Source organism: Bidens hawaiensis, unplaced genomic scaffold (assembly GCF_021521415.1).
Source record: "Bidens hawaiensis isolate Kalapana, Puna unplaced genomic scaffold, B.hawaiensis_p1.1 tig00006862_1, whole genome shotgun sequence".
NCBI classification, from domain to species: Eukaryota; Viridiplantae; Streptophyta; class Magnoliopsida; order Asterales; family Asteraceae; genus Bidens; species Bidens hawaiensis.
This window is the reverse complement of record NW_027491468.1, coordinates 1030659-1102747: the sequence shown is the minus strand read 5'-3', so window position 1 is coordinate 1102747 and position 72089 is coordinate 1030659. Positions and strand designations below refer to the sequence as shown.

The following is a 72089-nucleotide window of genomic DNA, read 5'->3' as shown; positions in this document are numbered from 1 at the left end:
CCATCTAAGATCAATAATTCACTCCATTCTTCCTTGATGATTATTAAGTAAACATGTGATAAACTTGCCTTAATAATGTATGATAGAATAGTCTCTCATTTCTAAGTGAACAAATTCTGTGACATAAAAGAAAGTAGCATGCGTATTTTCAAGTCCATCCTTTCTTAATTTCATACTACCACGAGAAAGTCAGTTTAAGTAGACAAGTAGTTTCGTAAAGTCAAACGATTATGATTGACTTCAATTCTCAAATACCAATCCTAACAACTTTGGGTGATTGTAGTTAACTCACACAACCTCCCCTTGGTTGATTTAATTAGGTTATAGTTACACATTCCATTAGCATATGATTTCTTTAACTAGCATGATAACATAAGCAATCGTGTTAACAATGTTATTTTAGAATTATCAAGACTAGAGAAATAGATCATAACCTATATCTCATCATTTCTAAGTACAATCTAACCAAATGTTGGATGAATCTTCCCTCTTTAATGATGATGGATGATGATGATGATCTCCAAGCCTTTAAACTCTTCACAAGACCTTCAATATGAGTGTAATGTGGGTGTTTTTATTAGAGAAACTTGTATAGAGATTTTCTTCAAGCACACTTGATAAATGCAACATGATCCTCTATTTATAGGCAGTCTGGAGAGGCAGGCACGACCCCGTGCTCCATGAGGCATGCCCCCGTGTCCACGTGTCCAGTCGCATTAAATGCTTTGTCAGATCGTACATGGTGACTCAGCATGAGGGCATGCTTCCTGAGGCACGAACCCGTGTTTCTAGTGATCTGTTATATTTCTTTTGTCTTTTCTAAAAGGTGACCACGGCCCCGTGCCCAAGTCTCCAGTATTTCGTCTTATCTTACATATTTTTGTCTTTTCTTGCATAAAGAAGCATGGGGGCGTGTCCAGGGGGCATGGGGGCGTGTTCAAGTGTTTTCTTGGGGTTTCTTTCATTTTTCTTTGGCTTTTCGCTTGTTTCTTCGTTTAAGGTGGGTTTACCTGAAAATACATTTTAACATGATAAGTTGCTATTTGAGCTATATTATTTGATGGAAGTTGCGGATTTTAGAGATTATTTGATGCTAAAAAGATGTATATTTTATATGCATCAAACATCCCCACACTTGAACCTTGTTTGTCCTCAAGCAAGCTACTTATATATATTATCTAAAAAATAGCAAGTTAGGACCATGGCTTAAACATCCCCAAAAGAGTACCTAGAAAATGGGAAAAAAATAACCAACCTTAAATCATAAGAATATATGTAGTGATATATAAAAAGACGATTTGTTTTTATGAGCTTCTGTTTATGCAAAACGTCACGTTCTCACAATGTTCACTCACACTTGGTTTTATATCTGATCACACCTGTGATGTATGTATGTGAACACTTTTAGCCGAAATGTAACTTGTGATAAATAAGCTTGTAACAAGTTCAAATCTCCACCTTTGTGAAGGGTTGCATAGATCAGAAGGTAATATGGGTTGTTTTTGTTAAGGGGTTTGGAATTTTGTGGTGGTTCAAGGGTTTAGGTTAATGAGGATGAGGATGGAAAATACAACTTCTACTGATTGTATGGGAGTCTTAAGATTTCTTCAATGGTCAGCTTCTTTACTACCCTATATTTTCTTTAAAACAAAGCTAGTGACTCTTTTATGGTTAGATCGTCAAGACCAGTTTTGTCGAGGATGTGGATCTTTTAGGTAGTCTAGAGAGGTAGGCACGGACCCGTGCTCTATGAGGCACGCCCCTGTGTCCAGACGCATTAAATGCTAAATCAGATCGTATATGGTGACTGATATACATAAAATTATACATCTTTTCGGCATCAAATAATCTCTAAAAACTGCAATTTCTATTAAACAACATAGAATAAAAGGATACTTATCATAATAAAATGTAATTTCAGGTGAAACCAAGCCCTAAACAAAGAAACAAGTGAAAAGACGAAGAAAAACAGAAGAAAACACAAGAAAAACAAAGAAACACGCCCCCATGCCTCAAGAAGCATGCCCCCATGCTTCTGAACACCAGAAAAGACAAAAATCTACAAGAAAAGACAAAAACAGGGAACAAAAGCACGAGGCCGTGACTCTCAACCACGGGGCCGTGGTCACCTTTCAGAAACGACAAAATGAAATTAGCACATGTCATAAAAAGACACGGGGTCGTGCCTCAGGAAGCACGGGTTCGTGGTGAGTCATCATGTACGATCTGTCAACATGCAACTGGGACACGTAGACACGAGGTCGTGCTTAATAAAGCACGGGGCCGTGCTTCTCTCTCCAGACAGCCTATAAATAGTGGCTCTTGTGACATTTGAAGGGTGTGCCTTGAAAAGAATTATATCCGGTTTTCTCTTATAAAAACACACACTAAAACTCACATAGAAGATTTAGTGAAGAGTTTGAAGGCTTGGAGGTCATCACCATCAACCATCATCATCATCCATCATTATCATCATTAAGAAGGAAGATTCATCTACATTTGGTTAGATTGTTTCAAGTTTAATCATGTATTTGTTATTATCATTCATCTTAATGTTTATCTTCATGCTCATTATGAGCTAAACTCCTTTTACCATCTAAAATCTATGAAGAAGCTTTGTTTTACTTGATTATTATTTAAAACATGTGGTGTAGTCCAGTTTAGTACATGGTTATCTTACAATTATCTTTTGATAAGAAATGTTTCACCATCTTAAATCACTAATTCAAAGTTGGTGGTTGTCAATTCTATTGGCAATCGTTCATGATCGATTCATGTTCTTGAAAGATAGAAATACTTTGATACATTATCGAAACATGGATCCTTATATTGTACTTAGAAATGATGAGATATAAGTTATGATGTATTTCTCTAAGTCTTGGTAATCCAAAAATTGCTTTACTTAGGATATCATGCTAGTTAAAGAAATCATATGTTAATGGAATGTGTAAGTATAACCTACTTAAATCAACAAAGGGGAGGTTGTGTGAGTTAACTACAACCACCCGAAGTTGTTAGAATTGGTATTTGAGAAATCGAAGTCAATCCTAATCTTTATACTTTACGAAACTACTTGCCAACTTAATTTGACATCATTGAGGTGGCATGACATTAGGAAATGGTGGACTTTAAAATGCTCACGTTACCTCCTTAGTGCCAAAGATGCTCACTTAAGGTTTAAGGAGCTATCTATCGTATATTGCTACGGCAAGTTTACCACATGTTTGAATATTAATTATCAATGTTAAAATGGAGTGGATTCTTGATCTTTGATGGTAAACTTCACGTAATTGAAATGCTCGTTTAGAATCTCTTGTCTTGGTCACCTATATATATTATATATAAGTATTTATATTTTATAAAAAGTTCAAAAATTAACCCCAAAATGATTAAAACCTTCGATTAAAGTAAAACAACGATTTATCATTAGAAACATTTGTGTCCACGGATCGATACTTGGTTCTTACCAATACTATTCTACATATACGATAGGTACACTTGCCTATTCTGTGTGTGTTTAGTCTTTGTAGAAATCACTTTTATAAATTTAAAACACGATCTTGTGCAAAAGCAAATCATTCCATCTATTAATATATTAAACAAGCTACGCAGCACACATCAAAGTTTTTGGCGCCGTTGCCGAGGACACGGTACGTTTCTAAGAACGATCCAAGTTTTAATTTAATCATTGTCTATAATTGTACAAATGTTTAACTTCTATCTTATTTTTTTACTAAAAAAATAAACTATATAATTTTACGGCTAGCCTAATTTTTACCTTTATTTACCTAATTTTTACCTTTAGCTTAATTTATTTAGACTTTAGTTTATTTTAAAGTAGCTTAGCCTAAATCGTAGTTTAACTTAGACTAATCTTAGCTAACTTTTGCTTTAATTCTAATTTTGATTTAGTCTCATGTATGTCCTCTACTTTTGAGCCCGAGCTTGTTTCTCCAATTTCTGAACCGGAACGACTCTTTCGTCGACAAGCACGTAAACGGACAGCAGAAGCCGTCGAAGCGATCAAAGACGAATCAGTAGACGCCACCATATCAGGAGAAAATCAAACCGAAGAAATGATGGCGGCCCAGAACAATGAGTCGAACATGAGCCAGTATGCCAAGCCAACTCTCGAAGTCTATGGCATTGGAGTGGCTCCACCCGATATCACCAAATACTCCGAAATCAAATCAAGCACCATTCACATGGTGGAAAATTTAGTTCAATTTCACGGTCTCCTCGATGAAGACCCTCTTTCTCATATATATCGATTCCTATGAATCTGCGGAACCTTTAAAATTCAAAACTGTTCAGAAGATCAAATCAAACTCAAACTCTTTCCTTTTTCTCTAAGGGGTCAAGCCCTAGAATGGATAGATTCCCTTTCCTCTGGTTCCATCACTACCTGGGACCAGATGGTTGAACAATTTCTCCTCAAATATTTTCCTCCTGATAAAACTGCCAAATACCGAGCCAACATTACCGGATTCCGGACAGATGATGATGAATCACTACATGCAGCATGGGAAAGATACAAAAGTCTTCTGAGAATATGCCCACACCATGGACTGAGCGTATGGTTACAAGTACAAACTTTCTTTGACGCACAATCCAGTCAAAACAAACAGGCCATCGACCAAATCGCTGGTGGAGTCTGGGATCCAAATCACCTAACGAAGCATTTGAAATCCTGGAGAAAGCCGCAAAGAAGAGTTTCGCTTATAACCCACCAAGATCTACACCTACCCATAAGGGAATACACCACGTCGATTATAACACTCTTGTCACAGCAAAGCTTGAAGCCCTTTCTAAAAAAATTGAACAGCTTCAAGCCGAGCTATCAAAAACCAGACTCACCTGTGATACTTGTGGAGGAAGTCATAAGACGAATGACTGCAAACAAGTCATCACGGCTATGGAAGAAGTCGATTTCATCGCTCGACAGAACAACGCTTTCAGCAACAACTATGTAGGTTCCCAGCCGGATCTACACGGAAATATCTCGTTCTACGTAGGTGCAGAATCCCTACGTAAGACGATACGAGCGTAGAAGACGATACACGTTAAACACAAGCAAACACACGTTACAATACTCAAAAGACACGTTGTATTGCAACTAATAACACGTGATATGTCAATCACCGATTACACGAACTAAACCAACTTATGACATACAAGCCGTATCCCAACCTTAAATACACTTCGACAACTTCGCCTAACATGCTAGGCGAAGTTGTCACTAACTTCGCTTGTTCCACAAGTTCGCCTATCAGGCGAACTTGTGAGACAAGTTCGCTTAAACATTAATACAAAAACCAAATAACACGATTACAGACACTAGATACTTAACTACTGACATCATGCACCAACAGACTCCCCCTTGGCAGTAGCTTCATATCTCTATCTTCAAACACGTGTCTCGTAATCCCAAAAATCTTGTATCTTCCATCTTCAAGCATGAACGCCTTCTCGTACACAAACTGAAACTACTCTTTGATATTTCTTTGCTTCTTCTTTCCAGGCAGGAATATAAAATATCTTTTTCTCATTTAGCACCTGCAGATCAGCTTGAGACAAATTCACTAAGTGCATTGGATCATACACTCTCATCAGCTCCTGTTCATCTTCATCCTCCATCACCGCTTCAGCCGTCTCACTATCAACGTACCACCATTTCAGATCCTTGAGCACATCCTTGGGCATTTGTTTCATCGGCACTTCTTTTAGACACCGGATCGGCTTATACTTCATTATCATCCAAGGCTTCCCATATACTCTCATTCCTCTGTCTTTGTCTTCAATGAGCTTTCCTTTCTGCGGTTTTAACAGCTCAAACTTTTTCTCCTTTATGCTTTCCTTCCAGACTATCTTTCCAATGATCCTAGCCATGTTATCATCACTCCTGTTTATCAACCCCAACCTGGCTAAGTCCTTCACCTCACACTCAGGCAACGTATTCAACGATCTCAACAACCTCTTGAAATACTGAACCCCATCATACCGTTTAATCACAAAGAGTTTCAACTGCTCATCATATAACCAGCAAATAATCCCCTTTTTCGATTCAGCATACCCTTTGATGTTGTAACTTTTCTTGAACATAGTAGGGACCCGCCGGTTTCTTAGTCTTTACGAACCACTGAGCGTAGCCTTCCTTCCATCTTGGCTGCTCCTCCCATTCAGTCTCATCACATTCCGTATTTTGACCCAGATCTGACTTTTCAACTGCCGGAATTTCATGCTCAATGTTCTCCTCCACAATCTCTCCTTCTTCAACTTCATTGTCAATCACGATCTCAGCCCCTATCTTCTCAATCTCTTCCAACGGTAACACATCATCATCACCTATAACATCATCATCTAACACCTCCTCAGCATCCACAACCACCACATCATCACCCCCTGAACCGCCAGCTGCACTCGTTGACTCCCCCTGAGATGTGGAAGTCCCAAGAGCTTGTTCAGTTCTTGGCAACTCACCACCTGCACCTTTCGATGCATTGGGATCATCGTCTCGATCGTTGCTATTTTTTGTCCTCAGCTCGTCACCCTTACAGCTCGTCTCCCCCTGAGATGCCAAGAACTGTTACAAGGCATCAAATATTTTACCATGCTCGATCAGGAGGGACGACTGAATTTGATTCTCCGCAACGAGGCGCTGAATAGCAAGAGTCTGGATAAGATTTACTCTTGATTGTTCTGCCACGACCCTTTCAAGCGCTGCTATTCTTTCCGAGTTGGATAAGGTTGCATCGAAATCAAACCTCATATGTGATATGTCTTGAGCGTACGGAGGAGGGATTCCCAATGTAACCGGTACCTCAGAAACAGGTGGAAACGTAACCGCAGGTGGTATAGTAACCGACAACCCTGCAGTGGCAACAACTGTCGACTCAACAAACCTTGCTACGACCTCCGATGGAGTAAGAGATGGAGATGGCAAGGACACAATCTCTGGAGCCGAGAGCTGGAATGTAGTGGGTGGGATGCCGAAGGAAGATGAGGTAGTCACCACTGGAACATCCGCGGCGCTTAACCCTGTTACTGGCAGTGATGAAGGGACCATAGTCATACCAGACAGTGCGGGTGGAGTAAAACGAACCACCCTTGAGCTCTCACCAGCTCTCGAATCTGCACCTGCCCTTTCCCTTCTCGATCTTCGAACCAACCGATGTAAATCTTCTTCAAAATCCGAATCACTGTCATCGGTGTCTCTCTTTCTCTTCCCATGAATTCTTTCTTGAGAGATCAAAATCTGTCTAGCCTCAGCCACATCATCATTCGAAGAATCAGAATCAGCCTCCGTCGTAGCTGCCATAGCCACATCCACACTAGTAACCCGTGCAACCGAGACTTGTACATCTTCCTCAAGATCAACACGCTCCATATCAAAAAATCCTTGACCGCCAAACGCAGCTTCAAGGTCTACATTTTCCTCCGGTGCCACAACAGGAGCAGCAGGTAAAGTTTGTTGTACCTCAGGTGGTGGTTGAGGTGCTCCAGCCTGTTGTGGTGCCGGATCCCGAAACTCGTCCCCACGAGCTGCAACATACGCGGAATTTATCAAGTACCCAAACAATGGAGTATGTCAAGGACGGAGCTCAGGCTTACTTCTTGCACTTGATGATCTACACTGAGCGAAGATTCTCTTGCTTACACTCTCCACATATCTAATAGGGCGGCGCTGAGGTAACGTGGGAGCAACGTGATTCAAGATCATTTGAAGGAATCTTGGATACATCAAGAACCTCTCACGCGCCACCGCTCGTCTTTGACGGTCTATCTCGTAGAACACCATCTGACTAAAGCTATAACGCTTATTGTAAGTCAGTGCTGTCATCGCCAACTGCATCGTTGCACCCATTCCATCTATACCAGCCTTTCTCCCCGACATACACACGATCATCACGTGCATGAGAAAGCGCCACTGGTCCAGCAAGAACCCCTTGCGTCTCTGAGTATCCCCCAAAGGACCAGAATAGCCCATTCTCAGAAAAGCACCATCTCTGAATGGAGCCACGAAGTCGGTAGGGTCATTTCTCGTTTCATCCCCAAACTGCAAAGCCACCCTGATCTGCTCAGACGAGAACTGCACTACCTGATTGTTAACCGTTGCACGCATAACTAGGGGCTCGACTCGACAATCATATTCAACTGTCTGCCAGAAATCTTCGATGTTTGGCAAAGAGATAGGCAGTGTTGTAGTAATAGCGTGGAAGATACGCAAGCGGATAAGAAACGTGATGATTTCGCGGAAATCATCAACACAGCTCGCATCCGGGTCCAAAGTTATGTACATGTTATGCCCCGGGAAAAACTGCCAATTGTTATCTCCTCCTTCGTCACCACCTGCACCACCTGCTCCCGCTACAGCTGCCATATCTGCACTACAAACGGTCTAAGTTAGAGAATCGTCAAGTCAAATCACAAGTTCGCCTATTACCATGAGCGAAGTTATGATTTATACTGTACAGGCGAAGTTAGGGATGGGGCGAAGTTGGTAATAACTTCGCCTTAACTTTAACTTCGCCTGATAAATGTTAATTAAAAAATACGTTAAAAGGGTCAGGCGAAGTTAATGATAACTTCGCCTAACCACAACTTCGCCTCACATACTGTTAAACAATTAAATATCAGGCGAAGTTAACCCTTAGGCAAAGTTAAGGATAACTTCGCCTAACCTATAACTTCGCCTGAATCTGAAGCGGCAACAGTATAGACGGCCAAACGAGGTGAAATTGGATAATTGGATGATTGTGGACTCTTAACCACATGATTTTATGGAGATCTAGACGATCAATATGATTACAACCACGTGAAAATAAGTTTGAAAAGAGGGTGTTAAGGGTTTGAATGAACAAGGTCACGAATCGGATCAAAACAATCTTTGATTAACGCCATTGACATAGATCATAAGTTAGGACAACACTACACACCTTAACACGGATTGAAATTGATTAATATTAAGGTTTGATTCACAAGATAACTTCGCCGAGGGTTAACTGTTGATAAGTTCGCTGGTTTATGAAAATAATGAAGTGTTTAACCAGAAAAACTCCTTATACAGGGTCAAAGTTATACAGGCGAAGTTATGGTTTACTTCGCCTATCCCATAACTTCGCCTGTTTAAACAACTTCGCCTATATTAAACTTTACAAAATAAACCCTTAAAATTTGAACATTTTGCAATCAACTTTTAAAACTTCCTTTACAAAGTTAAATGATACGATCAAAGACCAAGTAACCAGGTATAACATCATAAAACGACATAAGTAGAATAAAATTTAGAAATAAAATACACGGGATCAAATTTCAGTCTTGACAGGGACTTACATGTTTTAGAAAAGATCCGAACAGGAATCATACTAATTAAGTGACTGTCACACAGATCCATGTTCAGCTGTATTATAACATAAAGAGACAGGTTGTAAACAGGTAAATAACTTAGTATGGTTTTCATCGCTTCTGTGATACGGGTTAGGTTCAATTAAGCTCAAAACTTAAATGGGCAACACCTCAGAGATTATGATGTCTCCTATCTATTCTCAAAGCATATTTGGCTTTCCCCAAGTCACCTCGAGTTGACCTCGACCCGTAGTGTCTGATTAAATAGTAAGTACTCTTCGATCTTTAGACTCTTCTTCCAGTTCTCTTTCTTGCCTCATGATTGATAAGTATAACATTATAAGCTTTAGACGGCTTCAATAATTTTTTTTTTTTTAAATAATAAGATTTACACAGCTTCGAGTAAACTACTGCAAGTCCCGAATCTGGATCACTGCAGTTTCTTGACACACCATCTTCTCGGGAATCAGAACACTCACGGGCTCGTGTATGACTGGGTAATCGCTTTTCTGCCTATCATTCGAAAAGATATATATGGAGACATGCACAACTCTTAAGGAGTTTCCACGTAAGATCGAGGAGATTTAGTTAGTATCACTTCTAATTTACGCACCATAAAAAGCTACCATGACATACAATGACTGTTCTAAAGTCTTTTTGGCCTAATAACTTCACTAGTTAAGCACACAGAATCAGTTTGTTCATCACTTTCCAAGGTTGGACCAATTTTCTTTTAAACATTGTATATACACTTCTTACGAAGTAGTAGACTTGAAAAATTATTTCATCTCCCAATTAGAAAAAATTTAACTTCTATCGCCCCGATCAAGTCGAAGTCTTTAGGTAAACGGCTATCCTGAAGATCCAATGGATCAGCTGGACCGACCACATACGAGTATGTGTCCTTCTAACTAAGTATGAACGACTAATTTTCAGCGAAAGAATAAAAACACATCATAAACCGCCCCGGACACTTTCAGTCATCTGGTTAATGGCTATCCTCATACTCTACAGGTAGAAATGAGGACCAAACATATCCGAAGATATGTCCTTCAAACTAAAGCAACCGACATAATTCTAAGCGATAGTGACGATTTTTTTTGTAAGTAAAAACGAAAAACACGGTTACTCGGGATTGATCATCCCATTTAGCTCAACAAGGTTTTGAAAACGATTTTTGTCAAACGCTTTAGTAAACAAATCAGCGAAATTATCTAACGAATCAACCTTTTCTAGCATTATTAATTTCTTCTCAGCACAATCCCGTATAAAATGATGACGAATGTCAATGTGTTTAGTTTTGCTATGCTTTACGGGATTGTTAGTTACTGAGATAGCAGCAGTGTTATCTATACAGATAGGAGTATGAGTGAAATTCAGACCGTAATCGCGCAATTGCTGTTGTATCCAAAGAACCTGGGAGCAGCAGTTCGATGCTGCCATGTATTCTGCTTCACAGGTAGAAATGGCGACTGAGGTCTGCTTCTTGCACTGCCATGACACTAATCTGCCTCCAAGAAACTGACATCCACCTGTTGTCGACTTCCGATTCTGATTGCATCCTCCATAATCAGAATCCGTGTAGGCGACTTCCAAGTCTCCCCCTTTCGTGTACCATATTCCTAGCTTAGGCTTGCCTTTGAGATAACTCAATATCCTCTTCACACCTTTCATGTGAGATTCCTTTGGGTCTGCCTGAAAACGAGCACAAAGACAAACTGCAAACATAATATCAGGTCTAGATGCAGTTAAATACATTAAAGAACCTATTATTGCCCGATATTGGGTGGGGTCCACGTCTGCATCACTGTCTGAATCAGCACCCAATTTATGGTTGACGCAAACTGGAGTATCAAATGGAGTGCTGTCCTCCTTCTTGAAGCGTTTGAGAACATCTTGGACATATTTAGTCTGATGAATGAACATCCCATCTTTCTTCTGATCAACCTGCAATCCTAAAAAGAAAGTTAGTTCACCCATAGCACTCATTTCAAACCCCTTTTTCATGACGGCTTCAAACTCCTGACACATGGCGACTTTTGATGCAGCAAAGATGATGTCGTCCACGTAGACTTGAACCAGAAGAAAGTCTCTTCCTTTTCTCTTAACGAACAGTGTGCTATCGATCTTTCCCCTTTCAAACTCATTCTCAAGCAAGTAATCGGATAGAGTTGCGTACCAGGCACGAGGGGCCTGATGTAGCTCATATAGCGCTTTACTTAGCTTGTACAAGTGATCAGGAAAGTCTGGGTCAGGAAAACCCGGAGGCTGCTCAACGTACACAACCTCATCGACTTTATCGTTAAGAAATGCACTTTTCACGTCTAATTGGAACACCTTCATCTCCTTGTGTGCAGCAAATGCCAAAAACAAACGAATCGCTTCCAATCTCGCCACATGAGCAAACACTTCATTGTAGTCGATCCCTTCTTGCTGATTAAAACCTTTTACAACCAGCCTTGCCTTGTTCCTGATGATTATTCCTTTCTCATCTCTCTTACATTTGAAAACCCATTTGGTGCCAATCGCATGCACATTCTTCGGTTTTGCAACCAAATTCCATACCTCCATCTTCTTGAACTGGGCTAACTCTTCTTGCATGGCTTCGACCCACGAGCTGTCCTTGAGAGCCATTTGATAGTTCTTTGGTTCAATCTGGCTGATGAAGCAGGTGTACAAGCATTCGTTAATGATGCCTGTATCTTTAATGCTTGTGTAAACACAAGTGTGCTCATTCAAGCTTCGTCTTGTTTGTACACCGTCGGACAGATCACCTATCACGTTCTCCAAAGGGTGATTTTTGTGAACACTCGTAGTCGGAACCGAACTGACTTGCAGATTGTCTTCCAGGTTCGAAGATAGTTCATCAATGGGTGATTGTTGTTGAGAGTGAAAAGGATTGAAGAATTCCTCTTCTGTAGAGGCAGCAGGGGTATCAACAGTATTTGACGAGGAAGGTTGACATTCATCGTACTGCGGTCGTTGCACAACGATTTCTTCCTCATCATAAAGAATCTTCGTAGCTATTCTCTCATCAACTTCTGCACAATCCAAGTAAGGCAAATTAAAAGATTTAAAAAGCTTATCATAGTCGAAAGCCCAAGCGGGTCCCGTACTTGGTTTTGGTGATTTGTAACTTGTGATGTCAGTGTTACACACCACCTCAACCTTGCTGGTCGATAGATTAAAGACTCGTCTGTTGGGTGTCCCAACAACATATCCGACTAAAATACCTTCGTCGGCTATCTCACCAAATTTTGAGTTCGTCTTTAATATCGAACACGGGGACCCGAATGGTTCGAGACCATTCAAGTTAGGCTTTCTACCATGCATAAGTTCATAACATGTTTTATTCAATCTTTTAACAGTTAAAACTCAATTAAGGATATAACAGGCTGTTGCAACAGCTTCAGCCCAGAACACCACAGGAAGTTTAGAATCAGCCAGCATGGTTCTGGCTCCTTCAATTAGCGTTCTGTTCTTCCTCTCAGCCACCCCATTTTGTTGCGGAGTATACGGAGCGCTGTACTGGTGGTCTATCCCTTTCTGTAAGCAGAATATCTCCATCTGATAGTTTTTGAACTCTGTCTCATTATCACTCCTGATGTATTTAACCTTTCTCCCCATAATATTCTCAACCTTGGTAATCAAGTTAATTACCAACTGAAACGTTTCATCCTTTGTCTTCAGGAAATATACCCAAGAATATCGAGAGAAATCATCAGTTATCACCAAGCAGTATGATGTTCCACCTAGGCTTTTTACATTCACGGGACCGAAGAGATCCATGTGAAGTAGGTCTAGGGTACTGACTATTGAATTAACCTTCTTGGTGTGATGAGATTTCTTGTGTTGCTTTCCCTTCTTGCACGATAGACATTGGTCTTCAAAGTTATAATTTTTCAAGGGAACACCCAGCACCAGCCCATTCTTGACAATGTAGTTCATTTTTCGAAGATGTATATGCCCATTCTTCGATGCTATAACTCGGACTCCGATTCAGTTGCTTTTGACAGAAGACATGATTCTTCTGTTGCCATCTCAGTCGACCTCATGTCCATAACATATGTATTCTTTTCCCTTGGAGCCTTCATTACTATCCATGCCTCTGGTATCTTGAAACCAGGATACAGTACAATCGCTTCATTTTTGGTAAAGTGCACAGTGTAATCTTTGTCACAGATCTGAGACACACTCAGCAAATTATGCTTCAGCTCTTCAACGAAATTCACCTTTTCTAACTTCATTTTACCATTTGTCACCGTCCCCATTCCAGTAATTCTACCACCACTCTCTCCAGCAAAACTTACTCTACCTCCCTGAACAGGTTTCCATTCGTGTAACAAATTCTTGTTACCCGTCATGTGCCGGGAACAGCCGCTATCCACAACCCATTGATTGTTTGCAGCCCTGTTCAACTGTTCCTGCACGATTAAAGTAAAGGATTAAAATCTGGGGACCCAAGTTGGGTCGATTAAATCTGTTAAAAGGCATCCCGTACTTTGGCTGTCCAAAGTTAGTATTAGAATGATTTCTGTAAGTCCTAAAAGGATACCTTTTTGTAGATTGACTATGAGGCCATCCAAACCTTCGTGAATTAAATGAATTATAACTAATGATTTGGTTGTTAACAGGGAAAAACTGAGATCGATTTCTTTGAAAACCTGGATTAGTCCAATATCTGAACTTTGATGAGTTTGCATTCTTACCATTATAGTAATTACTGTTAGCTCTATTCTTAGTTTTCGAAGGCCTCATACCTCTGAATCTCTGATTCAGAGGGCAATCAGCAATCAGGTATCCTATTTGATTGCATCTGAAACAACTCCTGTGTTCAACTTTCGTCTCAACAGTTGTTTTAGATGTTGAGGTTGCATTACTGCCCGTTTGTCTAACATATGGTGGGAAATACGGGTTTAGTGGAGAATTCTTTTCAGTTGGTTTATGTTCCTCTCCACGTTTTAGTAACACTGCCTCTTCTTTTGTCTCACTAGACTCGGATGTCTTGTCCGAATTTGATGAGACAGAACTAGGAACAGAAATCTTAACATTCGAAACAGGCTTACTCGTTTCGCTTTTACTAACTTCTGGATCTTTAATCGTAACTTTAACAGGAACTGTCTGACCAATTTCAACATCAACAGATTTTTGATTACTAGGATCATAAGTATAGTTATGATTATAAGGTGGTGGAACTTCAGAATATCCAATTCCTCCCCTTTTAACTTGGGAACGTTGATCACTTACGAGGTGATCAAGTATTGCGGAGGAATTTCTAAATTGCTCAAGCTTTCTGTTTAGTTCCACCACTTTCACCTGGTAATCAGCTATCTGTTTATCCCTTTCAGCAATTAGTTTGGTTTTCTCTTCTAACACTTCATAGCTAAGATCAATTACTTGTATTTTTTCAGCTAGACTGGCTTTAAGACTTCTGATATCTTTCTCACTAGCTTTTATTTTTACCGTGTAACTGTTTTCTCTAGTTTTAGTGTAATAATGATCTTCTTTTACTGTTTTAAATTGAGCATCCAAACTAACAAACTGATCAGTTATTGTTTTCAATTGTTCAGACAGATTTTCACATTTCGTACAAGGGAGTTTAGAACTTACCTCAGAGAGCTGATCATTCACCTCTGCCATATAAGCTTGATCTTCTCTTGTCTCTCTATTTTTTCCTTCAGTTTCGATGTTAACCAAGTTGGCCTGTTCGAACACTTCCTCAACTTGCAGATTCCAATTGTATTCCCCGTTCTGTCTGGATATCATCGCTCTATTCTCGTTACTTCCCCCATTCGGTTGTGTTGGCCTGTTCTGACTACGTTCTACTCGTTCATTTGTGCATTCTTTAGCAAAGTGTCCATTCTGTTGACAGTTATAACACCGAACCTTTGACTTATCAAACCCTGGTCTTTCGCCAACAAACTTTCTACCAGTTTTCTTCATAAACCTTTTGACTCTTCTTACTATCATCGCCATCTGCCACTGCAGATCCATCTCCTCCAGATCATCAGCATCGATCTGATCATAGTCTTCGTCTAAAGTTGCAGGGTCAACGATTTTACCTTTAATGTAATTTTCGTAAGAAGCAATGAAAGATGCATAGAGAGCAAACTGTTGTTCAGCAGATTTAACACTCATGGGCATCTGAGAGTAGTTGTTGTTCGGAACACTTGAGGAAAAACTACCCTTTGTTGCTTGAGGTTTAGAAGCATTTGTTCCACCAGCTACGAAACACACATCACCATCCATGTTGAGAGTTACATGACCATCATGAGTTGAGTTAGAGCTCGAGTCTCCCTTAGAGTAGTAAGCAGATGATTCTGTCTTCGAACTTGAACTTGAATTAACTTTCGCACCATACATTCCCGGATCTTGAACCTGATCAGTTGATGTCTCTTTTCGAACCATGTTAAGTTCAAAAGTTCGTAGTTTATTGACTGCTGTTTCCAAGTCAATGTTGGCAAACTCTTTATCTTCTCTCATCAAGACAGTGTACATCTCCCATTTTGGTGGGAAAGCATCAAGAAGTTTTTCCACGATCTCTTCTTCTTTATAGTCAATTGAATAGTTCCTGAGTTCGGTCATTAAGTGGTAATACCTTGTGATGATATCATCAAGTGACTCATTCTTCAAATGCTTGAACACCGAGAATTGGGTTTTGAGTAGCTTAATTTTGGATGCACGTATCCCCACATTACCTTCATATCGGTTTTCAAGCGCTTCCCATAGCTCTCTGGCGGTTTTATATTTCCTGAAGGTGTGAAGAATCTCTTGTGGAAGAGCCATTATTATCGCAGCATGAGCTTTGCTTTCAGCCTCATACATCTTCTTTTCTTCCTCTTCCATCTTATTATATTTCTTAATTTGTTCACGACCCTCATACAAAGCCGTTGGTGGAATGTATCCATCTTGAATGCACACCCACATCTTAGCATCTTTATATTTAACATACTGCTCAAACCGATCTTTCCAAGCCACGAAATCGGTACCCTTAAGCATTTTAGGTGCCTTAGTAGCTGAACCTGCTTCCACCTCCATTTTCACCAGTTCCGTAATATTTATAGAAGTCATCTTTGGAGGAAATACGAACGAACACTCAAAGAAACAAACAAAAAATGTTAAATTATTCAGAACAGTACCAATAGCCGAAGTTAAACTTAACTTCGCTTAGGTCTTAACTTCGCTTGAATTCTTAACTTCGCTTCTTCTCAACTTCGCCTGATTAGGCGAAGTTGCAAATAACTTCGCTTAAGTTAAGCGAACTTGTGAGGTAGGCGAAGTTGTTAATAACTTCGCTTAAACTTATATCTTAGCCTAAACCCTACAAACAGTGGCGGCAACTTCGCCTGATTAACACAACGTTTTTGCAGGTTTGATTTTGACGTTTTGCGAGGTATACGATGGTGTAATGGGTTGTTTTTGGTGGAGTGAGGTGAGTAGTACACAAAAACTCGGTATTCCAACGTAAACTCGTCCCGCTAATAGTCGAACGGAACGATTTCTACACCCGTGTGATAATCCCAAACCACACAATCACGAGCAAAAGCTCTGATACCAATTGTAGGTTCCCAGCCGGATCTACACGGAAATATCTCGTTCTACGTAGGTGCGGAATCCCTACGTAAGACGATACGAGCGTAGAAGACGATACACGTTAAACACAAGCAAACACACGTTACAATACTCAAAAAACACGTTGTATTGCAACTAATAACACGTGATATGTCAATCACCGATTACACGAAATAAACCAACTTATGACATACAAGCCGTATCCCAACCTTAAATACACTTCGACAACTTCGCCTAACATGCTAGGCGAAGTTGTCACTAACTTCGATTGTTCCACAAGTTCGCCTATCAGGCGAACTTGTGAGACAAGTTCGCTTAAACATTAATGCAAAAACCATATAACATGATTACAGACACTAGATACTTAACTACTGACATCATGCACCAACAAACTACAATCCAGGATGGAGAAACCACCCGAATTTTAGTTGGAAAGACGGAGGTAACACTCAACCCTTACCAGGATTCGAAAAAAGACCGATGAATCAATCCTTCCAGCCTAAACCTCAATTTCAAGATCAAAGTTCTAGTGGCCATCAAAACCCTAGTTACTCAAAGATCGAAGAAATGTTAATCCAACTCATGACGAAAAAAAATGAAGCAGAAAAGAAGGCCGACTCAAGAGCTGTTGATATCAGCGAAGTGTTGTTAAATCATGAAGCCGATCTCAAAAGTCAACAAGCATCACTTCAGAATCTAGAAACTCAAATCGGACAAAATGCCTGACAATTATCCGAAAGACCACCTAGCACTCTTCCTAGCAATACAATCACCAACCCGAATGCAACAGCTAACGCTTTTACACTCAGAAGCGTTACAACTACTGTTACCTCACCCACTTCAGAACCAGTTACAGAAAAGGAGTCTCCTAATGAAACACAGGACAGACTGACCCCGACGGGCACCGTACAACCCAAGGAGCCAGTCCGAACTTATATTCCACATATTCCATACCCTGGAAGACTGAAGCAGAACGATTGGAAGCTCAGTACTGGAATTTTTAGAACTCTTCAAACAACTCCATATCAACATCCCTTTTGTCGAAACCATCGCCCAAATGCCAAAGTATGCCAAGTTTCTCAAAGAGGTGCTAACAAACAAAAGGAAGCTGGAGGAACTCTCACATGTCACCCTAAGTGAAGAATGTTCAGGATTCCTCCAAAGCAAGCTGCCAGCAAAAATGACCGATCCAGGGAGTTTTACTATCCCTTGTCTCACAGGAAATTTGTCTGTTAGCAATGCCCTGGCTGACCTAGGAGCTAGTATTAATTTAATGCCTTATGCGGTTTTTGCAAAACTAGGGACAGGAGAACCAAAGCCCACCCGCATGAACATTCAATTAACTGACCGATCTGTCAAATATCCTCGGGGCATTGTTGAAAACATGCTTGTCAAGATTGACAAATTTGTTTTCCCAGTAGATTTTGTGATCTTAGACATGGAGGAAGACAAAAGTGTACCTCTGATTTTAGGATGACATTTTTTAGCCACCGCAAAGGCTATTATTGATGTTTGCACCGGAAAGCTCACTCTCAGGGTTAATGAAGAGACAATCACTTTTGACATAGGAAAATATATGCAATATCCGCAACAGCACGATGACACATTATACTGTGTCGACATCATAGATTCTATCGTGAGTTGCTATATGTGAGATTCCTCCATTAATACACCGCTAGAAACACAAGTCTTAGACAAAACACTCAACATACCCATGTTAGAAAACAAAAATATCAAAGACGATTATCTGGAAGCATCAGAAGTAATATATGAAATCACTGAATGCAATGAAAAATCAAAACCATCAATCGAAGAACCACCAGCCTTAGAATTAAAAAAACTACCAAATCATCTCGAATACGCCTTTTTAGAAAAAGATTCTCAACTCCCAGTAATTATATCATCTCACCTTTCTAAAGAAGAGAAAGACGAACTTCTTAAGGTTCTCAAAAACCATAAGAAGGCCATCGCATGGAAGATCATGGATATCAAGGGCATCAGTCCCTCTTTTTGTACTCACAAAATTCTCATTGAGGAACAATACAAACCCATGGTCCAACATCAAAGACGTCTCAATCCCAACATGCAAGATGTGGTGAAGAAAGAAGTAATCAAACTCCTTGATGCCGGATTAATCTACCCAATCCCGGATTCACCTTGGGTAAGTCCTGTTCAAGTGGTGCCCAAGAAGGGAGGAATGACGGTCGTAATGAACGAGAAGGACGAGTTGATACCAATGAGAACCATCACAGGCTGGCGAGTTTGCATTGATTACCAGAAGCTTAATGACGCCACAAGAAAAGATCATTTTCCACTTCCTTTCATTGATCAAATGTTTGAGAGGTTATCTGGAAAAATGTTCTATTGTTTTCTTGATGGATTTTTCGGATACTTTCAAATACCCATTGCTCCTGAGGATCAGGAGAAAACCACCTTCACATGTCCATACGGAACCTTCGCCTACCGAAAAATGCCATTTGGATTATGTAATGCTCTAGCCACCTTCCAACGTTGCATGGTAGCCATCTTTCATGAAATGATCGAAAACTCAATGGAAGTCTTCATGGACGACTTCTCAGTCTTTGGAGATTCCTTCGATCATTGTCTGAAAAACCTAGACAAAATGTTGGCTAGGTGTAAAGAAGTAAATCTAGTGCTCAACTGGGAAAAATGCCACTTTATGGTAATGGAAGACATTTTTCTCGGTCACAATATATCCCAAGCAGGACTAGAAGTTGATAGGGCCAAAATAGAAACCATATCCAAACTTCCACCGCCAACTTCAGTTAAAGCCATTAGAAGTTTTCTAGGTCACGCATGTTTCTACCGACGTTTCATAAAAGACTTTTCCAAAATTTCTAGACCTATGACCAAAATTTCGGAGAATGACGCACCCTTCATCTTCTCTGAAGAATGTGTTGAATCATTCAACATATTAAAAGACAAACTTGTCAACGCACCAATCATGACTACACCCGATTGGACCCTTCCATTCCGAATCATGTGCGATGCAAGTGACTTTGCATTTGGAGCCGTACTCGAACAACGCAAAGAAAAACACTTTCACCCAATTTACTATGCGAGTAAAACTCTTAATGATGCACAAGAAAATTACACCACAATAGAGAAAGAGTTACTAGCAGTAGTTTTCGCCTTTGAAAAGTTTAGATCCTACCTAATCCTTTCCAAAACCATAGTTTACACCGACCATGCCGCCATACGTTACCTCTTCAACAAACAAGATGCCAAACCTAGACTTATCCGATGGATCCTACTACTTTAAGAATTCGACATAGAAGTCAAGGACAAGAGAGGAGCAGAGAACGTAGTCGCAGACCATCTCTCATGCTTAGAATGCTTAGCTTCAGAGGATCATAACGAGGAAATCATCAATGATAATTTTCCACATGAAGTTCTCATGCATATCCAAGCAGTCATAGAGGAGAAAAACGAAAGTCCTTGGTATGCCGACTTCGCAAACTACCTAGCTTGTAGAATCCTAAGAAAAGGACTTACTCATCAACAGCGGAAGAATTTCTTCTCCGACCTTAAGTTCTACTTCTGGGAAGATCCATACTTGTTTAGGATAGGCGCTGATCAAGTTATTCGTAGGTGTGTAGCAGGCAAGGAAGCCTTAGATATTCTCAATCACGGCCATGGAGGACGAACTGGTGGGCACCACGGTACCGCCACTACGGTCAGAAAAGTGTTTGATGTAGGATTCTTCTGGCCCACCATATACAAAGATACGCATACTTTGATCCAAGCATGCGATGCTTGTCAAAGATCCGGGAACATCTCATCCAAAAATGATATGGCTCAAAAAGGCATTCAAATTTGTGAAGTTTTTAATGTATGGGGAATAGATATCATGGGCCCCCTAACTCAATCGGAAATAAATACATCCTTGTAGCAGTCGATTACGTATCTAAATGGTTAGAGGCACAATCCCTTCCCACTAACGATGCTCGAGTTGTTGTGAGATTCCTGAAAAGTTTATTTTCACGATTCGGCACTCCAAAGCCCTAATCAGCGACAGAGGTGCCCACTTCTGTAACACTCTGATGGACAAAGTCTTAGCAAGATATGGGGTTCACCACCGACTGGCGACACCATATCACCCTCAGACTAGTGGGCAAGTGGAGGTCTCAAATCGAGGAATTAAAAGGATTTTAGAAAGAACTGTAGGAATGAATCACAAGAATTGGGCAGAAAAGTTAGATGACGCGTTGTGGGCCCTCAGGACGGCTTACAAAACTCCCATAGGAACGACACCCTTCAAACTCGTTTTTGGGAAAGCATGTCATCTACCAGTAGAGTTAAAACACAAAGCCTACTGGGCTCTCAGAGCAGTAAACTTTGATCTAGCGTCCGCCAGCATAAACCGGGAAGATCAAATTCACGAGCTCGAGGAACTGAGAACACTGGCCTATGAAAATTTCTGGTCTTACAAGGAAAATACTAAACGCCAGCACGACACCCATTTAAAAGGAAAAAAGAAATTCCAAGTTGGCAACCATGTACTGTTATACAACGCTCGTTTACGTCTTTTCCCAGGAAAATTGAAATCTCGATGGACAGGTCAATACATAGTTGAATCAGTTTTTTACTATGGGACAGTTGAGATCTCAAATTGAAATGGCCAAAAGTTCAAAGTAAATGGACATCGATTAAAACCATATATCGATGGACTATTTGAAGAAGTTCTGGAGGTATAAGCCCTCCAACTCCCTGAATAGGAAATCAAGGAAACAAGGTCTGGCCAAGACCTTCGCAAAACTAGGCCTTGTAAATACATAAGCACATATAATATATATATATATATAATAAAAATAAAAAGCTAAAACCACGGGGGCGTGCTTCCAAAAGCACGACCCCGTGCCAAAAATCGCTGACCGTAATCTTCACTGCAAAAATCTCAGTCAGACTGGTTTGTAACAGAATTGTCAGAACAAAGACACGGGCCGTGCTTCTAAAAGCATGGGGCCGTGCTTAGGATACTGGTTGGCTATAAAAGGCACCTTGTGTCATTTCATTCCTTGCACCAACCAAAAACAAACCAATAGTCTCTGAAAGTTCAAACATGCCGACTGAGATGAGTGAAGCAAACACTGTTTCCCGACACCCAAGAAACGATACCCGCCATGTTTCCAAAACCGAGCTTCTCTTGAAACTTCAAGAACTCGTCAAGGAGCTCACCAAAATGAATCTCCTTGCTGAGATGCGCCTCATTCAACTCACCGAATCAGTGGAAAATATGAAAATGGAACTACGAGACATCAATGAACAACTCCAGTTTCAAGTTCTCGGTTTCACGTACTTTCCACTACCAGGACCATTCGGAGGAGGAGAGCCTTTTGGGATCATCTAGGAAACCTAAATCTCTACTTTTATGTTTGAATAAGTGCATTATGCACAATGTGTTAGGATTTTGGGCTTAACCCGATTATTTTCTTATTTTTAGGACAACCGGGCTTATCCCGTATTTGTTTTAGGACCTTTTAATTTAATGAAAAAGTACTTTTTAGGATGACTAAACTTCTAAATTATCATACTAAACATCATTCTAAGAATTCTAGCTCTCGCGTTTTGCTGAAAATTACAAGAAAATCATCAGTGACAAAAAGCACGGGTCGTGCTTCCCTAAGCACGAGGCCGTGGTCACTCCAGAATCTTCAGCATGATACGTGCTGACTCCATACAATTCTCTGACTCAGAAACATTTTATTCCCCTAGCAGCACGGGCCGTGTTTCCATAAGCACGGGGTCGTGTTCAACTTTCCAGTCTCTATATAATGCATGCTTAACCACACTATTCCATTCACACCAAACACAACATTACTGAAATGGAAAGCAAGAAGGTTGAATGGAGATCAGTGAGGAAAGGCAAGCAACATGAATCTTCCTCAAATCTTGAGGAGGAGGTCATGAGGCTACAATGCATCATGAGAGACCAAGTTGAAAGCAACATTCAAACCGAAGCTCGCATAATCGAGCTAATCAACAAAGTCAAACTACTGAGGTTCGAAAACTTCCATGTTGTGGATGGCCACCAAAAGGATGTGGCCTCCAAGCTCAACTTTCTCAACCGAGAAATCGTTAAGCTCTACAAAAAGCTCTCCGAGCTCTTGGAAGCCAAATGAACACCTCCCCACATCCAAGACTTGTTCGGGAATGGTGGTCGTTGAAGTCCCGACTTTGTTTCATGTTGAAGTTTCTCCCGCTAATGTTATGTGTTAGAATCAAGGATTGTTGTTATACTTTTCATTTCCACTATGTTTAATTATGTTTTTATGTTTTATGTTTTATGTTTTATGTTTTAATGAAATTTAGGACTTTTAATTACTATCTTAAACTAACCAGCAAAGAAAATCAGTTAAAAACGAACCAGCTCGACAAATAGCAAAAATCAAAAGAATACTGTCTGCACAATGCAGCACGGTACCGTGCTTGTAAAAGCAAGGCACCGTGCTTTTGACCCCAAAACAGTTACGATTTTTAAAATCATTAAAATAACTTTTCCCAAACATCAACCCTAACATCCACTTCGTTTCTGGATGAAAAACGGCCGACCATTCCATATTACACTAATTTCTTCATCAATCCTTCAATTTCGAACCAAAGGTATGTAATTTAACAATTATATTGTTCAAGTTCATCATTCTAGGTTTAGTTTAACCCTAAAATCTCTCGAATTGATCAAATCGGGTCTAAACCCGAAAATAATATGGGTTACTCTATTAGTATAGGATGATTGGATTGTTGAAAGTTTGATTGTTAATGTTTAATTGAAAGGAACAATTCGGGTTTTGGATCTTGAAATAAATATCCAACAAACTACTAAACCCAATTGTTATAACCGGTTAGAAATGAGGGTTCGAATCTGAATAGGGTAGATATTAGTGTTAAAAACACGAGTCGGGCCCGAAACAACACGAATCGTGGTCAACCAAAAGTCAAAATCAACAGGAAATGAACAGCAGCAATAGCACGGTACCGTGCCTCTGAAAGCACGCCGTCGTGCTTTGCTCTCTTTTCCAGCAAATTGAAAATTTTTGTCAAATTTTCACTAATTTGGGTATGAATTGCAGATGGCCGAGTATGAAGACGATGTTCATGCATTCTTAGTCTTTTCTGGACGAAGAACAAGAGACAGGCAGGCGAATGCAAGACTAACCTACCTAAATAGATGATTCCCAGAACCAAACTTCTACGTTTGTCAAGACACGTTGCGCCAAGTTAACCAATGGGACCGATACATCACATTTGTAAAAGGGCCATGGAAAAGGGTGTTTGAACAAACGGGAGAGGCAGTGACAAAACTGACAAAGAATTTTTTGGCCTCTTTCAGCATAAAGAAGAAGAAATTTGCCATGAGGGATGAAGATGCAATCGAGTTTAGATGTGGGGGGTGAATGGCATACAACTTCTGTCACCCAACTGGGAATTGATCTAGGAATCTACACGATCGAGGAAACTGACTTAGACATTTGGTTTAGTGCTAAAACAACATTTGCAGACGAAGATGCTGATGATGAAGGTGAAGCAGGAAACACACGATTAGAGGCTTGGGAACAACTGAGTTATGGTACTGAAGAATACAATGCAAGAGTCTCAAAGAGCACAACACTACGTGACCCGCTCATGAGATACATTCATCGTCTGCTCAGTCACACTGCCACGGCTGGAGGCCAAAGTGAGGGGGTGGTTAACCTGAGGGATCTTTGGTCACTGTACTGCATGAGGAATGACATACATTGCAACATCACGATGTTATTCTGCAAAATTTCATGACAAATACAGCTGCTAAAGGAAATACTCCCACTTTTGGTGGCCTATGGATCTATAACCTTTATAGGGCCTACAATACAGACATAGAAGGGACCCGAAGCCCAGATCCGATAGCCCTCAGCCTTGTCTATTGTGATAGCATGCAGATGATTCAGCGAATCGGCCAGAACCCAGATGTGTGGAAATTTTGTGACAGATATAACCAGGTTTGGGACCCCGAAGACCCTGCAAAAATGATGCTGCAAGATGTGCATGAGAGGAGAGGATCACCGCCCAGACAGTACCGCCGCCGCACCTACCATCAGCGAGGAGGCCCATCTTCATCAGGGCTCGGCCCCAGCTCGTCACACGACATCCGATACTCTCTCGAGGGTATATATGGACTCATTGATCAATTCTCAGCTAACACCACCGCCTCATTTAACAGGATTACAGAGCAGATGGATGCCTCATATACACAGCGAGCAGCCGAATATGCAGAGACGAGGCGAAAGATTGATCGTTTGGGCAATCGCATGGACAGACAGTGGGGACCATTTGACCCGGACACGGGTAACTGATGACTGGCAGCACTGGTAGGTCAGGCATGGGTATGGGTTGGTAGTACTTTATGACATTATTATGTGTGTTTTTAAACAATTTACTTTATGTCGTACTTGTTTGTTTGTTTATTTGTTGGTTTGGATACTTTTATGGCCATAGGGGCAAAGACATTATGGTAGGTACTAATTTAGCCTGATAGGGCAAGGGATGGATGATTCCATACCCAATTTTCAGCAGTTATGCTTGTTTGTTTGTAGTTGTTTGCAGTTTTATATTATACAGGTACAAAAACAGGAAAACGGACGAATTTACAAGGGACGCTCTGTCGAAATTTCGTTTACCCGTAGGGAAGTAACTCTCCATTTTAACCCATAATACTCAATCAGAATTTTTATCTTTTTTTCATGAATCTTTCCACATTGAGGACAATGTGAGATTCAAGTGTGGGGAGGGGAATTACTTGACCAATTGTTTGTTAAAATAATTATAAAATTCTCTAATCAACAAATATTTTTGCAGCAAACAAAGATTATTTTTAGAAAACAAAAAGAGAAATCCAAGAAAATATTTTCGCAAATAACCAATTAATAAAGGAAAGTAAAAAAGTAAAAAAGAAGTTTTGTAATATTGAGAATAAATTTATGCAAAATATGACGTTAATACCCAATTCCTCCGTTACTGTGAGATAAACCTCATGCCATTTAGATATTTTTTGGAAGCTTTGAGTGAGTCACATGTTTCGTGTGATTTTAGAACTTGTCACAATTAGTCAATTCAAGGCCGCACGAAGCATTGTGTAAAGAAGAAGGTAATATTATCACAATCCCATCAAACCACTCTCCAAATTACAAAACCAAAAACCTTAACCTAAACCATACCATTTTATCCATCTCACTGGTAAAATACAACACTGGTCTTTTACAGGCAGACCCTAAAGAACTGGAAATGCATTCTTTCAATTTCAATTTCCTTTATTGCATACACTTCACAAAACCTAGGTTGCCTCCAAAACTTAGGGAGAGAATCTTTCTCTTTAGCAATGAGGTGAGGAAAAAGTGGCGCCAAGACGAACAAATGCCACCATTTTGTGTAAATTCCAAAAACGCAATGAAGAGAAGAGCAAAAAGATACGAACGATGCATAGGTTGCGGAAACTGGTTCCACGAATGAAGATGTAGAAAAAGTCAAACTCAGTCCCAGCATGAATATACCGAACTAATGAGGGTGGGGGCTATTAGGCTCAAAGCCGAACGATCCACTAGAGTAGGAAGTTATGTTCAGAATAGGATTGAAGAAGAACTGATCCACATCCTCGACAAAACTGGTCTTGACGATCTGACCTTAAAAGAGTCACTAGGTCTAAAAAAAATAAAAAAAATAAATAAAAAAATAAATTTCATTGGGATGAAAAGCTAACCGTCGAAGACATCTCAGAATCCCCAATTACCAGAAAAGTTGTATTTACCATCCTTAACCAAAGAGACCTTATCCACCACAGAGTACCCAACTCACACAAAACCAACCCGTATTACCTTCTGATTTATGCAACCCTTCACAAAGGTGGAGATTTGAACTTGTTACAAGCTTATTTATCACAGGTTGCATTCTGACTAAGAGTGTTCACATACATACATCATAGGTATGATCAGATATAAAACCGAGTGGGAGTGAAAATTGTGAGAACGTGACGTTTTGCTTAAACAGAAGCTCACAAAAACAAATTTTTCTTTTTTTATCACTATTTAAGAATTGGTTATTTTGTTTTCATTTTCTCGGAGCTCGCTTAAGGGATGGCTATAATCCAAATTTGATGTTTTTAGAGAATATTTATAAAAAGATTGCTTGAGGACATGCAATGTTCAAGTGTGGGGATGTTTGATGTACATAAAATTATACATCTTTTCGGCATCAAATAATCTCTAAAAAACTGCAATTTATATTAAACAACATAGCATAAAAGGCTACTTATCATAATAAAATGTAATTTCAGGTGAAACCAAGCCCCAAACAAAGAAACAAGCGAAAAGACGAAGAAAAACAAAAGAAAACGCAAGAAAAACAAAGAAACATGCCCCCATGCTTCTGAACACCAGAAAAGACAAAAATCTACAAGAAAAGACAAAAACTGGGAACAAAAGCACGATGTCGTGCTTCTCAACCACGGGGCTGTGGTCACCTTTCAGAAACGACAAAATGAAATTAGCACATGTCATAAAAAGACACGGGGCCGTGCCTCAGGAAGCACGGGGTCGTGGTGAGTCATCATGTATGATCTGACAACATGCAACTGGGACACGTAGACACGAGGCCGTGCTTAATAAAGCACGGGGCCGTGCTTCTCTCTCCAGACAGCCTATAAATAGTGGCTCTTGTGCCATTTGAAGGGTGTGCCTTGAAAAGAATTCTATCCGGTTTTCTCTTATAAAAACACACACTAACACTCACATAGAAGATTTAGTGAAAAGTTTGAAGGCTTGGAGGTCATCACCATCAACCATCATCATCATCATCCATCATCATCATCATTAAGAAGGAAGATTCATCTACATTTGGTTAGATTGTTCCAAGTTTAATCATGTATTTGTTATCATCATTCATTTTAATGTTTATCATCATGCTCATTATGAGCTAAACTCCTTTTACCATCTAAAATCTATGAAGAAGCTTTGTTTTACTTGATTATTATTTAAAACATATGGTGTAGTCTAGTAAAGTACATGGTTATCTTACAATTATCTTTTGATGAGAAATGTTTCACCATCTTAAATCACTAATTCAAAGTTGGTGGTTGTCAATTCTATTGGCAATCGTTCATGATCGATTCATGTTCTTGAAAGATAGAAATACTTTGATACATTATCGAAACATGGATCCTTATATTGTACTTAGAAATGATAAGATATAAGTTATGATGTATTTCTCTAAGTCTTGGTAATCCGAAAATGGCTTTGCTTAGGATATCATGCTAGTTAAAGAAATCATATGTTAATGGAATGTGTAAGTATAACCTACTTAAATCAACAAAGGGGAGGTTGTGTGAGTTAACTACAACCACCCGAAGTTGTTAGAATTGGTATTTGAGAAATCGAAGTCAATCCTAATCTTTCTACTTTACGAAACTACTTGCCAACTTAAATTGACATCATTGAGGTGGCATGACATTAGGAAAGGGTGGACTTTAAAATGCTCATGTTACCTCCTTAGTGCCAAAGATGCTCACTTAAGGTTTAAGGAGCTATCTATCATATATTGCTCCGGCAAGTTTACCACATGTTTGAATATTAATTATCAATGTTAAAATGGAGTGGATTCTTGATCTTAGATGGTAACCTTCACGTAATTGAAATACTCGTTTAGAATCTCTTGTCTTGGTCAGCTATATATATTATATATAAGTATTTATATTTTATAAAAGGTTCAAAAATTAACCCCAAAATGATTAAAACCTTCGATTAAAGTAAAACAACGATTTATCATTAGAAAACATTTGTGTCCACGGATCGATACTTGGTTCTTACCAATACTATTCTACATATACGATAGGTACACCTGCCTATTCTGTGTGTGTTTAGTATTTGTAGAAATCACTTTTATAATTTTTAAACACGATCTGTGTAAAAGCAAATCATTCCATCTATTAATATTTTAAACAAGCTAGGCAGCACACATCAGTGACTCAGCACGGGGGGCGTGCTTCCTGAGGCACGGCCCCGTGTTTCTGGTGATCTGTTATATTTCTTTTGTCTTTTCTAAAAGGTGACCACGGCCCCATGCTTCCTGAGGCACAGCCTCGTGCCCAAGTGTCTACTATTTTGTCTTTTCTTGCAGTTTTTGTCTTTTCTTGCATAGAGAAGCATGGGGGCGTGTCCGGGGGGCATGGGGGCGTGTCCAAGTGTTTCTTGGTTTTTCTTTCATTTTTCTTTGGCTTTTCGCTTGTTTCTTCGTTTAAGGCTTGAGTTTACCAGAAAATACATTTTAGCATGATAAGTAGCTATTTGAGCTATATTATTTGGTGGAAGTTTCGGATTTTAGAGATTATTTGATGCTAAAAAGATGTATATTTTTATATACATCAAATATTCCTACACTTAAACCTTGCTTGTTCTCAAGCAAGCTACTTATAAATATTCTCTAAAAAATAGCAAGTTCGGATTATAGCTTAAACATCCCCACTTTTATAGAACATAAGTGGGGAGTGATTTAATCCTTCTTTAAAATGTCATGTTATCTTAATCTATTATGTTGGACTAGAGTATATCAGTAGGCCTGAGTATCTTTTTATAATTTAGTATGATTATTAACATCTACATTTACTATATAGTTATGGACTTATAATTATTATATATTTATTTTTTGCTCGAAAACATTTTTGATGTTATTGTGAAGAATTCAAATGTTCGAAAAGTTATCGATAATTACATCGGAGGATAAGAAGATCCAACAAAAGCAAAACCACACCTCTTCTAATATTAGCAAAGAATACTGAGAAAATCTTTATGATATTTGGTGGGTATCAAACTTACTACCTTATTTTTAAAATGTCCGTTGCTTACCAACAGGGGCGGACCCACATAGGTCCAATCAGGGCCCTGGGATACCAATTTTTTTTTAAAATTACTTAGAGGCGTTATGTTAAATTTTGTAAGGTCCCAAAAAAAATTAATACTTGGAACCAATACTTTTAAGACTAAACTGGTCTAGTGGAAACTCCATTGTTTTTCCTTTGAGAGGTTGTAGGTTCAAGCCTTACCATACTTTGTTTTTGTTGTTTTTTTATATCCTAGTCAATATTAGTTATTTAGTTAGGGTGTTTATGTTTTTCGTTAGTTTCTCCCATATAGCCATTATCACAATGCAACATATATAATGGCGATATGGGCTCTGCATATTTTTTTATTATTTATCTTATGTATGTATGTTATAATTAATTAATCATTTATTTTGTGTTAGAGTTAGTTTTTCATGTTTTGGTCATGTATGTAAGACCATATGTATAGCTTACGTTTATGTTTTCCAGTATGAATAAAAATGAATAAAAAGTCTATGTTATATCTAGTTTCTAACATAGATTCTTTCTACTTACTCGTTCCCAGTGACTCCATATTTCCGTGTTTTACTACTTTTAAAATGTCCGTTGCTTACCAACAGGGGCGGAACCACATAGGTCCGATCGGGGTCCCAGGACACCAATATTTTTTTAAATTACTCAGAGGCGGTATATTAAATTTTGTAAGCACCCCATAAATATTGATACTTGGAACCAATACTTTTAAGGCTAAACTGGTCAAGTGGAAAGTCCATTGTTTTTCCTTTAAGATGTTGTAGGTTCAAGACTCACCATACTTTGTTTTTGTTGTTTTTTTATATCCTAGTCAATATTCGTTATTTAGTTAGGGTGTTTATGTTTTTCGTTAGTTTCTCCCATATAGCCATTATCACAATGCAACATATATAATGGCAATATGGGCTTTGCATATATTTTTTTTTATTATTTATCTTATGTATGTATGTTATAATTAATTAATCATTTATTTGTGTTAGAGTTAGTTTTTCATGTTTTGGTCATGTATGTAAGACCATATGTATAGCTTACGTTTATGTTTTCCAGTATGAATAAAAATGAATTAAAAGTCTATGTTATATCTAGTTTCTAATTTAGATTCTTTCTACTTACTCGTTCCCAGTGACACCATATTTCCGTGTTTTACTACTTTTAAAATGTCAGTTGCTTACCAACAGGGGGCGGACCCACATAGGTCCGATCGGGGTCCCAGGATACCAATTTTTTTTTAAATAACTTAGAGGCGGTATATTAAATTTTGTAAGCACCCCATGAAAATTAATACTTGGAACCAATACTTTTAAGGCTGAACTGGTCAAGTGGAAAGTCCATTGTTTTTCCTTTGAGAGGTTGTAGGTTCAAGACTCACCATACATTGTTTTTGTTGTTTTTTATATCCTAGTCAATATTCGTTATTTAATTAGGGTGTTTATGTTTTTCGTTAGTTTCTTAGATATAGTCATTATCACAATGCAACATATATAATGGCAATATGGGCTTTGCATATTTTTTTATCATTTATCTTATGTATGTATGTATGTATGTTATAATTAATTAATCATTTATTTGTGTTAGAGTTACTTTTTCATGTTTTGATCATGTATGTAAGACCATATGTATAGCTTACGTTTATGTTTTCCGGTATGAATAAAAATGAATTAAAAGTCTATGTTATATCTAGTTTCTAATCTAGATTCTTTCTACTTACTCGTTCCCAGTGACACCATATTTCCGTGTTTTACTACTTTTAAAATGTCAGTTGCTTACCAACAGGGGGCGGACCCACATAGGTCCGATCGGGGTCCCAGGACACCAATTTTTTTTAAAGTACTTAGAAGTGGTATATTAAATTTTGTAAGCACCCCATAAAATTAATACTTGGAACCAATACTTTTAAGGCTGAACTGATCTAGTGGAAAGTCCATTGTTTTTCCTTTGAGAGGTTGTAGGTTCAAGACTCACCATACATTGTTTTTGTTGTTTTTTTATATCCTAGTCAATATTCGTTATTTAGTTAGGGTGTTTATGTTTTTCGTTAGTTTCTCCCATATAGTCATTATCACAATGCAACATATATATAATGGCAATATGGGCTTTGCATATTTTTTTTATCATTTATCTTATGTATGTATGTTATAATTAATTAATCATTTATTTGTGTTAGAGTTGGTTTTTCATGTTTTGGTCATGTATGTAAGACCATATGTATAGCTTACGTTTATGTTTTCCGGTATGAATAAAAATGAATTAAAAGTCTATGTTATATCTAGTTTCTAATTTTTATTCTTTCTACTTACTCGTTCCCAGTGACTCCATATTTCCGTGTTTTACTACTTTTAAAATGTTCGTTGCCTACCAACAGGGGGTGGACCCACATATGTCCGATCGGGGTCCCAGGACACCAATTTTTTTTAAAGTACTTTGAGGCGGTATATTAAATTTTGTAAGCACCCCATAAAAATTAATACTTGGAACCAATACTTTTAAGGCTGAACTGGTCTATTGGAAAGTCTATTGTTTTTCCTTTGAGAGGTTGTAGGTTCAAGACTCACCATATTTTGTTTTTGTTGTTTTTTTATATCCTAGTCAATATTCGTTATTTAGTTAGGGTGTTTATGTTTTTCGTTAGTTTCTTAGATATAGCCATTATCACAATGCAACATATATAATGGCAATATGGGCTTTGCATATATATATTTTTTTTATTATTTATCTTATGTATGTATGTTATAATTAATTAATCATTTATTTGTGTTAGAGTTAGTTTTTAATGTTTTGGTCATGTATGTAAGACCATATGTATAGCTTACGTTTATGTTTTCCGGTATGAATAATGAATTAAAAGTCTATGTTATATCTAGTTTCTAATCTAGATTCTTTCTACTTACTCGTTCCCAGTGACACAATATTTCCGTGTGTTACTATGTTCCTCGCCTCGACCCAACCCGAATTACGACCGACCCAAAAATTTTGTAAACCAAAAATACTAGGACCCTATTGGCACAAAATCCTTGATCCGCACTGCTTACCAATTCAACTAGGATGAATTGTGAGACAAAATATTTGATAACGTTTTAACAATATTATGAGTATTATGTTATATTATTAACTGGATCTAATATTTTATATTTCATTTGGTGAACCTCGAGAGAAAAAAAAAAGGAAATTATGAGATGTGGAAAGCGAAATCCGTATAATAGAATAAATTAGGGATGAGATCAGTATTATATTAGTATCGGTATATCTTTAGTACTAGTATTGAATGCAAAATTCGAAAAACACCGGTACCGTATCAGTGTACGGTATCAAAAACTAAAACTTGATATTGATTTGGTATCTGCTCATTCCTAGAATGAATAGTTATTAGTATTTTCTGTGAACTCATGGAGACTTATGAATCATTTGTGTTTTGTTTCCGCATTTCGATTTGTATAACCAGTGCTTTTCTTTTATGGTTTGAAATTGGAACGATACTGTTAACATTTTTAACATTTTCAATTGAGAACTACAATTTTGGTCACATATGTTTCTATTTGCATTTGCATATTTTGTAATTGTTTGTATACATTTGAAGAGGTTAATGTTTACACGTCTGTATTTGTTTTCTACCCATTTGGAAATTAATGCCTGAAAATCGACTATAGTTTACTCACATTATATTATTTTTTAGTCTTTCACTCACGTATATATATTTATAAACACATATTAACAACACTTTGTAAAAAAATGTTACGTCATCACTATAGTTCACGTCATCATCATCATCCATGTCAATTGCAACTCATACAAACGTTATACTTTTAACCACAAATATTTATTAGTTTTGTCCACTCACACATACACATGTGTGTAGGTAAACTCACACATACACATGTGTGTAGGTAAAGCACTCTATATCTATACAAAACAGATGTGTGGCTAATGATCTATCAAACCGTTGTCCGTCGCAAGGCATAACATTATGCCACTTAGTTTTTGTGTAAGTAAAGATAATGACCAACGCATAATAAGCTTTTACCTACTCATGCTATGTGTGGTTAAAGACCCAAATATCATGTAGTTCCTTTCATAGTTATTTTTATTTAAGTTTAGTGAAAAACTTGTACCAAGAATAATATATGTCCCAGTTATAAAATTATTATAGTTACGTAAAAATTAAATATGATTAGAACACCTAACAAAAACTGAATTACTTAAGATAAACAAAAATTTATAAATGATTTTAGTAAACTTAGTACTGATTTTGAGAAGTTGGTCTAGCGGTAAAATGTTTGTCCTCCCTCAGTAGAGACTAGAGACGCATGTTTAATTGTCACTTGGGCCAGTTCGAATGATATCTGGGTGAAGGGACGAACAAGGCTTTAATCCTGGGTTCGACCCAGCATTGGGCAATGGTTTACAGATTCCATCCGATTCCCGCGCATAGGAGGGGTACGGTCTTACGGCGGTCGAGAAGTTGACCTTGGACATAAGCCCGAAAGGTTAGGGTTACATGTGAGATTTTTTGCCGGTCAAAAAAAAGAGTAAACTTAGTATTGTGTAAAGTGATTCTTTAATACAAATCACAAGTCGATGCATATGTGCGGGAAATTTAAAATGAGCTCGTTCAAACAATCAAAGAATAGTTAAAGTTACATTCTTATTCAATGTCAATACAACACGTCTTCTTCTTAAAGTTTTTTTTTCCTCTTATTCAAAATTAATTTATTGTTATTCTTCTCGATATTCGAATGTTTTGGATCAAAACGAAATTTGTTGAAAAGTTTGAGATCAAAACGAAATTTGTTGAAAATCGAAAACAAAATTTGAATTTGAAAAAAAAAATGTTAAAAAAGTATACGAGATAATCAAGTCTGAAAGGTTTTACTTTTGGATCGAGTATATAATAATTTTAATAGAAAATCAAGATATAACTGGATGACTATACGAGGAACTTTATATTGATTCATACACGTATATTAGCCTATTAGTATTAGGTAGTGTTTGGAATAAAACAACGAAATGTGAAAATGTGAAATGAAATGGGTCATTCTAATGGAATAAAAAAAATATGTTTTGTTGTCATGTGATAAACGAAAGAATCATTCCATAGTAAACAAAATTCCTTCCAATTATAGGATTTTTATTCTTTTAGCAATAATTGTTTTTTTTTTCATTCCTTCATGAAATGGAATCAACACCTCATAATAATATTATTTTATTATTATTATTATTATTATTGTTAATATAACTATTATTATATTATCTTATTTTATATTACAGTTATTATTGTATTATCAATATAATTATTATTTGACGAGTCAACGCTTCACAAAATGCATGTGTGATTCAACATTTTATGATTGTTTTTATTCGGTTTAATGATCTCGCTGAAACGCACGGATCCTAAAAATGAGTTAATATGAATAATAATAATAATGGGACGATCATTCCATTCCTACATGGTAACATGATAATGAAATGGTAATGTTTCTCGTCACTGTCATATGGGAAGAAATCATAGTCTTTGGTTTATTGGGTCCTGTGTCCGTATCCACATTACAATGCCTTTCTCCCATGTTGCTTATCCGGAACCAACGATCCGGTCCAAGTGTATTGATTATGTGTGGTAGTGGTCCGGAGATGAAGATTAGGACGTACATCTGTCATCATAAGAGTACAGCACGCGTCATGACCCAAAAGAAGTAAACGACATATGATGTTCAAAAACATAACCATACTTTTCGAATTGGTTCATAATTTGGAACTTCTCATATGCAACCTTTGATATTCCCATATCTTGCGGTCTCACTTAATTATTGCAGAACCAGTTTGAACAAATTGATGCACACCAACAACGCACAAACCAGTGCACTTGAATCCCTTGTAACAACATCAAACATACAAAAACATCAAGATGAGCCTTTGGTTTTTGGTATCAAATATTTCAAATTGGTTATTGGTATCAAATATTTCAAATTTTCAGAATCGATACCGGTACCATCCCTAATATCAAGTAGGATGTGATTGCCATCAAAGTAAGAATGGATATATTCTTGTCACAAGTGCAAAAAATAAGACAATGATAGCACCTAATCTTAGACAATGGGAAATATGTAAAGAATTAACAGGATTTAAAAGGGAAAAACAGTGAATTTAACATAATTAACCCTTTCATCGAGAAAAAAAGATTAAACTTAAAGATTGGTAGAGGCCGCGCGAACGCAGGCCTCCGCTGCCACAAATTATGACGTAGGCTCAACCACTTGGGCCGACCTTAGGCAGGCACCCCTCCGGAGTGCAATGGAGGTCACCAACCTAGGCCATAGACCTTCTTGATCATCCATTGACCCCGTCCAGGTAAGTGATTACTCCGTTTCCCTTGCTCACTATTTATACACCTACTCTCCCTACCAGTTTCTTTATTCAGCCGATGTGGGATAGGCAATTTCACAATAATATCAAAACCCATTCAGTCTCCTCTTTCCTTACATGCAAATTACTTTTAAAGAATTTATATTTCTTCAAAACTAGCATGTTAAACATATTCGGTATGTCAACCATATTCATGTTGGATTGGCGGGTCAAATATTCAACAAAAACACGACCCGTATTTTATTCGTAGCAAAAACATCAAACATATCCCGCACGTGCTTAAAATCATGACAACCAAACACAACCCGTATTATCCGTTTATCTAAACATGCCAAAGGGATTGGTGGGTAATAACCAAGTTGTAGACTGTAAACATGTTTATCGGGTTGGTGGGTTCACACCCATCCCACTTAATGGTTATGAGAAACTCAGACAAGGACACAAGTTGTACGTTATTTGTGTGGTTAAAGTTTAAAGAAGTAGCATAATCATATGGCCATTTGATAGTGGAAACTTAAAAACAGTCTATTTGACTTTTGAGTGTTGGATTACCTGTCAATCTGACTGACTTAACTCCCACAAAAACCCAAGTGCTGCACTGCACTGAACTGCACTGCACTTCTCAAAAGTCAAGTCAAGTCAACCGCGTATATTTTCCGGCGATGTTTAACATCCGGTACCTTCTCTACCTGTTACCAATAATCTACTCGCTCTCCTTGATCGCTGCTCAGATATCCGATCACGCAACTTCTATCTGGTAAGGATGTGCATGGGTCGGTTTTTGCCCATAACTGAGTGGTTATGATTATAGCTGGTCAGTTATGGGTTAGTTAACCATGAATTTGAACATAGCTAGAATAGCTCAAAACAATATGATTGGGTATTATTTGGGCATGAATATTTGTGCTTGAGTTTTTTTATTATAGAATGCCAAGTACTTTTAATTAATCATTACTGGTGAAATATATAAAAATAAAATAAACGAATAGGCGGGATAACAACAAAACAATATGCAGAAATGAGTTTTTCGGAATTATAGTTATTGAAATCTTGTTTTTTGATCCACAATGTCCCAAGAAAGATTTAGCGGGTTGGCGATGATAACTATCGAGAACGAAACATTAGAGAGCATAGACTGCGAAGAGTTGATTCACCAATTTGCTATCAAGAATGTTAAGAGAGCTTCACAAATACTCATTAGCTATTAGCCCATTCAATATGTCATAAACTCATTCTAATACCATGATTTTGCTAATTGTTATGTTTATCGCTATAACTTTAATCGGCGTATAAAAAAATGTTTACATTATTTAATACGTTAAGGTTTAAGGGGCAATTTTTTTGCTTGCCCGGGGCACGTGAATTCTCAGAGCCGACCCTGCAATTATGGGTCGGTTAATTCAGTTATTTGTGTACCTCATTTAACAGGCATAACATTTATAATGTGTGTGCATCTTTCTTTCTTATGATATGTTCTTAAAATCTACTTGCAGGAAAGCACCCATTAGTGGTCGCAAATGGTGGATTTTCAGGCCTATTTCCTTCTTCCAGCTACAATGCCTACGAGTTTGCCATGCTTACTAGCGTACCCGATGTAATTCTGTTGTGTGATGTACATTTAACTAAAGATAACATTGGCATATGTTTCCCGAATATTAATCTTCAAAATTCTTCTACAATCGCTACAATGTTTGCTAATAGAAAAAACACGTATAAAGTCAACGGAGTACCCGTAAAAGGATACTTTCCTGTTAACTTCACCATTGCTGACATACACAAAGTCTTCTGTAAGTCCATGCATCATTTTCTGTTTCATACAGTTGGTTGTCAATGACATAATGTCAATGTTTAGTATGGTTAATAATAAAAGGATAATATTACTATTATTGTTACAGTAACACAAGGGATCTACTATAGGAGCCCGTGTTTTGATGACTCTTCCAGCATTCTTACTGTTGATGACGTGGCCGGGTTAAAACCACCAGGGTTGTGGTTGAATATCCAGCATGATGTGTTTTACCGCCAGCATAATTTGAGCATGAGAAGTTATGTGTTGGCTGCTTCAAGAAAATTTGGTATTAAATATATTTCATCACCTGAAGTGAATTTTCTAAGAAGTATTGTGAAAAAATTTAATCCAAAAACAACCAAATTAGTTTTTCGGTTTCTTAGACCGGGTGACACCGAGCCTACAACTAACCAAACATATCGTTCGCTTTTGAGGAATCTGACATTGATCACAACATTTGCACAAGGAATTATTGTTCCTAAGACATACATATGGCCTGTCAGTAGTGATTTTTATTTGCAACCGGCTACTACTTTGGTAACCGATGCTCATAAAGCGGGTCTAGAAGTTTTTGCTTCTGATATGGCAAATGATGTTCAACTTGCTTACAATTACAGTTATGACCCTGCACTTGAGTATCTCCAGTATGTTGACAACGGTGTGTTTTCTGTTGATGGCGTGCTTTCTGATAACCCAATAACTCCATCTGTAACATTTGGTAAGTCATTAATATTATGTTTCTTTGTTACTCTTCAAGATTCTAATTTCTATGTATGTAATATTACAGATTGCCTTTCAAACTTGGGGAAAAACAAAACTCAAGGTACACGTATATTATTCTGGATATTAAACTATATTAATGTATTATTAATGCTGACTTGGTTTTTTTCTTTATTATTTGTTCAGAAAAACCTTTGATCATATCATATGAAGGAGCAAGTGGTGATTACCCGGGGTGTACTGATTTGGCATATCAAAAAGCTGTTAATGACGGTGCAGATATTATCGATTGTCCTGTTCAAATAACAAGTGACAGAATACCTATTTGTTTAGGTTCAATAAACCTTCTTGATAGAACGAATGCCGCGCAGTCGCAATTTACTACTTTGACATCGCCCAATACCGAACTTCAAACCAGTGCTGGAATATTTACCTTCAGTCTCACTTGGGACCAGATTCAGACCTTACAACGTAAGTATTCTACTTGCTAGTTTTATATCATTATTCATTCACGTTACGGTTTTTTTTATATTCTTATTTCCTTTTTCTTTTATGTTTTAGCTGTAATGCGCAACCCATTTTCAAACTTCGGTTTTTCGAGAAATCCAAGATTCAAAAAATCTGGCAACTTTATGAAACTATCAGACTTTTTGGACTTTGCTAGTAATGCTACTTCAGTTTCTGGTGTCTTGATCAACATTAAGGTGAGTCAACAAATCAACATAATTTCATTCCTTTATTAACTCATACAAAAGTGATACCATTTTTGTTCTTACAACTTGCAGAATGCAGCTTACTTAGCTGCTAATCACGGATTGAGTGTAACAGATGCGGTAATGAACATTTTGAATAAATCTAGAATAAATAAACAAAGGACCAAGAAAATCTCGATCGCGTCACCGGATAGTGCGGTTCTGAAACTGTTCAAGGCAAGAAGCAAAAGACATGAGCTTGTTTATGAAATTGATGAGAAAATAAGCGATGTCCTCAACTCAACAGTTGCAGAAATCAGTAAATTTGCCAATTCTGTTATTATTGGGAAGGAATCTGTGTTTCCTAGAAACAGTGGATTTCTTGGTGATCAAACCGATGTTGTTGCAAAGCTTCATGCTTTCAAGCTCCCTGTGTATGTAAAGGTTTTTGATAATGAGTTTGTTTCACAGCCATTCGACTTCTTTTCAGACCCGTATGTTGAAATTAACACGCATGTTAATGGAGCTAAAGTTGATGGTGTTATTACATCTTATCCAGCCACTGCTTCCAAATACAGAAGTAAGTTTATTTATTTTGTGAATGTTTGTTTTGACTTTGTCAGTCAAACCTGTATATGTCACATATAGTTTTTTAGTTTTCTCATGACTCCTTCCTCTTTGTATGTACCTTATTAATTTATAAGTTTTGGTGGGATTTAGGGAACCGTTGTCTAGGGTTAGCAGCGGACAAGATACCAGCATACATGAGTCCAGCAGGGCCTGGCCAGTTATTATCACTCATGACACCTCTAATGATGCCACCGGCTGCGGCTCCAAATCCTGTTTTGAAAGATGCTGACGTGGCTCAAGGACCCATACCTCCTACAAAACCATCTGGCAGTGCAGCTACACTCTAAAACTGTGGTGAGGATTCTGTTTATTGTTGTTGCTTTTGATACCAAGTACTGTCTGTAATTTGAATTTAATTTGGCATTTGTATGTATTGTGGCATACGAATCGTGAACTTAAATCAAGCTGGATAAATCTTGAATCTTCAATACCAAATAACCATACATGACATCATCCCCTCCATGGGGAATTTTTAAGAACCTCTATACTATGCTACATTTTCTGTTAATACAGTTGGAAGGACGTCAACCTACTAGCAAGTTGCAAAACGCTATGTGCGCATACTCCTAACAAAAATGACATTAACTATATGACACCTCCTCAACAAAAAAGAAAAATAAACATCAGATGGTCCTAACTCCCTGCATCTCAAAGCCTGCAGATGGATGACATAACATTATAATCATATGCATCGGTTAAACTTCTCTAAAACGCCTTGATCATTCATACGGATTTCTAAAGGTTCTCAAAAGATTCGGGATATCATAAGCGAGCATGTCATCAACACCTTGTATCATTTTCGACTTCACTCTTTCAAATTTGTCTATATTGTAACCGTTTAACGCCTGTCTAAAGGTATCAACATTTGGGAAATCACCCGGTGGTAAATGATGCTCCCGTTGAATCTTTTCAAAAACTTGTTCAAGATTATCAATTAGCCTCTGTTGAGCCTTCGTCTTCCCGATCCAGCTTGGCATCTCCTTTTTTAACTGGTTGATGATGTAAGCATGAATCTTTGCTGATCTAGCTCGTTTCACAAACTCGTTTATCTGTTTATGATACATAAACTATAAGATTAATAACATAAAAAAAAAAGAAACATACTTTCTTAAACTGCATGAAAATATCTCTCAACCTAATTTTTATATTATTTAAAGAGCAAATATCATTTAAAACCAACATACTTTTTTGTTTTTTTTATTTCACAAAATGTTCAGCACATTCTTTTACATGTTAACATTGAACAAAAGAGAAAAAAATAATAGTTTTAAACAACTTGGAACCGGTACACCAGTTGCTTTGCTTACGTGTGTATTCTTTATCCCAGTTGTTTTTTTAAAACAATTTGGATGTACCTGCTCCGAGTTGTTTAAAAAGGGAATTTCACAACTTTGTTTAAATTTAACATTCAGAGGGATTTCAATATGCAATAAAATGTTGAGGGACTTTGGTAAGAAAAAAAGCTATACTAAACTTGTCAAAAATACACAAAAAGGTAAGTCCCTCAAGCAACTCTTTGGGAGATAAAAGTCTATAATAACGTCTTTTTATCTTTTAAAACAGTCAAAATAAGACCGTGTAAATTTTTAAGGGGAAAAAGTTAAACGTCATGTTATCAAACTTGGGTCGGTTTAAGGGATAACAAAATATTTATTTTAAACTTTTTTTGCATATGTTCGCGCATTATAGACAAGTTTAGGGGCTTTAATATACCTAAACTTGATTGAGGGACTTTTTCGTCTATTTTTTGACAAATTTAGGGACTTTAATATACCTGAATCAGGCTGGGTGACTTTTTCACGCAAAATTTGATTGGTCTTTTTATGGTATTTGCACCAAGTTAGTACATAACCAAACCCAAATTAAAAAATTTTAAAATGAAAAATTAACTCACTCTACGGTCACAAGACTTTTTAGGTATGTCTTTTAAGTCATTAAGAAGGTCATCCTGCTCTTTCTCAAATAACACTGTCCCGAGTGGCCCATCATCAGTTGTGTTTATCGGCTTGTCATTAAACGAACTGGCCACAAAAATACATCATGTGAGTTTATAAAACCAAAAACATTAACCAAAGCCAAATGCAATAAAATGGCAATCATAGCGTACCCGATGTAAACACGCATAACCTCTGGAGTGTTTAAAACTTTACCAAGTGACCACATTAGTGCACCATACACCCTCATGAGCTACAAACCAAAAATAAAAATTTAAAACAATACTAATCACTGACCAACTTTAGAATAAACAAGATTAATATTGACCAAAAAGTTTTGTTTTCTTACTTGTTGGGTATCAACTTGATCAGCCTTGTTCAAAACCACACGGATTTTGTCATCATGCCCTCTTAAAGATGATATGACACGTTTGAATTCATCACTTATATCGAGTTTATGAGGATCAAATAGAAGTAAAATCATATCACATTTTGCAGCAAACCACGACGTGACACCTGTGAAGTCATAGCTTCTTTCTGTTCTTTGTTTCTCTCCTGATAGAACTCCGGGAGTGTCGATAAATGTGATATGCTCCAACAACTATTTGTGTCAAACAACAAAACATATGATCAGTTTTATAGAAAATTAAATAATATATTATTCTCACATGAATTTTGCATGCTTTAATAATAATAACTTACAGGATGAGCCATTTGAGAGCACTGGAATTTAGACAAGAATGCACTTCCAAAAGTAGTTAGACCGTTAAACGGCATGTCTGCTTGAACAGCAACCGTATTCCCGGGAATACTTCTCTCATCAGTTCCATTCTGCATAGAACAAAAGAAATAAGATTATGTAAAGCATTTCAATTTATTTTGCAATTTTATAAAATCCAACAAGTTCAACTGCCATATAAAGTATCCTAAAAGGATCTATGACATACCATGACCGCAACGAATCTATCTGTTGTAGGCTCAGGGCCAATATGTGCTCCTGATGGAAAGAGATAACAATAAGAAACAAAGATAGAGTTGTGTGGTAGACGTGGCAAAAATGGGTGGGTTGGGTAACTAGTCTATTCAGTAGGGGTGTAAACGAGCCGAGCCGAGCCTGAGCTTGACTTGTTTAACTTACAGAGAGCTCGAGCTCGGCTCGTGAGTAGTTTTCAAGCTCGAGCTCAGCCTAGGCTTGATTAATTTATTACATATTAATTAATCTATATATATTTATATTTATTTTTGAACATATATTTCAATCATACTTTTATATATAACATAATATATATTATTTAGTTATTTCAAACATGATTATATATATAATAATTAAGATAAATGTATATTAAATAATAATAATAATAAATTAGGCTCGTCAGTTGGCTCAAGCTGGAAAAGTGAAGCTCGGGCTTGGGCTCGTTTACTAAACAAGCTTATCTTAGGCTCGAGCTCAGGTTCATTTAAGCTCGATTCGAGCCTTTAACAAGCCGATCTCGAGTAACTCAGGTCTCATGATCCTATTCGGGCACTTTTTTGTAGGGTCGAGATTGGGTTAATCTCAAACATTTCCTACTAGATATTGTATAAAAGTTGAATAAAATGATTTGAACTATTTTTGTATTTTATGTGTGGCCTATACTAGACATAAAACATAACCTGAATTGACCTCTAACGGGCATTGTTGATGGGGTCAGGAGTGATCGAAGAACATACCTGGATAACCACTTCTAAGCAAATGTTTTATGAATGTTGTTTTCCCAGTTGAGTATTGACCCAAAAGCATCACCATAGGCTTGGCTTCAAAATCACTGTTTGTCTAATACAAGGCCCAGAAACAATCCATAAGAAAACTAATTATAATTGGCTTGCTAATAATCAAAATAACGGTCTAAAGTTCATCTGAAACACTATCTAACTTACCAATGTGGGAGAAACAAACTCATTAAACCGATGCATGGTTTCTAAAGGCTTTAGTTTCTGAATGTATAGCTTCTTCAGGCCATCAACGATTGACGTAACAGACTTTAAGGGAATCTAAGCATTCACAAAGAATACTGGGATAAAAACATTTTTCTCAATATATTCAACTTGTTGAAGATTAATCATAATACCTTCTTTGTATGCTTTCCATGAGCTGAAATCTCAACCTGAGAACCGCCACCTGAAACGGTATAAAAACTGTACATCAGACACTATCCTCTTACTTTTTCCCCAAAAGACATAGTAATTACCAGTGAAATCAACATCGCTCGACTTTTGATGTCGCTTGTGCTTCTGCAAATGTTGATAAACAAATTAGTGCATCTTTTCGTTTATTCTGCTAAAAAAAACCCGATGCCATACTTACCGTTAGTAAGATATCCAGGCCCTCCATCGTTGGTGGTTTCAAATCTTCGGCACTAACTGCAACAACACAAGATTTACACCCGAATACACATAATCTGAATTTACTAACAAATGACATAGTTTCAAAGAAATCAAGTGAGGTGTATAAGTTCCTGCCTGAGTCTACAAGGTCACTGCTCACTGTATGCCCGGTTTGAGCCAAAGAAATCAACTGATATTGACACAAATTGTAAAATATGAGTTTCTAGAGCTGTCCGATGTAACAAAGATATAATGAATGAACAAATTAACCACCTGCATTGCAGTAACAAACTCTTTGAAAGAAAGAAACCCTTGCCTTTTGGTATCCGCAATCGCCCACACCTTATAAAATCGAATTAGGCTTCAATAATACAAAATCCAAATTTCTCCACCAGGCAAACTCGAGCTCAGCACATGAGTAGTTTTTTTAGCTCGAGGTTGGTTCATTTATTATTTATCAATTACTTTATATACATATTTTGATTATAACTTTTATATATAACATTATATGGATACTTTCATCCAAAAGGTTATTATTTTATTTTATTTTTTTACCTGGGGTTTTAGACTTTTAGTTTTACAAATCTTGTCATTTCCATCCACATCGCTAACCTCGTCTATTTTTTAGCGTTAAGTCATGGGCATTTCTGTCTGTTTACCTATTTGTCAATTTTATTATTTTTTTAACTCAGCAATAATATTATTATCTTTATTAAATAAATATACATATCTTAAATAATAGACCGCTGATGCTCGTTAGCCTGATCGAGCTCGATAAAACTCGGCTCACGAACAGCTTGACTCATTTAGTCTAAATATAGCAATGTAGAAATAATATGCAGGATTAAAAACCTGTTTGAGATCTTGTCGAGATAAATTGGACATGGCGAAAAACTTGATGGCATCATTTCCGGTAAGGCGTCCATCGCCATCTGAAATATTAATAAACAAGATCAATTTTGATCAACTAAAAAGCAGATAATAATAATAATAATAATAATAATAATAATAATAAGTTAAACCTGAGTCAGCGCAAAGGAACCAATCTTGATAGAGCTTGTGATGTTCCTTAGAACAGCTATTGATCGGAGCCGAAGCAATATCCATTGCAACCGAAAATCTGAAATTATTATTATGATAACAATTCCAGATTCTCGAGGGGCTCCAAATCAAATCAAAAGGTGTGATTCGTTTCTATTGATTCAACCAACTTTATTTATTTAGAATGAATCGAATCGAATAGAAACGAGTCGAATAATCGAAATGAATGAAAGAAAGAATGTTGAGAAATTGCAAGTGATTATGAAATTTGGTTCCCTTTATTCACTCCTCCGTCTGAGGCGCCAAACCTCACAGATTTTGGATGATCTGAGTTGCATAACTAACGGCTACGGAAGTGGGTGGGTGGGTGGGTGGGCCCCCAAAATAATATTATTATATCTATACAAACAAGGATTTAAGACCCGTGTTTCGCGAAACGACTATATACATAAAAACGTTAAACCACAAACGTGTTGCGAGCAACGTGATATCAGCCTGTATCGAGTTTCGATATTGGAACTAAACAAAAGAAATACAAAATAAAACAAATTATTACATGTAGAACAAAAAAAATCAACACGTTACAGCTATGAACTGACGCAAATACGGGTAACATAATTTAGTATGCCAAAAAAAATATTCTAAAAACGCGATATCAGTTAAAACATGGATATAAAACATGTGACGATAGAATAGTTTTAAATATGAAAACGTTTCGATCATTGTAAAGGCCAACTACAACTACTAAAGCAAAGTTTAAGAAAATCGTTTAACCGACAAATAAGACATGTAAAGCTGACAATTGCCCAATTTTGTAACATCCTAGAATTTTTCAAGAATAATATTTTATATATTATTATTATTTATGAAGGAAAAGTTACTTGAAGTAATACAGAAATAATAAAATATTAAGGATTGATGGAATAGGCTAATTAGATGGAATTAATTATAGACCAAAAAGAAAATACGGGCCTAAGGTCCATGGGCTTAAAGGAATATAAATACCCATTAAACCCTAATCCTTTCTATTCTTATTCATCTCTACATCATAGCTTACACCTTGAAAAACACACACAAACACCCTCTATCAATCGGCCAAGGTTCAAGACCAAGAACAACAACCAAGCTTGGATCTTGATAGATATTGACTATACCAGCAAGCTACAAGCCTATTGTTGCATACCAAAGCTAACTGTAGCCTAAAAGCGTATAAAGGTATGTTCTTTACACGTAAAGATTATGTTTTTAAGAACGATTTGCCCTAAGACTTGGTAATAAGGCAAATCGGGTATTGTTATAACATAAAAATGTAAACTTGATGTTAAAAATGGATTTAGTAGACTCGTTAGTAGGTACGGTTCATGTAAAAACCCTAGATCTAGCCTAAATGGGGTTGGGATCGATAAAGGTTCAAGCTTTATGGACACTCGGACTAGATCTTAGGCTAAGGTTGATATGGAAAGGTTTAAGGAGTAACATGGTGCTATAATGAGAGTGGATGAAATAAATAATGATAATAATAATAATAATAATAATAATAATAATAATAATAATAATAATAATAATAAAAGTATGAATACTAATCAGTGGGTGTATTCGAATAGGACAAGTGCCCTATTCAAATACCTGGAAGAGAGAAAGACATAAGGAAAATACAAGGCCCATTACATGCCATTCGAATACAAGCTGTGTGCTATAATGCTAATACAAATGTATTCTAATCACCTGTCATTCGAATATAAATGTATGCTAACACAAATGTATTCTAATCACATGCTATTATAATATAAACGCATGCTAACACAAATGTATTCTAATCACATGCCATTCGAATACAAGCTGTGTGTTATAATGCTAACACAAATGTATTCTAATCACATGCCATTCGAATACAAAGGTATTCTAATACAAATGTATGCTAACACAAATGTATTCTAATCACATGCCATTAGAATACAAATGTATGCTAACACAAATGTAATCTAATCATATGCCATTCGAATACAAATGTATTCTAATACAAGGCTATTAGAATAGACCAGACTTAACCATTTATGGTGCAACCTAAAGGAAGAGTATAGGATTAGGAAATTGATACGTGTAATTGATATACAGTTAGCCGTGCTCAATTGAAGAAATGAATCACTATTAACTCATAAAGAAACCGGAGACATGTGAGTTTCTAGCCCCACTTCCTTGTTATGTTTTTGGAGCTGTGTGCATACTCAATGTGAATGTTAGTGCACGAAATGGTTGTCCGTAGCATTCGAATAAGTTATACATAGTCTAGATTGTTTATTTATTGTAAATGGCCCATTCGCTATGGTTTGTATAGCGAATGATGTCCATTCGTTATATGCTAGGCTAGTTCGTTATGGTAGCATAACGAATGAGAACTGGTTCGTTTAGTGATTAGCCTAAACATAGCGAATTAGGCTTATGTTAACGAATGGGAGTGTGCAGCCTATATATAGGATGCTCCCATTCATAATTATGTGAGTTCACACACATGAGAGATGTGAGGTTCTCCATAAGTTATTATTATGTATTTATCCACCATAATGTATTCTCTCCATATTTATCAATAAACTATGTATTTAACGTAACTTTGATTCGTATTGTATAATCGATGTATCATAGCGGCTAGATCCGTGAAAGGTTTCTACAATACACTTAGCTTAAGTGGTAAGTGTATGCTATATATGATATATGCAATAGAATGTATGAATGGACGAATGATTGTCGGTACGTGAACGATCTTCGGACATTGCATGTATCGTCCAGGAGTATGATTGTTAGATGAATGATGTGAAGAAAACCCTAGAGTGTTCGTATATGTGAGGTATGTGTAAGCAGGTACATGAAAGGTATGTGAGATCTATGTCCGCCATAGTAAGTTAGGATGACAAATCCCTTTAAGCTTCTAGTGGACCTAGACTCGATATGTGATAGCGTAAATAAGGATTGTGAACCTTATTAGCGTTCATTATACAGATATTATATAATTGAGTATGTGTTCCTTCTATGGGCAATAAATATGGTTCTTTTTATGGATCAGGTATAGGGCTCCTTCTATGGATAATGTGTAGTGGTCCTTCTATGGAAAGTATATAGGGTCCCTTCTATGGGTAACGTTTAAGGATCTTTCTATGGATAATATCTAGGGATCCTTCTATGGATAGTTTATATAGATTCTTCTATAGATGATACAAGTTGTTACTTCTATGGATAATAGAAATTGTTCTTCTAATAGATATTATGCAATGGTCCTATTACGGATAATTATAAAGTGTCAAGAATGAAGTTCAGTTTATGTATGAATATGTATCTTCGGATACGTATACGTGAGTGTATGATAATGTATTGTACATTGTCTGATTAACTAGAACTCACTCAGCATAGCCGACTTTTAGTATGCACGCAGGTGAATATGTTTAATGAGCTAGCATGAGGATAACACATGGCATGGATTGAACGACTGACATATGAAGATGAAAGGAATGATGTTTAAAATATGATGTTTTATGTTGTGTTTTAAAGACAAGTTTGAATATTTTTGTAACGAATGATTGAAGTTAACGTTTTCGCGAAAGTTTTAATTAACTCTGATTTGTAGAACTGTGTTTATGAGTAAATCCGACATGAAATATAGGGCACCGGGATCGGGGCCTAACAAATTTTAAGGTTTAAAACTATGGTTGGTGTTAAATATAATAATTAGTTAAAACATTTAGTAAAATAAGGGGAATAAAAATCATATGATAATGGATCTTTGTATATTTTATTAAAAGAAACGTATATTAATATAAATAACAAAAAATAAAGTTAAGCTTAAGTAATAAAAAAATGCAATATATAATTGATATCAATTTTTCTAAGTAGTAGAGTGCTTGTGGTTGTAACCTATAAAATAATAGGGAATTAAAGAGTGAAATGAATAGCAGTTTTGTGAGGGGAAGGAAATCTCATTTTTAATATATATACTAGGATTTAGGATCCGTGTTTTGTGACGGGACTGTTAATTCTAGCAAAAAAAGCATAAGTAAAAATGTTAAACCATAAATTCGTTGCAAGTCGATGCGAAGTCAGTCTGTATCAAGTTACGACCACTACAACAAAAAGGGCTTTTTAGGACATTTTGTGTGGGATGCATGTAAAATAAGGTCCTAAAATCTATTTAATAGGACAAATGAACATTTGGGGTCCTTTTACAATATACGCTACAGAACCGGTGTCCTAAAAAGTTATTTAATAGGATGGAGATTCTTTGGGTTCGTATTATTATATAACTTAATAAGACACTTAAAATGTAAATCCTAATAAAGTAATCTATAATACATGTAGTTGGTGTCCCATTATGTAGTAATGTAATAGGACACTTGATCACTGGATGCCTTATTATAACATAAGTTTGTAAGACACTTTATACTTAAGTCATAAATGATCGGTGTTATAGGACCCTTTCTAGTCGAAGTCATATAAGAACATAACTTAATATGGCATTTTACCCTATGGTCTTATAACTTTAAATTTTTATAAGATGCTTACTCATTGTGGTATTATTATAATACACCGTAATAGGACATTTTATATTTGAGTCATAAAACATATGTTTTATAAGACGCTTATTCGCTAGAGTTTTATTATAACGTAACTTAACAGGACACTTGACACTTGAGTCTTATAACTTTAACCTTTATAGGACGCTTAATCATTGTGGTGTTATTATAATACACCATAATAGGACACTTGATATTATAGTCATAAAACATCTGTTTTATAAGACGCTTATTCGCTAGCTAGAGTTTTAATATAGCATAACTTAATATGACACTTGACACTTGGATTTTATAATTTTAACCTTTACATGATGTTTAACCATTTTGGTGTTATTATAATACACCGTAATAGGACATTTGATATATGAGTCATAAAACATCCATTTTATAGTACGCTTATTCGCTAGAATTTCATTGTAGCATAACTTACACTACTACATAAACAAGCTTTTGCTACAATTTTTTTCCTATGGAAAAATCCGTTGAAAAATTGGCTAGGATTTTGCTACGAAATTTTTTTGCTAAAACTTAGCTATGAATATTCCATTGCAAACTTAATCCGTACCAAAATTTGTAGCAAAACCCATAGCAAAATCAAGAAAAACAATATTCATATAATAGTTAATAACTACCCATAGCAATATTCATAGCAAATTTGTGAAAACAATAATATTATAAAAATTGTAACAAAATTCATAGCAAAATCAGTAGCAATATTGAAAAATTTTATATTTGAAAATAGTTTTAATCTATTCATAGCAATATTTGCAGCAGAATCATGAAAATAAATATTTAAAAGTTCCAAAAATAAAACTTTAGTAAAATTCATAGCAAAATCTATAACAACTTTGCTAAATCTTAACCAAGGATTTACTATAAACTTGTTTTTCTATGCTTTAGCTACAAAAGTTTTATTACAAACAAAGTTCGTAGCGAAAGTGGTATCCAAGCCCATTGCAAGTATTTACAAAACAGTTAAAAATTGTTATGAATGATTTTGAATAAAGATAAAGATAAAATTGTAAAATATAATTGGATGTTGCCAAATAATTTAACGGTTTTACTGATACAACCCTTAGGGGGTGTTTGGTAGAGAGATTTGATTGGGGAGAAATGGAATTAGAAATATTTCTTTTGTTTGTTTTCCACTTTTCATTTTTATTTCTCTTTCTATTTCTCTAAAACTAGAGAATTCCATTTCTCTTTAAAACAAAGAGAAATCCATTTCTCAGCAGCCTCCTCATAGCATGTCACCACCTCGTCTCCGGCCACCACCTCGTCTCCGGCCACCACCTCGTCTCCAAGTCTGCAACCGCCACCTCGTCTCCAAGTCTGCAACCACCACCCCGTCTCCGCCGTTCGCAGTGGTGAACACAGAGATGGTAACCGGTTGTAGGTTGCAGGTGGTACGGGTGAACGAAGATTAGGGTTTCAAGTGGTGGTTCGTGGTAGGTTAGGGTTTTCAGATGGTCGGGTGATTGTGGTCGTAGGTGGGTGACAGTGGTGGTGGAAATCGGCGGTGGTCGCAGGTGGCTTTTGATTATCATCATCATCATCGCCACCACAACCACCACCACAAAATCTCCAAAGAGGCAGTGATGACAGATCTGAGCCTCCTTTTTCTATATCTTATGTTCCAAAAATTTGAATCTTTTTAATTTCTTGTGTATTGTGGTTGAAGAAGGGGATTTGGTGGCGGCAGCCGGTGGTGGTGGGCTGTGGTTGAAGAAAGGGCTGTGGTGGTGGTGCTGGTGGTGTGGGGCTGTGGTGGTGGGGCTGGTGGTGGTGGCGGGGCTGTGGTGGTGGTGCTGTGGTGGTGGTGCTGGTGGTGGTGGGGCTGTGGTGGTGGGGCTGCGGTGGTGAGTGGTGTCAGGTTGGGTGGAGGTGGGGTTGGGTATGGAAGAGTTCTCTGTTTATTTTCTCGTGTACCAAACAAGAGAAATGATTCTCATTCTCCATACCAATTCTCTTTCTCTACAATTCCATTTCCATTTCTATTTTCTCTCCTTTTCCATTCTCTGTACCAAACACCCTCTTAATACTTTTATTTTGGTGTACCATCTACAAAAGAGTTTACGATTACGAACGAAAACTAAAAAAAAATTTTCTTTTATTATCGACATTAAGTCGGTCATTGTAAGTAGCTTCGCTGTATCGTTGTAATCAGTATTCTTAAATTAAAAAAAACATCTACATGTATATACACATACACACACATATTCATACTGTCAGTTAGGGCTAAAATTGGTTAAGTAAGTTTAATAAACTGATCAATTATGATAAATATGGGAGAATGTAGTCGTTAGTGGTAAATCATGATCAATCAAAGTTAGTTAAGGTCAATGATTTTCGTTGGGATCAATGATGGTCAGGCATAGTCAATGTTCGTCAATTATGATTAGTTAGGATCATTATTTATTAGTTAGAGTCAATTAAGGTCACTAGTGTTAGGGATCGTTGGTCAGTTGTAATGATGGTAAGCTAGCACTAGTGATAGTCAGATAGAGCTAATACGTACGACATATTAAGACATGGACTGTTATTATGATTCAGTGAGACGTGCTATGAACCTTTACAATCCAACTTAATATTAAGATGCAGTTTTAGTCATTACGGCATTTTAAGGTGTTTTATAACTTCTTAACGCTCCATTAAGAGAAAACATGATTTTTATGTCCCATTAAGATATGTATGTACTATTATAACCAATCTAACACATTAAGACCTAATATGTTCTAACAATGTCCATTGTGTCCCGATTAGAGCTCTCATGCCTCTTAATACTTTAAGATAAGACATCAAATCACATATAATTCATACTTGGTTAAGCATAATTTATAAAAATTACATCTATGATATAATTATTTCTTTATATAGTATAGCTTATATGATTTTTCTGTATTATTTTATTACAATATATCATACGGTATATAAGTTTTAATTTTATTAGACTCGTATTATTACATCTATCAAACAAAAATAATAGGATCGAGTTTGTCATTTAAAAAGGGGTGGTGGTGCAACCTATTACCCGTCTATCCACCTCTTTATTGTAATTAAACCATTTTATATAATATATGAAGAGTAATTATAAAATTAAAAAAATAAAAATAAAAATACAAGTTATTTCCCTAAAAAATTCCACAAATTCAACACATTCACAATTTGTATGCTATCAAACACCCCTACCTCTCTCTATATCACTAATCCCTATTTCTATTGAAATAACTTCCACCGTGATTGACCATTGGAACTGCAAATGGCTTCAATTGAACCTCAATCTACACTCTGTTGTAGCACCATCGCCCAAATATGAAGGGTTTATTGAAGATCTATGCTGAAAGAAACGTTAGACCTAATAACTTAAAAAGCTAAACGAACTTGATATATTTGATTTTCGTGATTAGGTGTATTTGTTGCACAGTCTAATTAGGGTTTATTTAGTGATCTTTATTATGCGGTTGGCGATATTAAATAACAGCGAGTTTGATGTATCCGACCAAATTGACAAAAGAATATAATGTATTGAAATAAAATGGTATGATCGACTGGAAGCATTTCCCAATTGTAAACATAACCTAGTTTAGCTGATTTAAACACCCAGTTTCCATGATTTTTAAAGCAAGGTATTTAGATATAGTTTTCCAACTTATTTGATAATTATTGTGACTTGAAATCATTTCTAATGTTGCGATGAATATTTTTATAGGTAAATAGTTTGACTAAATATTTTTCTTTATTTTGCAGCTGCAAATGGAATACCTTTTATGATGTTAATGCAAGTGATATATTGTATTGTTTGATAGATTTTTGCATTAGTATTCTTTATTCTTATTGAAAATTTTATGCAATAGTTTTGCCATATGAAAAGCTTATTCTTTTTAAGGCACTTAAGTTGCAGCCTTTATACAATATGTTTTTTTCAATAAAGAGCTTTCGAATTTACCATGATGGCCTCTCCTCACAAGAAAAGACCAAGGAAAGAGGGGTAATATGGTAATTTTAGAAGCTTTCATACCATCACGTTACCATTTATAGTAAACGGGTCAGAATGAGCTAACTTAATAAACGGGTCAAACTCATCGTTTGTAGTAAACGAGTCACGCTCATTATTTGTAGTAAATGAGGCAAAAATATTATTTTCATTAAATGGGTTAAAATTATAATTTTAGTAAACAGGTTAAATTTTTAGTGAATGGGTCAAAAAATCATTAAATATGACTATTTTTGTCAAAATTTGTTTTCAAAAATGGTTGACCTTGACTGGAATTTTGAATTTTGGTTAGTCAGATGGCCTAGATTACAATGGTTTTTGAATTGATCTTTTTTGTGAAAACCATTCTATCATAAATTTTGCAATCCTGTATATTAATATGATATGAAGTAATAAGTTCTATTTGCTATGCATGTGAACCCGTACCTCCTAGAACGTATTGGATTGCAACCAGTATATATTACTGATTTAATGTAGTCGTCACATTTTTGCATTCCTACGTTGATGTTCCCATTCACCGGACGAGTAAACTACTAGTTGCTTTAAGGATGAAGCGATGATCAGGTTGGTTTTAATAGAAAATTAGCTTGGAAAACCTTTGCTTCTTACAGTTTGCCCAGATGGGCATTGGCATTATCTTGAAAGTGATGATCTGATTGGTGCGTTTCCTAGGCACAAATAGTTAGTACTTGGTGCATTGAATCTAATCTTGATTATCTTCTTTTTAGGGGTACACTGAAATAGTAAAATGTATAGTAGTAGCTGCAACAAAACTATCTGATTATCGGGTTTGTTTATCATGTATATCTTTAAATAATCAAAATTTACCAAACATTAATTATTGGATCATCTAATTTGTATGCAATTTGTTTCATTTATGTTATTCTGTATCTACTTTTGATGTAGTTTTGTTGTTATAGAGGTAGGGTACCAAAAAGACCTAAATACCCTTAAGTACCATCCGCGGGTCATAGAAGAGCTCCTCATATATCACCCGTGGGACATATGGATCAGCCGCATACCACGGTAGATGAAGAACGTCCTCATACCATGTGCGGAAGCACCCTGGCACCCTCAGAAGTCATCCACAGGACAAGACATCAGTACGCTAAAATGACCGAAAGGCAATGCCAGCGGGACAGTTGTCACCAATTAACTATTCTTTAGAAGAATGTCCACGATTGTTACTTGAAGAATACGTGACCTACCAGCCAATGAGCAAAGGACACCTAGCCAGGTTGTTATAACCATGTACATGGCCAGGGTTAATTTGTCCTATCATTGGGCGACGCGTGTCTAGGTTGTTATACCCATGCACATGGGACGTATAGCTCAACCTATCATAAGAGGACACGCGTTCAGGCAGTTATCAAAGATCTTCTAGAAGAGGACAACTGCCCAATCATCTTCCCACATTCTTCGGCTATAAATACCTTGTCAACCTGCATGAGGTATTCATTCACTCACAATCATTCTGACTCACATATACTCTGACTACACTTAGTCTACTTAGTTTTCAGTACTTTCTCCTTTACGAACTTTACCGATTCTCACGCCAGAGGGTGGTTACAGGAAGACCCCCCTCTTGTCCTTCCTGTAACGAGACTCACGGTGTCTGTTTTGCAGGTTCCGGTCACTGGACTTTGGGAAGTTGTACTCATACCATGTTAGTAGTTATCGTATTTTACCCTGTGGACTCATTGGATCCAGGACCCATACTCGGAGATCGGATCCATGTTTCTTCATTGGCGCCATCCATTTTGGTGTTAGAACAACACAAATTTTCGTTGGTTTTTCGGTTCGTTTAAAGTATGAGTAAACTTCCTGAGGGGCCGACGGGAACTCCTGCACTTGCTTCACGTGTGACTAACATTGAAATGCAAGTAGGCCTTGCCTCGAGTGTTTTTGCACGTGCGACAGCTCCGGGTTCACGAACCACCGAGACAACTCCAGGTGGTCGTACCCTTGAACGTGTCACCTCACCTACTGGGCCAAGTCCTACCGATTTAGGACATGTGACGGCCCCAGAAGGATCTAATCTGGGTGACCTTGGTTGAATTATGAGAGACACTCGCCAAACTCGTTTAGTATTAGATTCGGAAGATGATTCCGGCGATTCTGATATAGCGAGGTCCATAATCCCAGACTCGGCGAATTACTGTCTCCGGAAGAATGGCTTCATGCCCAACAAGAAAGACTGAAAGCGGAGTACGAGCATAGAGTGCGGAATGCACATCTTCACGCTCGTACCCTGACTTACGAAGAATCTACTCGGAGATCTCTTTCTCCTCCTCCAATGGTGAGGGTAAGTCAGATTCGTTACAGTCAGCAAACCGAACAAGAATTTGTTGAACCACGAAGGTTACGCCCTCGTCCTCGCATGGACATGCGGATGCCTTCTTATTTTGATGAATATGATAGTTATGACTCAACCTATCATCCGGGAGATTACAGTTCCTTAAGGATATTCTTTCTAATAAGGAGAAGTTAGCTGAGGTCTCTTCCATCCCGCTGAGTGCTGGTTGCTCTGCAGTTTTGCAGAGAAAGTTACCGGAAAAGATGTCCGATCCTGGGAGTTTCACGATTCCCTGCATCTTGAGTGATAATACGGTTGTTCATGCACTGGCAGATCTTGGCGCCAGTATTAATCTCATGCCGTATTCCGTGTATCGCAAGTTGGGTTTAGGCGAGCCGAGGCCTACCCGTATGAGTATCCAGCTTGTTGATCGTTCTGTGAAATACCCCCGAGGGGTGGTCAAGAACATGCTAGTTCGTGTCGACAAGTTCATCTTCCCGGTGGACTTTGTCATCCTGGACATGAACGATGATGATAGTGTCCCACTTATCTTAGGCCGACCATTCCTTGCCACTGCACAGGCGTTGATCGACGTCTGCGAGGGTAAGTTAATTCTGAGAGTTGGGGTTGAGAACGTCACATTTGACGTTCGACAGTCACTGAAACACCCCAAGTCTGCTGATGACTCCTTATACTTCATCGATACCATCATGACACATGTTGGAGAGTTTTTCAGCGAGATCTGTGGAGGATCTGCCTCCGACACCCAGATTCTCGATAGGGAGATTCCGGAGATTGAAATGGTTGCCATGACCAATCAGTCCTTAGATGACGACACCGAGTCGCATACCCCTGAATCTGGCGTGTCTGCCGAGATCGTACGAGACGATCCGATGGACCGACCTTCGGTCGAGAGCCCTTCTTCTTCCTTAGAGCTTAGGATCTGCCTGCCCATCTTGAGTACACATTTTTAGATGAAGAGAGGAAGCTTCCAGTTATCATTGCATCTGCTTTGACGGAGGTCGAGAAGGAGAAGTTGTTGAGGGTGCTACGAGAGCACAAAGAGGCAATTGCATGGAAGATTATCGACATCAAGGGTATCAACCCTTCGTTTTGCACTCATAAAATCCTCATTGAGGAAATTTCAAAACTGTCGTCCAGCCGCAACGGCGGCTTAATCCGAAAATGCAAGAGGTCGTAAAGAAGGAGATCATTAAACTCCTTGATGCGGGGATCATTTTCCCCATTTCTGATAGTGCTTGGGTGAGTCCAGTCCAAGTGGTTCCTAAAAAGGGTGGCATGACTGTCGTCACCAAGGAGAGGAACGAGCTTATCCCCACGAGGACTGTGACGGGATGGCGAGTCTGCATCGACTATCGCCGACTGAATGATGCCACCAGGAAAGACCACTTTCCTCTCCCATTCATTTGATCAAATGTTGGAGCGTTTAGCGGGTCAGCAGTACTACTGCTTCTTGGATGGTTTCTCCGGGTATTTCCAGATTCCCATAGCTCCCGATGACCAGGAGAAAACCACTTTCACCTGCCCTTACGGTACGTTTGCCTACAAACGTATGCCGTTCGGGCTGTGTAACGCTCCAGCCACATTCCAGATGTGTATGGTGGCCATTTTCCATGATATGATCGAGGACTCCATGGAGGTATTCATGGACGATTTTTCCGTATTTGGGAGTTCCTTCGATCATTGTTTATCAAATCTCGAGAGGATGATGTCCCGCTGCGTTGACACCAACCTAGTCCTTAACTGGAAAAAATGTCATTTCATGGTTCGCGAGGGCATTGTTCTAGGTCATCGAATCTCAAGTGCGGGGATAGAAGTTGACCGGGCAAAGGTCGAGACCATTTCTAATCTTCCCCGCCTACTTCTGTGAGATCAATTCGTAGTTTTCTAGGTCATGCTGGGTTCTACCGCCGGTTCATTAAAGATTTCTCTAAAATTGCGAGACCCATGACCAAACTTTTGGAGAAGGATGCTCCATTTGTTTTTTCTGAGCAGTGTATCGAGGCGTTTGATCTTCTAAAAGACAAACTCGTTAACGCCCCGATCATGGTTGCTACCGACTGGTCGTTACCATTCGAGTTGATGTGTGACGCGAGCGACTTCGCAGTCGGAGCAGTTCTTGGACAACGGAAGGATAAATATTTCCATCCGATCTACTATGCGAGCCGGACCTTAAACGGCGCACAGGAAAGCTATACCACCACCGAAAAGGAGCTTTTAGATGTAGTGTTCGCTTTCGACAAATTTAGGTCCTATCTGGTTTTGTCAAAAACGATTGTTTATACGGATCATGCTGCTATTCGTTATCTCTTCAGCAAGCAAGATGCCAAACCTCGTCTTATCAGTTGGATCCTGTTGCTTCAAGAGTTTGATATTGAGATCCGTGATAAAAAGGGGGCCGAGAATGTTGCGGCCGATCATCTTTCACGTCTAGAAGGTGCTGAGTTAGGAGATTCGGGGGGCAGGATCAACGACCGTTTTCCGACGGAAAGTCTCATGTTCGTTAAGGCACAGCTGGAGGGTTTTCCATGGTTCGCTGACTTCGCAAACTATCTTGCTGATGGATACCTCCCGAAGATGTCTTACCAGCAAAAGAAGAAATTCTTTGCTGAAGTTAAGTTCTACCTATGGGACGACCCGTATCTTTTCCGTGTTGGTGCTGATCAGTTAATTAGGAGATGTGTAGATGCAAAGGAGGGATGGCAGATTCTGAGCCATTGTCATTTGGGACCGACAGGAGGTCACCACGGTGCGAGTTCGACAGCGAAGAAGGTATTTGATTCTGGATTCTATTGGCCTTCTATTTTCAAGAACGCACATGAGTTTGTTAAAAATTGTGACCGATGTCAACGTGTTGGTAATATCTCATCCCGGAATGAGATGCCCCAAAATGCAATTCAGGTATGCGAGGTTTTTGATATTTGGGGTATCGATTTTATGGGCCCGTTCCCGTCGTCTAGAGGGAACAAGTACATTCTTGTGGCTGTTGATTACGTTTCCAAGTGGGTCGAGGCCAAAGCATTGCCCACTAACGACGCCCGAGTTGTAGTGAGATTTTTAAAAGGTTTGTTTTCTCGTTTTGGAGTCCCGAAGGCCTTGATCAGTGATCGAGGTACTCACTTATGCAATGCGCAGATGGAGAAGGCGTTGCAGCGGTATGGGGTCACCCATCGGCTTGCGACCGCCTACCACCCACAGACCAGTGGGCAAGTAGAAGTGAGTAATCGGGGAATTAAACGTATTCTCGAGAAAACGGTTGGTTCAAGTCGTCGGGATTGGTCCGACAAATTAGATGACGCTCTGTGGGCTTTCCGTACAGCCTACAAGACTCCGACTGGTTCCACACCATTTCGGATGATTTATGGGAAAGCATGTCATCTTCCTGTTGAATTGGAACACCGCGCTTCATGGGCCCTTCAGAGGGTTAATCTTGATTTATCCGTCGCTGAGAGTACACGTTTCCATCAGTTGCACGAGTTGGAGGAGCTCCGAGATCACGCATATGCACAATCATTTCGGTATAAGGAGCGGACGAAAGAACTGCATGATAGAAAGCTGAAGGGTAATAAGCAGTTCAAGTGTGGGGATAAGGTTTTATTGTATAACTCCCGGTTGAGGTTATTCCCGGGAAAGTTGAAATCCCGATGGTCGGGACCGTTCACGATCACTGAGGTTTTCCCGTATGGCACCATTGAGATACAAGATCGAAGCGGGAAGTTTAAGGTGAACGGCCATAGACTGAAGCACTACATTGGAGAGCTGATAACTGATCAGACAGTCGAGGTGTTCTACCTTGACTCATTCACCGAGGATTAGTCGTGATGGATGCATCACTCGGGAGACAGCCCGAGTTGTAGAGTTTGTATTATGATTCTCTTTATTATCTGTTTTTATTTGTTTTATTTCTATTTATAAAAAAAAAACATAAAATTACAAAAAAAAAATATAAATATTCAAAAAAAAATCAAAAAAATTAAAAAAATTCAAAAACACAAAAATATATTTATTGCTTATGTTTTTGTTTTCTGTTTTCTACGCCGCTACATGCGAGCGAGTTTGAGTTGTTACATGTATTATTATGCGCATGGTAGCTCTGATGGCGTTTTGGAACTGGTTCACCCGAGGTTGCGGCCGCGAATGAAATGCTATACGGTCGTTCGTTTGAGTCATACACAGCGATGAAGAATCTGCATCTAAACCAGGGGAGTAACCCGTTCTCTATTTTAATTTCTGTTCTTTAAAGTTTTAATTTTATGCTTTACGTTTTATTTTTTTTCCTTGTTCTCATCGAGGACGATTTTGTTCTAAGTGTGGGGATGAGAATTTATTTTACTTAGTTGAAAAAAAAAATTTAAAAATAAAAAAAAAATTTAAAAATTTAAAAAATAAAAAGTTTTCACTTGTTTTTCGTTTTCGTACGTTTTTCAAGTTTGATAAAAAAAATAAATAAATAAAAAATAAATAAATAAATATAAAAAAAATAAAAATAAAAAATGTCCCTTGTTTTTAGTTTCTTTTGCGTTAAAGTCGGAGATGATGATTTTATTCGGAAATCAGTTTTTCAAACTACTAATAATATGAGATAAATTAAAGAAAACGCACTTAACTTGGGATGTGTCGGTAGGCTCAGCCTTGAAAATGAAAGGGTAAATTTGATAAAACGGTTAAACGGAAATCTTTTGTGGGTAAAGCGTTTTGTCCGTGGAAAATAAGCAATGAAAGGTCGGGCCATACTCAAGCCTCAAATTTTGGTATGAAAAAGTGAAAATATCATGAGTTTTTAAAAATCTGGATACGTTATCATATGATGTTTGGGTAGGTTTAATGTTAGAGTATGCCGTGTAGCCTGTGATATAAATCTTAAAATGATAGTTTAGTGTTTTACATCTCATCGGCGTATGGTTTTATAACCTTAAATCCTGTATTGATGGGATGCTTCGGGTCCGGAGACCATGGGTCTGTATGCAATCTATTTAGCTGGGTATTCACAATTCCTAAGTGGGGTTGTGGATATTTAAAATAAAGCCAAAGAGCAAACCCTTTTAAGTCTATAAACATGATCACAACAGTACGAAAGTACAAATACACTACAGACTTGATCATCCACGCTGTTAGTCATGTGGGGTCCCCTTGCTCGCGTCTCATTACCATTAAGAAACGGACCACAAGGGACACGCTACATGTAAGCCCTACAGATAAAATTTTGCATACTCACCTATGGTTATGGATTTGGGGTATTACTTGATAACGGGGGTATGTCATGTTGTGGGGAGCACTGGCTATAAATAATTGAACCTTAATCATATCTAATGGCTGCTTGGTAGACTTTGATGCTTAAGCTTAGGTGGATAAACAATACCCTTGATCGTCTTAACTATTCATAAATATTGAGCAACAAAGTTTTAATTCTGCTAATTTTGAGGTTTAAGTCAAGTTGGGGTGATCTGGTCCGGTAAAAGCAGAAAATAAGCGGGTCTTAATTGTGTAAACCACTGAGTAATATTGTCGGATCTTTTTTGTCCCGGTAAAGATTAAGGCATGGGTTTAGGTGGACAACAATATCGATGATCGCGGTTTTTGCGTTTTTCTGAGCTTTAAAATATAACTTATATGTTTGATTTAACTTTGATTTTCCGATTCTGATCCAACTGCATTAGACTTTTTCAGGGACGAAAAAGTCTTAAGTGGGAGGATGTTTGATGTGTTGAATAACACACTTATATTTCCTTACAATTTTATAATGTTTTGATGATTTAATTTCAAATTTATGTAAGTTTAGGGGGTTAAGTGCAAAGTTTTACAAAGTTGAAATGTTTTGTGTAGGTTATGGAAAGATGTGAAAAAAAAGGCAAGAAAAAGAGAACTTGGAGGGTTTAAGTGTCAAAGTTTCAAAGTTTAATCAAGGCCCGGTCCAAGCCCACAAGTTAGGAGCCTAATATAATATTATATTAAGTTAATATAATGATTATTCAGCCATTATCCAGCTGCAAAAACCCGAAATCAAAACCCTAAAACCCTAATACAAACAGTCCGATCGGACTGTTTTTCCAGCCGGCGGCAGCAAGAAAAAAGAAGAAAAAAGGAGAAAAGAAGAGGCGGCCAGGGTCTTGGACGGCTGGAGGAAGAAGAAGGAACCTTTGGGCAGCTGCTAGGGGCTTCAATACATCACAAATCTCAGCCATAAACCTTGAGTATACATATTTAAACTTTAATTATTTGTCAAGAACCTTAACTTTGATTGATTTGGTCTTGTGTTTTACATTGTTTTGCAATTGTTTGATAGTTTGAGTTATAATTGATTGAGTTTGGATCTTGAATGAATTTTATAATGTTTATGATGATGTTTGTGATGTTTTTTATTAAGTATGCATGGCTGTCCAAAATCTATGTTAGGCTAAACTTGTTTGTTCTACCTAGGATAGATGATTGTTGAATAGTTTTGACTTGTTTAATGGATTGTTAATGTTCAAGACTTAAATTATTGATGTAAAGTTTAACTAAACCATGAATTAGATTGTGTGTGATGGCTGTGTTTTATTTGTTATTACCTATAATCCTCTTGCATTAGTTAATTGAATCGGTTTTGATTAATTGATTGCTTGTTAAGCTCTTTACTTGGTGTTTTGGGTTTATTTGCGGGAAGTACAACCGTAGGGATAAGTGGGTAATATATCATCTAAAATCAGTTAAAATACACCTTCTTTGAGACCGAGAGGTGATAAGAAGTAACATTGTCTCATTGCTTTTACTTGTTAGAATTAAGACCGCGCGAGAGCGAGTTTTTGTCTTGTCAAGTTTGAGTGTTTATGTGCAATTAGTTGGTTTAATTTGGGTTAAGTTAAATTGTTCCTCTATCCTTGGTTGCGTAGTATTCGTTTCCATTAGGCTAGTGTGTCGGTGAGACCGAGAGGTGAGTCGGTATTTGAACACGTTAATAATTGTTTTTCCGGTTTGTTCTTTAAAAATCAACTAAAATAAGTTAAAGTTTGTTAGAGAGACTGAGAGGTAATTTGACTTTCTTAAACAAGTTTTGGTTGTGTCATCTTTAATAACCGGTGTCTTGAATATTTTCAATCCGTTGTCTTGTTATTTCTTTCAACATGATTCATTCCTATGTAGACGTTTTTACATATTGAATTTAAATCAAAGTTTTCTTAAAGAGTTTTGTTAACAGTTTTCTTTTAATTAAGTTAAGTAGTTTAAATAAAATCTTAAATCTTAAAAATTAAATAAATATTATTTTGGTAAGTCTTGGTTAGAGTTTTCTTAATCATAAACGTTTTCACGTGTCTTTGAGTTCGACATCCGGACTTCCTTGATGCTATACTATTTATGATCGGTACCCTTGCCGGTTTTGTGTGGTTTCTATAGGATTTTCGTTTTTATAAATTTAAAGCTTAATTGTGATTCGTTCTTTATTTATATTATACATTTTCACACATCAGCTTCCACGAACTTTGAACACTTTGCTAAAGACATCCGCATCGAAATATTGGACCGCCAGTCTGTTCCACAACACCAAGTTTTGGTGATCCAAATGGGAGTGGAATCCTGGATGACACCCATTATAGCATACTTGTCATCCGGAGCTCTCCCGGAAGGAAAAGCTGCGGCCCAGAAGATAAAACACAAAGCCTTGAACTATCATATGCATGACGGTGTTTTATACTGACGTTCCTTCCTCGGACCACTTCTTCGATGTGTGGATTCCGAGGACGCGAACTATTTAATCAGAGAAGTTCATGAAGGCATCTGTGGTCTTCACGCTGGCCCGCGCATGGTCGTAGTGAAATTGATTAATGCTGGATATTATTGGCCGGGGATGCATCTGGGCGCTGTGCATGAAATCAGAAAGTGTGATTCATGCCAACGTCATGCTCCTAACACGCTACGACCAAAGAACGAGCTCGTTCCAGTCACTTCAGCTTGGCCGTTCCAGAAATGGGCTATCGACATAATGGGACCTTTCCCGGAAGCCCCTGGACGCGTCAAATTGTTGATAGTAGCCATCTAATACTTCACGAAGTGGGTGGAAGCCAAACCGGTTGCTTCAATAACAGCAACAAGTGTTAAGAAATTCCTGTGGGAATTCATAATATGCCGGTTTGGCCTTCCACTAGAACTCGTTAGCGATAACAGAACTCAGTTCGCGGACAGTGGGCTACAATAGTGGTTAAAAGAGTCACACATTTCTCAAATTTTCACATCTGTAGCTCACCCGCAAGCAAATGGTCAGGTTGAGAGAACCAATCGGACCATCAAGGAAGAAATCAAAGCAAGGTTAGGGACTAAACGGACAGGTTGGGTTGACGAATTGCCCCATGTACTATGGGCCTTCCGCACCCAAAAGAATTCCAGCAATTCTGAAACCCTCTTTAGTCTAACCTATGGCACATAGACCATGATTCCGGCTGAGATTGGAATTCCATCCGCCAGAGTTCTATTGATCGATGATAATGATCGTGAACTCCGGATGAACCTTGACCTCCTTGAGGAGAGGAGAGAATTAACATCAATCCGCGAGCACAATTACAAACGCCAGTTGCAAAAGTATTATAACTCGCGGGTCCAGAGATGTGAATTCGATGCGGGACACTTTGTATTCCGCAATAATGACGCCTCCGGGAAAGAGCCTCCGGGCAAGTAGGCCCCAACTTGGGAAGGACTTTATAGAATTCAGAAAGTTTTATCTAAAGGTGCCTACAAGTTAGAAAAGTTGGATGAGACTGAGATCCCTAGAACTTGGAATGGGGATCAACTAAAGAAATGTTATATGTAGTATGTTTTTCTTTTTTGGCCTGCGTGCCTAACTAGATAGTCACAAACTATGTACTTTAATATTTTGTAATTCGGCTTATGCCTTGTTTATGGAAATTTTCATTTAAGTCATTTACGATTTGTATTATTATGTAATCCTTTATTGGCATACAAAGAAGATCCTACAAACACTTATATTATGAAAATAAAACAAAGTGTATCGGATACAACAAAAAACTTCTTCATTCATGCAAAAGAGATTACAACAAGAAGAAATTAATTACAAGACAAAATCTATCTATGGCGCGACATCATCATGTCATGCACCCTTGTCTTCCGCATCATCAGCATCTTCTTCATCTTCTTCACCAAGGTCAAGAACTTTTAATTGCTCGATGTTGTCCTCCTTATCTGCAAGCTCAGATATCTGCCCTGCCAAAGAAAATTTCAAAGAATCAAAATCTTTTGTCTTCTGGATGAGGACAACAGCAGTATCTTTGCCAACCAAAATGTATTCCTCGGGAAGCTTGGAGGTTGAACCAAACTTATAGCCTTCCTGGAAACCTAGCTGAAGGCCAGCCTGCTTAGAAGCTTTCAGGAGGACGGCAACACAATTCCCAAGCTCATCACTAGCCCGGATGTCAGCGATCCTGTTAAAATAGTAAAGGATAAGCAACTTTGAATACTTAACTTATTTACAATAAGACATGATTCATACCTTGGGAATACCCTCCGCTAACAGCCATTTTTTGTCCGCCTTGGCCCGGACGAGCTCCATTTTATGGCCGGCGCATTCCAAAGCTCGCCCTCGGCTCTTAGCAGCAAGGTCAGCAAGGCGCTTGTCCTTTGCTGCCGATTCAGCCTGGAGTGTACTCATTAATTCGGCTTGTTCGTTCAGTTGTTTTTGGAGAACAGCCTTGGCCTCCTCGGCGGCAGAACGAGCAGCCTTTTCAGCTTCCAGCGCTTGGCGGCTCTCTCTAGCCTCGTTCAAAGCCTTAAGAGCTTCCTCCTTGTCATCAGATGCCGAGGCCGCCAGCTCATCCCATTCCTCGTTCATCGCCAACCAGTCGTGAGTTATTTCTTGACTAGTTGAGATCGTATTCGCCATATGATAAGAATTGGAGTTCAAAAACTCTTGGCGAATACAATGGCGATGACGCTCCTTCTCGGCGGGAGGAAGACTCTCCCGCAAATACTCAAAACATATGTCTATTTCACGGAACGTTGAATCCCGACGTAGGGACCAATGTGGTTGGTGCGGGGTAGGGTCTTCCTTCCGAGGAGCAAGAGAGGTCCGGGGTCCATATGTGAAGGCACTCACGCCTCCTTGATCCCTGAAATGATGAACGTTGTAAGAAGGTGACATACTAACATGTTCAGTATTGTCAACCTCGTTATTCTTCAGGGGAGAATCATCCGCCACAAAGATCGGATCTTTGGCGGTGTTAGGAGGCGGAGATGGTGGCGGCGGAAGAGGAGTCTAATTCTTTAAACCTGAAACACCTTCAGCAAGGTCATCCAGGTCCACTGAATAAACGTTAACAACTAGTTAGAAATATATTTAACTTATAACAGTTAATAGATGTGAGAAATATTTAACTTACCCAAGGAAGCGTCTTCCTTGTCAAGTTGGTTTAAACGCGTTTCCAAGGCGGCGGGCTATGCCTTCTTGGATTTTTTCTTCAAAGCAGCCTTGACGGGGCTAACCTTACGCTTACCAGCCTTTTTGGAGACGCCCGCATCACTTGCCCGATGAGTGTCCTCTGGGGTGATATCATCAGGCGCATTGCCTTCCGCAGCAGTGTTAACATCGTCGTGACCCGTTGCCTGGCTAGTAGTGCCCTTAGGCGGGTAAGACCTGCAGTTGAATCCACAGCGTTAGTAGCATCAACTGGAAAATTTCCTTCGCAGAATGACGACTCTTCGCTGGATGAAAAGAGTACAATCACTCTGCTGGAAGTAATAGCAGTCACAGGTCGGGGTTGTAGAATGCCCTCACCTTTCTGAATGGACTTCTGAACATAGTCCTCACCTTTGGCGTACATCGTCCTCCCTGATCCAGAAAAATTTGGGCTTCCAGCCATGAAGGCTACGGATCCATTCCGTACCAATGCCGTTCTTCAGAACGGAAGCAAAACTGTACCATCCATCACGGAAGGTCATTTTGTAGAACACGGCAAACATGCCGAAAAATGGCTCAAAATTTCGAACTTGACAACAGAATTCGAAGTGTCGAATTCTCAACATCCCAAAAGGATGAATCTGAGATATATGAATCCCATAAGTTGTCAAGATCGATTGGAGGAATTTTGTCACCGGAATTCGGAAGTTCATGGTCGTAAAATGGTCCACGTACAAATCCATCTTCTTCGGCGATGGACTGGTAGCAACAGAACCCTTCGCCGGTCGTTCTGGCTCCCATTCAGATGCCAGACCGTATACGTTGACAACGTCATCAAAGTCTTTCTCCTTGAGATGTACAACCACGTCACGAATGGTGGGGGTACCTTTTTTCTCTCTAGCCATTTAAACAAGATGAACAAAGAAATCTCAGAAAGTTCAAGTCTTGAATGTTTGAGAGAAAGAGAATTCAGAAGTGATAAGAGTTGAATGCAAGCCACGTGTGGCTTATTTATACTCATCGCAATTAATGCGACTGATGGAATGCCAGAAGAGAGAGAAACTGCAGACCGCCAGATGACTGCCGCGTTAGGCGGGAGATTCAAGAAAGTGCAAACAGGGTGTCAAGGGTGCCATACACGTCTAGTCAGTTGCCTCTAAGAAGTTCCTCTCTCCGCCACGTCATCATAAGTACCCAACTTGCAAAAGTTTCAAAATTCAATAATATCTTCTAAGGATATTTTCTTCAAACAGTTGAATATTCACAAAAGATAAAAAAGTTCATTTCCATTTAACATTCAAAAGATGGTTACAAAATAGATGGAAGAACAATTACAAAGCTTAAAAATCTAGTCTTCCCTAGTCTACGGATTTAAGCTACTGTATCTTCCGGAGCCTTAGATGAAGTGTCCTCAGAAGAATCGTCCTCAGACTCGTCACCTAAATAGCTCCTTAATTGCTGCACGCCGTCACTGGCGGAAGAAAATTCCGGGAGCATGTTCTGAAGCGGGAAGGCGAGATTGTCATGCTCCTTAATCCATATTTCCCGCTCCTGCTTGACATCGAGGCCATGAAGCGGATGATCTTTAAATGAACGGTTACTTTGAGTATAGGTCACCCCTTCATTAAAGCCTCTCACACGACCAAGTTGGGAAGAGGCAGTCATTAGGTTGGCAAAGCTGTCAACCATCTCAGGGCTCCCTTAATATGGCGGATGACCTGACAACATAAAAACATTTGTATTTGACATCAAAACGAGAGAAGAACAACAAATAAGGAAAACTTACAGAATCAAGTCCCCGATGGAGGAGCCACTGAACATCTTTCTCTGCACGTTCAGCTCGCATCTGGAGCGCTTGAGATTCCACAGTTGTTTCTTCCTGAGCTTGCAAGAGGGAGTCATAAGCAACTTGAATATCCACAGAACTTTTGTCTTTAAGTTCAGCTTGCTCCCTCTGCAACTTCAACTCCGCTTCAAGCTCTTGGATTCGAGTGCCTTGAAGGGTCACTTGATTTTCCAAAGCTGAATTTACTTCTTGAGCCCGGGCTAACTCATCTTTTTCTTTCTGGGCCTTAGCCCGGGCAGGCTCAAGAAGAGAGTTCTGCTTTTCGCAGGCCTCCTTCCATTGGCGAGCAGCGGTAGCGTTTCAGTCCTTCTTACCCCTAAGGGCGATCTCAGCATCCGCCTGCTTCCACTTAGCAGTATTGGCCGCTATACGGTGCTCCTCAGCTTCTTTCTTCGCAGCCTCAGCGGCCCGGTGAGCGTTACCTAGCTTTCCACCCATAGAACGCCATTCGCGCAAAATTTCTTGGCTACAAGCTAAAGAATTTGCCAGGGAAAATGAAAGATCAGTGTGGAGTTCATGGCGGGAGCGGTCGTGCTGATACGCCATTTCAGCTGGCGGCGCACAGTGCTTAATGAAGCTCATACAAGTCTCAGGGTCAGAAAACCGAGACCCATTAGTAATGTCCCATGGAGGGACAAACAAATCAAACTTATCTCCCAAGTTCGCGTCCCCATAATAACGGGAACCTGAAGTTTCAAGTCGAACTGGGATTGAGGAAGATTGTTGTGGAGGAGGACGAGGAGGAGACTCGTTAAGCCTAAAACCCTCCGCATTCACGGCAGGGTTGTCCCCTTGAAAACTAGTAGCACTCGCAGTCTGAAAAAGATAGTCATAACGATAATCATTACCAGACTGGATGCTTGGTTCCTCAAAAATAGTATCAGCCGGGGGAGTTGGTGCTCTTTCTTTTGTGCCCACCTCAACCAGAGGAGACGGTGACCGATCTTCTGTAATCCTCTCAGGAAGAGGAGATGATTGCTTCTCAGTTTGGGGAGTTGGTGTAGGCAACCTCTCGGATACATCATCCCCGAAGATCAATGGATCTACAAAATAGAAAAGCTATACTTAATTAAAATTTCAAAATAAGTAAAAACGCAGAAAAGGAAGTACAGACCTTCTACTATATCAATGCATTTGACCAGACTGTACTGTGGCTTCTTGGGACGATGATTTTTTCGTTTTTTCTTCGAAGGTCCCGCCTCAGTGTCCGCAGCCTTTGCGTCCGCTTAACTTGCTTGAAAAGCCAAGAAAGCTCTCTTCTTCTCCAACTCTGCCAATAAAGATGAGACAGAGGAAAGTTCAGGGGCATCCTCATCAGAGTCCCTCTCTTCTTGAGAAGCAGAAAACTCAGAAGCATCGCCATCATCATCGCTTGATGATAGGATGGCGATCATCCCGTCAAAAGTAATGGCATTAAGCAGAGGAGGGTTTAGAACATACGCACCTGTTTCAAAGGTGGTGTCCGAAATGACAGATTCAGCCCGCATCTTCTTTGGAAAAAGAAATCGAGACTTGGTCTTCTCAAGGATGGGTTGGTCCCCCTCATCACGAATGCTCTTACGGACACAACCCCTATCCTCAAAGAGAGCGTTAAGCATAGAACTCCGACCTGAAAAGATAGAAAATCAGTCATAAAAAGATTCAAGGAAGAGAAAAGGCAATAAAGATAACTTACGTTCATTCAGATCACGAAAATAGGTTCCATAAATTCCGAGGGCCACAAGCGGCTCATGCCTGCCCACACTAGGGCTTCCTCAGGCAACGCCCGCATAGGTGTTGGCTGTGCAATAAGAGCGCGATACCAATCACGACCTTCGTGAGCGGCCGTGACAACGTCCGGAAGAGCGCTATTAACTGGGCGACGGACCATGGCAACATATACCACGTCATCGGAGATCCAGAAAAACTTATTACGCCAGTTGGCGGACCCCTTCTCGACTTCATAGTCAAGACTCCTATCGGAAAAGCCTTGACACATAAACCAACCGCCACGGTTGGGAAGACGGTAAAAAACCAGAAATCGATCAATATGCGGTACCATGTCACGTGCTATACATACAAATTCGTAGTGACGAATTCGCATTACAGCAAGCGGGTGCAGTTGGGATAGATGAATCCCACAGGCAGTTAGCACCTTCATGAAAAATTTCGTTATGGGAAGACGAAAATTCCCATAAACAAAATAGTCAGAGTAGACAGCCATTTTGCCAGGCGGTGGCAGACTGGCTACAGAACCCGGAGAAGGAAATTCCGGCTCCCACTCCGGTGGAATGCCGTAAGTCTCCAGCAGTTTCTCGTACTCAGAATAATCCCACGAGACTTCTATTTCATCAACTTCAGTCTGAACGTTCGACATTATAATGGAATTCAGCAAGATAGAAAGAAGATATCTGTGAAGTTCAGAGAAAAACAAGAAGATAATCAGAAATCAAAGGCGATAAAACTTCGAATTGAAGATATCTTCTATTATTTATACCCATCGCAATTAATGCGATGGGATATGAACAGTGGAGAGAGAAATTCATCACCTAATCAACAAATGCCATGTCACGCGGGAACTTCAAAAAAGAGAAAAAGTTGCACAGTCGGGTATAGTGACAGCCGTCAAAAAACGTTCCATCACCGGTTCACGCGCCTGCGAGTGGTCAACTTGTCCTTTTTTCATGATTATGTACACCAACAAAAGATATTTTCTACATAACTTCAAAATTCAAAATCCCCCAACATACATTAAGTCCAGAATTTCACCCGCATAAAGTCTTCACACTGAAGAAAATAATATGGATTTGAGTGGTCATTGTAATGAGAAGACATTCTGAAGTTGTAAAAAGGTGATTAGGCAATTGATTTTTCTTCATTCCTTATTAGGTAGAAAAATGCTTCAAATGTTGACCCTTAAGAAAATATAAGCACTTATTATAACGCCTATTATACAATTGTAACGGCGAAGTAGATACTAAACATTAATAATTCCATAATTATATCAAAAGAGGATCTGCTGGTCTCATAAGCTTGGCAACCCTGGATGACGGTGTCCAAATTGGTTACCCACCATGCATCATTCCAGTCGTTGTTGTTTATGATGGTTACGAGTTCGGGTGATGCATTAATACATGCAATGTTATTTCCTTCTTCTTTAGTTGTGTTGCTGGTGTATGTGGAACCAACAATATCATTTTTTGTTAATAAAAACAAACTGTATAATTTGTAGTTAAATCATATGAGTAGTGAAATATGTTGTGGGAGTACCGGGGTTCAGTCATTTATGATGTTTTCTTGTTGAATCCTTTGTTGAAGCAGAAACCGTGTTTGTGTTGCTTAAGGGTATATGAGTTTTCCTTTTCTCATAGTGCTTTCGTGGTGTGGGTTTTGTTTTTTCATTTGTATCTTGTTAAAGATATGAATCAAAATGGTGTGTACATATATAAGATGAAGGTGTCTAGCGGAGCTTTGTACTTACCATTTTTAAGGGCTTTGTTTCTTCATCTGTTCCATGGAGCCGGGTCAATGACATCATTTTTCTGAAACTTTGTGATTTCCATTTATGCATGCATTCAATGGAAGTTTCATTTTCACCAACACCCCTATATGGTCCCACTGCTCATAACTAAAACCAAATTTTACACGTTGCAAGGTTGACTCCCATATTATTCATGTCC

At 38.2% G+C, this 72089-nt stretch overlaps 2 protein-coding genes and 1 non-coding gene across 3 annotated transcripts; 1 reads left to right on the top strand and 2 right to left on the bottom strand.

The window, feature by feature from the left end:
* Positions 1-35999: 35999 nt before the first annotated feature.
* On the bottom strand, positions 36000-36159 carry LOC143633720 (U1 spliceosomal RNA). The gene has a single exon (XR_013153719.1). It is a non-coding gene; the product is annotated as a U1 spliceosomal RNA (small nuclear RNA).
* A 569-nt stretch (positions 36160-36728) lies between these two features.
* On the top strand, positions 36729-40286 carry LOC143633700 (glycerophosphodiester phosphodiesterase GDPDL3-like). Its single transcript, XM_077101951.1, has 8 exons — positions 36729-36924; positions 37647-37953; positions 38062-38673; positions 38743-38778; positions 38862-39146; positions 39237-39379; positions 39461-39947; positions 40088-40286. The coding sequence occupies exons 1-8, from the start codon at positions 36829-36831 to the stop codon at positions 40282-40284; spliced, it is 2163 nt and encodes a 720-aa protein (XP_076958066.1). The 5' UTR covers positions 36729-36828; the 3' UTR covers positions 40285-40286.
* A 145-nt stretch (positions 40287-40431) lies between these two features.
* LOC143633708 (EH domain-containing protein 1-like) lies at positions 40432-45519 on the bottom strand. Its single transcript, XM_077101958.1, has 14 exons — positions 45318-45519; positions 45148-45227; positions 44487-44637; positions 44276-44331; positions 44133-44202; positions 44040-44089; positions 43849-43962; positions 43642-43744; positions 42879-42928; positions 42634-42762; positions 42281-42532; positions 42105-42184; positions 41892-42018; positions 40432-41046 (listed from the first exon to the last, which is right to left on the bottom strand). The coding sequence occupies exons 1-14, from the start codon at positions 45400-45402 to the stop codon at positions 40717-40719; spliced, it is 1677 nt and encodes a 558-aa protein (XP_076958073.1). The 5' UTR covers positions 45403-45519; the 3' UTR covers positions 40432-40716.
* Between the last annotated feature and the right edge of the window lie 26570 nt (positions 45520-72089).

Excerpts from the sequence above, each read along its gene's own strand:
- LOC143633700 (XM_077101951.1), top strand. The coding sequence starts at position 36,829 with ATGTTTAACATCCGGTACCTTCTCTACCTGTTACCAATAATCTACTCG. Across the intron at positions 37,954-38,061 it reads TGACATACACAAAGTCTTCT|TAACACAAGGGATCTACTAT; the intron begins GTAAGTCCATGC and ends TTATTGTTACAG. Across the intron at positions 39,948-40,087 it reads CACTGCTTCCAAATACAGAA|GGAACCGTTGTCTAGGGTTA; the intron begins GTAAGTTTATTT and ends GGTGGGATTTAG.
- LOC143633708 (XM_077101958.1), bottom strand. The coding sequence starts at position 45,402 with ATGGATATTGCTTCGGCTCCGATCAATAGCTGTTCTAAGGAACATCAC. Across the intron at positions 45,228-45,317 it reads GTTCCTTTGCGCTGACTCAG|ATGGCGATGGACGCCTTACC; the intron begins GTTTAACTTATT and ends TTAATATTTCAG. Across the intron at positions 42,533-42,633 it reads GCTCTCAAATGGCTCATCCT|TTGTTGGAGCATATCACATT; the intron begins GTAAGTTATTAT and ends TGACACAAATAG.